The sequence below is a fragment of the Haemorhous mexicanus genome, chromosome 9, assembly GCF_027477595.1.
Source record: "Haemorhous mexicanus isolate bHaeMex1 chromosome 9, bHaeMex1.pri, whole genome shotgun sequence".
Taxonomy (NCBI): domain Eukaryota; kingdom Metazoa; phylum Chordata; class Aves; order Passeriformes; family Fringillidae; genus Haemorhous; species Haemorhous mexicanus.
Window position 1 is genome coordinate 18,763,730 of NC_082349.1, and position 72,089 is coordinate 18,835,818.

General features: G+C 39.5%; 1 protein-coding gene across 1 annotated transcript; it reads right to left on the reverse strand.

Annotated features, from left to right (window-relative positions):
• Positions 1-6,182: 6,182 nt before the first annotated feature.
• On the reverse strand, positions 6,183-51,255 carry PLPPR5 (phospholipid phosphatase related 5). The gene is made up of 6 exons (XM_059854312.1): positions 50,934-51,255; positions 29,695-29,827; positions 27,221-27,471; positions 18,236-18,412; positions 16,630-16,749; positions 6,183-8,388 (listed from the first exon to the last, which is right to left on the reverse strand). The coding sequence occupies exons 1-6, from the start codon at positions 51,162-51,164 to the stop codon at positions 8,356-8,358; spliced, it is 945 nt and encodes a 314-aa protein (XP_059710295.1). The 5' UTR covers positions 51,165-51,255; the 3' UTR covers positions 6,183-8,355.
• Between the last annotated feature and the right edge of the window lie 20,834 nt (positions 51,256-72,089).

Sequence of the window (72,089 nt, forward strand, 5' to 3'; positions counted from 1 at the left end):
AAGGGAATCAGAAAAAGGTAAAAACTGTGGCCTGAGATAAGAAATTAATAATTAAAATTTATTTCAATTAATTGAAAGCCCAAAAACACCCCCCACCCCAAAACCCCAAACATACGTAGCAACAGCAACAAAAAAAAAAATGGACATGAAAAAAGAGAGGACTTAACCAAAAGAAACACAAGTGATGCCCAGCCCAAGCAGCAACCAGCAGCTCTTGGCCAGCTCCCTCCAGTTTATTTACTGAGCATGACATTCTGCAGTGTGAATGTCCCCCTGGCCAGCTGGGGTCAGCTGTACCAGCTGTGCTCCTAACACAACTAACTAAACATCAGTGTGTCAGCAGCAGTATTCTCATACTAAATCCAAAACACAGTTACTGTGAAGAAAATTAACACTCTCCCAGCTGGAACCAGGAAACAACTTTTCCTCTTCAGAATGTCAATATCTAAATATCTCTTTAAATATTTAGATAAATTTCTTCCTCCTTTTAAATGTAATTAATTAATTAATTTCATTTTCATGCCTTCCCCCTTTCACAGAAATCTCAATTTCAAGCCTTCTGCAGAATAAAAGACATGCATATATCGTGGCTGCTCCTTCAAGTTCACACACCTGCTGGAGCATCCCTGTGCTACAGCCAGTGTTCAAGGTTTGCAAATACTGTGCTCAGCAATGAGACCCAAGAGCCATCAGGACACTGCTGCCCAGGCCAGAAGGTCTCTCCCTGCTGCTGCGAAGTGTCACATTTGTCCTTGCCTGTACCTCTGCACTGAAACCAGCACTTACAACCAACAATACAGCACCTATAGAATTTCAGTTCCACCACTGCCACAGAGAGCTGCGAGCCCAGGCATTGAAAAGTGCAAAAAGAAGACATGTATTTGATATATTCTAAGAAACGATAAACTGCAAACCAACATCAAACAATGACAAAGATGAAATGCTTAAACACTGGTGAAGTGTAAAGCTCGGCAGAGAGAAATGGCATTGAAAGGAAATGGAAATTTTTTAATGTCAGGTTAATGTATGCTGCCATCTGGAAATAACAGCAATAAAAAAACAACATGGAAGAGTGAATAAGTTCAAAAACTAATCAAGAACAAGAAACTGGCATATGAAAAACAAGATGTCATCTGTTACAGAGAATGAACAGAAATCACATCTATCTCATACCCCCGGAGTAAGGAAAACTGAAAGCCTATTCTGATAACATACTGTCCTGGAAAGGGCTATGCCAGGACATCTGGAAGTTTCTGGGAGCCACAGCTGATAAATTCTCATCCTAATTCTAGTCTCCCTCTGGCAAGTGAAAGAGTCTTCCCATATTCCAGGGCTAACCACTGACTATGTGAGCTTGCAGCCTCTTGCAACAACCAAGAGTGTAAGGAAGAACAATACCAGTGTAACAATACAAATGTGCAAAGACTCAGCAGCAGCTGACACCCCAGCATGGCTTCCCACAGCACGCTGTCCTGCTGAGGACATTTTACCCCAGCAGGAGGAAGCATCGCTGTACATCTCAACTCTGGCAACAGATCAGCAGTGAGAAGGGAAGGTGCAGCTCTCCCAGGTCCTCCTCAAAGCTAATGCAAAAGCTGATGGTCTGATGCAAAGCTAATGCTGCTGATGGTAAAGCATAGAGACTCCTAGGTGAGTACACTCCTGTGATATCTTCCACCACACTGCTTAAAATTCGTAGTTCTTCCATTGAGCCCATAAAGGTGACTCTTCCTCTCAACTATAAAAAGCTTTTACTGTCATGTCTCTAGCAATATACAGGCAGAAGTGAGTTTACAATCCCAAATTTCAAAACAAATTACATCCATGAGAGAGATTTTCTTAAGCTCTATATACAGGTAACCAGGTTCGTGAAGAAAATGCCCATTTAATTCATTTTATTAAAATGCAGTATACAGCCTTTTATCTTCAATTTGGAGGGAAGCCAAGTTACCAGGCAGAAAATAAAGGCAGCAGCATAGCATCCAATGCCATGGGAATATCAACTTCTCTTAATCTGACAAAGAACTAAGGTTCAAACATCTCACAATTACCTGTTCCTCTAAGCAAAATGTTAACTGAATGAAACATATACACTATAAGCAGACAGCATTCCCACAGGAGACCCAGGATGACAGAATTCTGTCACATAACCAGCTGATATCAAGTCTCCCTACTCATTTGGTTTCTTTCCTGAAAAGACACAGCGTGGGAAATCTCTCACCCTTCAACTGACAAGAAATAGTCTGTTTAGTCTTTCTATTCCTCCTCTGCTGGGCTGGTGTTCACTGGCTTTGAGAGGGACCCTACAAAATACAAAGAATACAAAACCAATGGCATTCTATGTTTTTCTTTGTCAGATTATATGATCCAAGCCAACACCCTTACAATGTTTTCTCTAAATTCTCAGGGGATCAAAAAAAAAAAAAAAAAGACAAAAAGAGTATTGATCTCAAAGAAGATCTACCACCTTGTCTAGGTAACATTGTAAACTCTTGCCAAAAAAAAAGGGTCTTTATCTTCTTCCTCATGTCTTTTACTAAGATAAGCTTCCAGTCCCCTGTCTTCAAAGGGAATGAATGGGCATTTTCTTTTGTTTTGCTAAATAAGCACTTTACTCTCATCACATCAGACTTATTTTTAGAATATTTGAATAGAGTATCTTTGTCAGTTGCTACTTTATAAATAGAGGTTGCTAAGGAAGGAACAGTAGCTGCATTTCCTTAAGCAACAGTAGCAAAAGGATATGAAACAGCAGATGATTTCTTAGCAGAAACAGCAGCCTAAAAGTAGCATTTTTCTTCTACTGTGAAGAAAACGTATTTAAAAAATCATAAATACCATCCCTCTAGTTTTTCTTTTACATTTGCAGACATGTTCATCCCCTTTTCTAGGATTATTTGCCTACTTCAGAGCAATCCTAGGAATTCACAGCTTAAGGTTAGTCACAGCTTGGTAGCATTAAAGATTGCCACCAAGACTACAAGTTCCCTGTATCTGCAGAATGTATGTATTTAGGTTTAATTTTAGTATGTAGGAAGAAATTTGTCAGAAAAAGGATTTGGTTTCTTATTTTTGGTTTTTTTTTTTTTTTTTTTTTTTCTGTGGACATTGTCAGATGAGAACACTGGTGCCAAGAATTTGGTTTTGGGGACTCAAGCTCTTTACTGGGGTTTCTACAGCCCCACTTTAGAGGATGGCTTCAGTAATTCTTTAGGAAGCTGACTGCTGCACACTGTTCTGGGTGTAGTCACTAGGGGAAGATATTAAAATGGCAGACCTACTCTGGGGGGCAAAAAAAAGAGAAAGTCTTGGGACTTGTCCACACAAGAGACAATTCAGGACAGTTTATGTGAATTAGCTAGAGATTTGCTGTGAATTAGTTAGAATCAAATAAAACCTCTGGGTATAAACTTTTGTTCAGAATTAAACTGTCCTACTTAAATTAGATTAACTTTCCAAACGTTTTACACAGCCAGTGACAACAGACCAGAGTAGAAGGCACAAAAGGGTATCTAAAATACTCCCCTGATAAACACAGCCGTGCTCCCCTTCTGCCTCGTGAATATCACATCTCACAGCAGAACGCAGTATCAAGAGCTGACAACTGGAAGAGAAGAAACTGAGTTCAAGGACACGACAGACAGAGAACTGGCTGTCAGTTCTCAGAGAACATGCAGCTGGAGCCTGGGCACAGGCCAGTCACAGTGCTGCCAGCTCCAGCAATCACCAACCGCCTGCATCACGGGATGGCTTCATGTCACAGCACACACCACAGCCTATGTCTCAGCTGAGACAGCCACAACACACAGAGTAACATCAAACAATTGCAGAAAGCTTCACCCCATTACAGAGTAACACCATAGCTCATCAGAAGGCTTCAGGCATCTGCCCATACAGAGTAACATCCAATCACTTCAGGACACTACAAGCTCTACCCTTCTTTTTCTTTGTCCCAACCTTTTATACCCCTCCTGTTGATGCACTGCACCTGTGTGCCCTCTGCTCCCTTTGATGGTTGGTCAGTGCCCCTGGGCACCCCATGGCTCGTTGCTGTCAGTGCTGCTCACCTGTTCCTCACAGCTGTAGCCCATTGGGGATGAGGCTCGGCCAGTCCCACTTCCAATTACCATAAACTGTGTGCCTACAGTTACAGCCAAGTGGAAGCTAAGCCCCTTGGAAGGCTTAATGATATCCCACTTACCTCTAGCTTGACTAGGAGCATCAGCAGACACAGAGGACAAGTTTCATGCAGGATATGCTGTAGTTCCTAGGATTCTCTACAGAGAAAGAACAAGTTCCAGTGCTGACCATGGAACCAAGTACCTAATCCTCTGTGTTGGAAGGGGATTGAGGCGTCATGATAAGGCAAATACAGGCAGCTTACTAGGAGCAACAAACCTGTTTGAGTCATACCTTGGTCTGGCAACTCGGCAAAAACCAGGCTTATCACAGTCACACGAGGGCTTCAATTCCCACCCTGGCAGGGGTCTTTCTGGGGTGTTCACAGTGTCTTCTTCCCCAAACATCAGGTCAAACCTAGAAACTCTAAGAAGCTTTATCAGCCATTTTCACACAGGAGAGGATGACAAAAAGGCAACACTTATACTAGAAAGTCCCTAGTGGCCAATAGCAAGTGTAAAGCTTTCACAACCCTAAGCATGCAGCAGAAGTTCAAGTGGCAGAGAGACTGTAAATACTTGCTTTGCTTTCCTTTGTGGAAATCCCTGGAAACCAAAAGCCCTAGAGAAAGTGGAGGAGAAGGCCAAAAGCTGAAGCCAAACTAGGTGCTCCTTTAGCTTTCCACTTGTCCCAGTGAGAACCAGGCAGCTGCTGGCTCCAGCTGCAGTCATGCTCGTAGTGCACTTCATGATCTGTCCAGTCTCTCAGAGGTGCTTGAGGGGAGAAAAAAAACTGTTCATGCTGGTGTACAGCAGGAAAATCCAGTATGCTGGGGTTGAGGCAGCTGTCAGAGGCAGAGCTGGGTAAAAATGCTCTTGATGTGCCTGGAGGGAGGTGCTGCAGGGCTGAGAGGTCTGGAGGTCTGCTTGCCCTTCTGCCTGCAAATGCTCCTGAGTGTTCCCAAGGCTGAGGGTATGCAGATGGACAGGGATGTATTTGATCAAAACAAAATCAGTTTATCTGGTCCTAAAAGGTAATGCTTTGATGGCAAGCCTCAGAAATACCAAAATTAGACTTCAGAAGAATATAAAAAGCTCCCCGCTAACATAATGTCCAAATGGACTATTGCACTTACTGTGATCTTGGGCAGCAACAAAATTAGAAGGCAACAGCAAACAGCAAAGAAAACTACAGCTAAAAAATACCAACATTATCATTTTTTAATACATATTGTTAAAATGAACATTTTTAAAAGCTGAAGAAATGTGAGCCCGGATGCTATCACCGTATGTCTTACGCAGTTCCTGATTATACACGAACAGCAGAATCCATATAAGAGAATCTAAAATGGTATGGATAGGAGCCCAGCTGGTGTCCCCATATGCCTTAGAAATTCCATTTTTAGGAACACAGCAGCATATAACATTAGGGATGCTTCTCAAACATCTCATTTATAAATGGAGCAGAGCTGTTTCACTGAAGTACACACAGAAAAGGTCCACAAGAACAATAAAATCAGTTGCATTCAAAACCACTGAAATGGTTCGACCACACTGTTTCCAGTAGGAACCACTCTGTACCAGAATATTCCCTGAATAAGGAATGATGCTTGCTCATCACTGGGATTTTTTTTAAAGCAATCACCAAAAAGCCATTTTAGTACAAAAGTGCCCACTTAACAATTTTGGCAAACTGTTCCAACTCAAAGCTTTTTTGGGTCCAGAATGGAAGAGCTAACACCCAAACTTCAGGGCAGTGGAGAGCTACAGATGTGGGAGGGCAACTTCTGAAAATCAGTCAAAGCAGTGTCTGGAGCTTGGCTGGTCCACATTCTGGGGACAGTCCTTTCCCAACATGCTGAGGACTCTGCAACACAGCTAGTCCTCTCATGCTTCTCAAGTTCACTAGAACCACTTCTAAGGGTAGGCCCTTAACTGTGGGGATTCCTGGTTAATTGTGAGAATATGTTACAAATGCAATTCACATAAAATCACAATTTCATTACATACACATCATCAACCAAAATATATGTAAGGCAGACACTTAAAAAAATACACTACATATGAATGAAAAATTATTTTATTTAAAAATACATTATACAGCAGAGTGTCTCTCTTTTTGTTTTCTCACTGCTGGTTCACAGAGATAGTATGATATTTTTAACCCAAATATTTGACTGGGAAAGATCCTGAGAAAGAGACCAGTTACAAGCTGATGATATACAGTACACTGAAAAAGAGTCATCTCTTTTAACATAAAAGAATCTCTTGGTAATCTTATAAATCAGATATAAAAAATGCAGATTTGCTACCATGCAAAAATGAGTGAACATTTCATTTAAATCTGCACACAGAGAAATCATTAGTACCTTGGAACCTAACTAGCTAGACTAAGAGCAGGGTAAGTGAGTTTAACACGGTGATACAAACTTTGGATCTACTACAATTTTGTAAACACAGTTGATAGTCTAATAAAGGTGGATTTTCAATCACCTAAATAACCTAGCTGTAGCTAAGGACTCTATTCTATGTCTTTTCTCCCCATAGATAGATTTCTTCAATCTCTTCATTCTCAGCTTAGCACAATGACTTCGTGGCATATGCTCTATTGCACTCAGAGACGACTTGGCCTTGCCCTGTTTGCCAAGCACTCTTTAGGTAGTTGTATTTTAGTGAAAGCAGAGGTTAAAACATAAAGTAAAAGCAGGCATTACCTGATGACTATGTGAGAATGCATTAAAATTCATCATAGAAAAAATATACCTGATTCTACATCCTTGTGTTTCAAAACATACTCTAACAATGATTAATGCACAGGAAATACACTGAACTCTGGAAAATTTAAGGCCTAAAATGCTCAAGAGCCTGCACTGACCAACAGCAATCTCAATAGTTCTCTGGTGCTAGCATTTTATCAGCTCTTGCCAGGGGGAGACTGTCTGGCACATGTTAAGAATGTCTTCAGTATTCACAATATTCAGATCCATTTGGTGCTCAATTTTTATAGGACAACTTCACTATGACTAGTCAGCAAGGCTGTTCCAAAGGGGGGGGCTTATTCTGAATATTCACAGCAATAACAGAGATACGGTAACATCGGCTGATGTTGAAGAAAAATCAGTTTGTCAACATCATGCAGGCTGGCAGAGGATTTTTTTTTTCTTTTTTTTTTTAAGAATATGAGCCTCAAAAACAGACATAAAAAGCTTTGTAGAGAGAAAGTCTGCCTGTCCTGGTCACTTAGGCTGAAAAAAAAATTAATTGAGCCATTTTGGTTTTTCCATGAGTTTTCCATGAAAATGGAGAGTGGAAACTCAGATGAACTTTTTTCACCAAGCTGGTGACCCTCTTCTTATCTTAGCACCCATTCTCCCAGCATAGTATCAGGGAGTACAAAAACCATGAGAAGATGCAGGCTGCCTTGAGTAATTTGTTTAAATGATTTATGAATAGCACGGCTGCCCATCAGATATGCTAAGCTAAGAACAGAGCCCTTAACCTTTCATGGGATATCATTAGTAATAAAGAATATATCAAAGATCAAACTCTCTAAATTATTCTCACTTCTTTTAACCTAGATACATATATGTCATCCAAGACATTCAAGAACTACAAAACAACAATTCAACTACAATTATGTCAGGAAAATATCCAAATAAATAAACTTTTAATTATGATACAATACTTATTACAGTAAAAATTGGCATTTTTTTCTCTTCAAAAGCAGAAGCACCAGTCTTACATATAACATACTGTTTGAATGATATCTTACATGGAATACAGCGTAATACAATGTGCAAACAGCATTTTCATACAGAACATAATATTTGTCTAGTTTTTATACACTGAAATTGCCTCAAATGGAAACAAGTTCATGCTGAATTAAAAATGTAGATTTTAAAAATCAAAGTTAAATCAAAATACAAAGTACTGTTGGAATAGGTACATGAACCATTGAAAACAATGAGAAGCCAAAATAGAGGGTAATGTCAGATAATTAGTGCTCAGTTTGTCCCATTCCATCATAAAAGTAAACAGTTAATATTTTCGCTAGAAAGTAAAGTGACGTTCTAATATTTAAGAATTCTTCAAAATGTTGGTATCATTTTAGTGATGTAAAAATCAAGTCAGAAATAGGACTTCTAAAAATTTCTTATTTTTGATACACTGCAAATATCATGAGTGGGCTGTGAAAAGAGATGAAGTCCAGTGGAGTGAATATACATCAGCGTCAACATCATGTGACTTCTGCAAAGGCCGTGATGTGGTTCTACGAGTTAAAGGAAAAACAAAGAGATAAAAACCACAAAACCACACAGACAGACAGCAGTCACTACTGTGAAAACTTTTGCCTCCTGCCCTTGGGCAGCCTTGTACTTGGAGACTATAGAAGGATGGTGTAAATAAAACTGATTTTCACTGCAGTGCTCTCACTCACTCCCATAACAATTCTTAACTGCTGAAAGACTGCATAGGGGAGTATGCTGAACAAAGCAATTATGTGTGATGGTTCGATTACACTTTAATTTCAGATGGCTTTTGTTTGTCTTAAATTAAGTTTAATTTTAAATTACATGTAAATAATTGAGTTAGCTTTAGTTATATTGCTATGTTATTCATAATTAAAAACAAAATTCCTAGAAATTAAAATGACAGTTTCTGACAGATTACAATACTCTATTTCAGTGTAAATACAATTTTAATATTCATTTTTTAAAGATTTTCTTCTCCCCATGAGCTCAATGGCACTGAATCAAGTCACAAAATGCTTGAAATCAAGTGGCATTAGGCAGTTAAGAACTCATATTCAATATTTTTTTTCAGAATCACCAGTGTCCAGTTGCAATCTAAGAACATTTTCCACTTTCCCTCAGTGAGACAATTCTTAGGAACACTGAGATGTTTATTGGAACACAAATATTCCATGTGCAACTCTAAACCCTGCAGCATCCCGAAGAGCTTGGCTACTTTTTCATACTCGAACCTAAGCAAGTGACTCTGCAAACACCTGAAGGGGAAAGCAACCACAGGGTGTTCAGCAGGATCCAGGGGAAGTGTGTTTCCCTTTGGGCACACTGTACCCTTGACTGCCACCATTTCTTACAAAACATGCACTGGTGAAATTAGTAAAGGGAACCTTGATGTTTAGCCATGTGTTTGTTCCCAAGCTCAAAAATGTACAGAGGGTAAAACACAAAGCAAAGAACTGCAATTTTTTTTTTCATCACTTTGCCTCCTTGGGCAGATAAACTCAGAAGAGAGGAGATGTGAGCTGAAGAGGAGGGAAATGTGGATAACCTGGGGAGAGTGGGACCTCCCACTTTTTGCTTAAGGGAAGTCTTTCAGAAAATCTCTTATCACACAGCATAAAAAATGCTGGAGAGAAACAATGTCCACCAAGTAAAGTTTCTATTTCTCAGTTATTCTTTAAACTGCCTGAATATCTGTCTATCAGTCTGAGCAGGGGGAGATAGGCAGGTGTCTTTGCTTTTTCACATTAGAGAGAGGAAATTAGAAATGCTTTTGATTGGAGAGCTGCCCCCTTTGCCCCCATCTCGAAGCCAGGCTGGCAGCTTTGCTCTCTCTCACTGTGCCATAACTGTACTGTGTGCAGGGGGAGAAGCTCTCTTCCACCTCCTCTACAATATGCTTTTAGCACTAGCAATGTTCTTGCTGTATTTTATGACAGCTTTCATAAAAGAATACTACTTAACAGCAAGCATCTATGTATATTCTTCCCCAAAACAGAATTTATGTATTTTAAATAAACAACAATTATTAAACCATGGCCAGATTTTTTTAAAAAGCATTAGAAAAAGAAGAGTGCAACTTTCTATGAAAACGTTTTTCAGTAAAAACTAGTAAAAAATGTTACTGCTCGCAGTTTTTTATTCTGCAGAAGAAATGCAAAATCAAACTTCCTAAATTAGAAAAAAAATCATCTCCATTTTATTTGGCTGGCCAAATTCTGTTTTGAGTACAATACAGTGGGCAACTCAATGACTCTGGAGGTGCTGTGAGGCTATGATGACATTTTCTTCATATTATTTACTTTATTTTCTTTATTTAGACCTCAAAAGTCATCCTGTCAACTTAAACTATCCTCAGTCTAAAATTATTCACTTTTTTTTGTAAGATGGTTTAAAAATGAGGAATTGGAGGGAAAAAAATAATTTCTCTTTATTTCAATCAATTCTTTCAAGTCCTGCTATGTGCCATCTCTAAGTGACACACATTTGTCTGTGATGCAGAGAACCAAATGCTCTTTCATGTGGCATTAATTCAAGAGTGGATAATGATTATTTAGGGAAAGGAAAATGTGGTTCACACTCCTGCCAGCTATACTTCCAAAATGAGCAGGTCACCACCCTGGGAAGACAAGCAGAGAATGGGATATAATAACAACACAGAAGAAAATCCTCCTTCCTCAATAAGCCCTCAAAGAGAACTGCTAAGCTGCTGATCATGAACCTATTGATTTGGACCCTTACTGAAGGCCTGTCAATTCATTTCCAATGGACTCGGCAGGGTGATGCATAACTAGGTCAAAACTAATCACTTGCTGACGGCAAGAATCACTGATACAGATTCATGCAGCTGTCTGGTTACTCGTGCTTTTTCATGCTTCTCTCTCAGGCAAAACTACAAATAAGCCTTGCTGACACTCTGCAGAAAAAAACCCAAACAAACGGCATCCCTCTGAAATAACTACACTTCAACTCTTTGAATTCTGCTTAGATTTGCTGTGACAAGGGTCAGGGTGAGATACTAACTACTGTCAGCAAACAGATTCACACAGATGCAGGAAGACAAGCAAAACACCATGCATGAGACCTCAGCTTCTCCAATTCCATGGGAATTTTTTTTCCCTAAGTTTCCCAAAAGAATCAGAAATGCTGAGGGTCTGCTCACTGGCAGCAGTCTCACAGACAGGCAGATCAGTGTTTGAATCATCCCTTCTAAGAGGACAGTACCAGGCTGGGGAGCAAAGCATGCATCATTACTGTGCTCTCACACCACTAGCAAAAAAGGTAAAGCCAAGGGCTAAGCCTTGAGTGCAGGTTTCTGGGGGAAATGATCCATAACTGTAGAACTTTTGTTAGGTTTAATTAATTTCTATTGATAAGCAATGCTATAATGTCCAAGCATTGCAAAAATTTATTAACTGTGATTTGCAGTTTTCACTATATATATAATAAATATTTTTATCTTTTTTAAATTTTTTTTCTTATCAATACAATTAGAAACATTCAAAAATAGTCATCATCCTAAAAAAATTATTCCCTTTTTGAAAACAGGACTTTGTAAAATTGTTTGTAATTTTTCCCACAGTAGAGTTTGTTAAATAGAAAAATACTACTGTAGTACCTTAGGCAAATAATAATTGATCAAACAATAACAACGTTATCATGCAGCTCTCTGCTTTTACTGGAGCAATGAGTTCCGGAGCAGCAGGACGCCCCGAGGCGGCAGTGCCCCGCAGCCTGCACGGAAGGCGGGCGGGGCAGCGCCCCTGCCCTGGCGCGGTCGCGGTGCGGGGCTGCGCACACACGTTACTGCCTTGGAGCAGGGGGCTCCGGCCCCGACAGCCACGAGAACAGCCTAAGGATGCGCGCTTGGAGGGAGCGTCCTTGCAAAGCATCTTCTTGACTGCGACTAATGCCTCGATTCTGCAACACCTACAACATGCACGTTTGAGGAGGTCACACTGAATATATTGTTCCACTTCCCATGTTTAAGTATTTGTTTATCTGAGCATTAGATGTAGTGATCACCGTTTGCATTCAATCAGAAATAATTCTTGTACAATCCCCCAGAAGCAGATTTCATGAGAAGAGTAGGACATGAATACAAATTCAAACATCTGACATTGAAACAAAACTGCTAAAAAACAATTTTTTACCAGCTGACTGTCCTGGGTATGTTTGTGGTAAGTGTGTGAAGCAATGTTGTACTGTATCTCCTTTAACAGACTGTATTATCAAGAGAGAATGATTACGCCAAAAATTGCCTATAAGCTGATGTAAGCACATGGGCTCTCATGAAACCATCCTGGAGAAAGAAGTATGGACACCTACGGAGGCTTCTGGACATCAAGCACTACAGTATTTGGAGAACTCCCAACTAAAACATTTTGAAGCAACAGAAATGGACACAACCTTCTCCCCCATCTGCCCGTAGTATGATGAACTAAAGCATCTTTGTGTTTTGCTTTTAGCTGTGAGCTCAGTGAGCAGTGATCTCCCTGGAGAGCTGCAGAGAGCAGGCCAGGCTCCCTAGGCCATGGTGCTGTGTGCACACCAGGGCACATAGCAATTGAATACTTGGTACCAACATGCTTAAGACCAAGAAAAAAACAGTAACACAGAGATTTAAAATTTTCTGACATTGTGTGTTCTGTGTCTCAAGAGGAATCAAGATGGAGTAAATAGAAAAAACAATACTCCTTAAATTCTGAAGAGGAAGTCTTAAAAACACTAGCATAATTCATTGCAATATCTACACTTACTATTGCTAAAATGTTTTATCAGCATCATTGCCTTTGGCACATACACAATAGAACAATAATTACTGTGTCAAAGTCAAGAAGATTTCTGAGACAGCTAACCCTGATAGTCACTAAAAACCGATATGATGGGCAACAAGAATGTCACATATTGCAGAGGAATTCCAAATCCTCATGACTATTAAAAGTTGGAATTGGCAGGAGAGAGCACATAATCTCTCTCTTCTAAGTTCAGTCATGCTGGATAGTTAGTCCTACAGGGCAGTGTAAGAAACTTCACTGAACAAGGAACAGTGACAGTGTTTGGGAAGGTTTGGGCACTGCTGACAGAAGTAGCAGTATGAAGGAATGCCAAGCAGAACCCTGGGAATAAATGCAATTTAGCTGTCAAACAGGGCACTGCCAAGAACCCACTGTGCAAATAAGTAGTACTAAATAGCTACAGAAAGCACAGATAATCACACACAGTAATTATCTCACAGGAGATGAACCATGGTGCATCTCCTAACTCAACACTTCCTTCTGAAGCCTATCTCAGTATTCTATCTACTGCCTCCATTAGTCCTGAAATGCTTCATGTTGTATTTGTATTTGATTTTTTCAAAGCTAGAATACTTATAAAAAATAAATAAGACTAGCAGAATCATAAGCTACTACATGATGGGTAGGAGATCTCTGTAAGCCCTGGCCAATTTCAGGCGACTTTTGCATGAAAAAATGTCTGTCTCCCCTGAAACAGGAAACATAATTTGTGACTGCACTTGGATAAAGCTGAATCTCCAAACTCTTCCAGGTACTATCCAGAATATCCCCATTTCTCAGTAACTCCTGAAAAAGAACAGAACTCTCTAATCTTGACTGTGGTAGGATGAGAGCTTCCTCTCTGTAGTAGACTGCCAGCTAACTGAAACACCAACTGTCTTGTAAGAGATGAAGAAGGTCAGAGACAGAACAGAAAAAAAAACAGATGGGTGAGTGATGAGGTTTCTTGGCTTTCATTCCTTTCATTAATTCTGAGGATGATTATAGTTAAGGTAAAAGCACTAAGTCTGCACTGCTGAGCCTGCTCTCACAAGGATTGCTCAAGGAGACACTGTAACTACACCTTATTTGACTGCACGGTCACCTGTGCAGAACAGCTAAATCATCTGCATGCACCACAATGCAACAGAAGTGCCATGCAAAGAGTGATCTAACCTTGTCACTAAGCAGCAGCAGCTCAATTCAGAGTATCACAAGAACTTATGCCTGTTTAAGTGCACTTCAAACATAGCCAGACCTCCACCGGAACTCAGAGTGGCAGCACGGTGAGCATGCCAGGAGCATTTGTTCTCCATGGAGAAAGCACTGGAATAGCAAGCAGCAGACCTGGAAACAGCAAAGTAATGTTCTTCCAGGTCTGTATGATGCATCATGTGCTTACTCATTTACAGGTGAATTTATTACAAAATGTCCTATCTGGCAGACATTTCTAATGAAGTCATTCTTTAAGGCAGGAGTTTTTAATTGCTTGATCCCAGATACCTACATAGTTACTGGTTTTAAGTACCAGTCACATAGCTGCACTGCTTCCAGCTTGCACTGCCTAAGCCTTTGATAACTTCAGACAGTTAGGATTTCTGCTACTCCCTGAAGCTAATTTCTGACAGTATCCTGTCTTTACAGGAACTTGTAGAGACTGAAAACAAAAGAAAAGAGTTTAAAAATAAGCAAAATGTAAATCTGTGTGCATTCTGAAATGTAGCAAAAAGTAACTAATGTCTAAAGGAGGAAGAGGCAAATAGCACACAAATTATTTAGCATCACTCTCTCTCCTGGGGAAAGCAAATAATGTAAAATAAGAAGGGAGTTAAAAAGGAAAGACTAGTTCAAGAATTCTTGTAGCAGTGGTAGTTAATTGAGAATACACAACTTAATTTAGAACCTTAGTTCCCTGAAGTACTGTTCTTAATTCCTTTTATTTAACAAGGTCTGTCTTCTATCTAAAACTATAGATTAAACAAAAAAAAAACATTTAAAAAAAGGTAAAAATATCCATAGAAACTCAAAACCTAAAGCACTCACATGTAAGTAACTTCTAAATCAATTATTTGCTAATTCAATTTTAGACTTTTTGGAAGTGGAAACAGAAGAAAGCATTCCCAAGCAATTAGCAAAGTCTTCACCTTATTGTCCTTGCATCCCATCCTCTCTGTCTGAAAAGGAGAAAAGCTTTGCAACACAGAAAAAGATGGGACCTCAACAAGTGGTATCACTTTGTGGTCAGTCCCCAGTTTAAATAAAACTAATCTCTAGAGGGAAGCTGCATGACAGCAAACAGCTACTGCCATAACAATATGGGTTCAGAAGAAAAGAAGCTCATTGATGTAACAGAGTCCAGGGCAGATCACAAATGGCAGTGGTTATCATCCAGTAGAGCTAACATTCCTCTTGCCACCATCCTCCCACACTCTCCCATAGCTTTCCTCACAGCATCTCAAACTAGGCCAAGTCTCAGGAAAAGAACATCGTTGATCATGAGTGTGAGGTTCTCAAACCAGGCAGAAACATGAAGTTAACATGAAGTCTTTATCCTCAGGAAAATTAAAAATTTCAATATCCAGAGAACGTATATGTATTACCTACGATGGCTTTTGAGCCACAGGAATGACTTCTATTGCATGAGAGCCTAGCACGTAAATAAAACATGTTCTATTTAATGTGGTATGTTCCAGGCCAGCTGACAGCTTGTTTTGTTTTGACATTTTACAGAAAGTTTACTGAATGGATTATTTTGAAGATTCATCATCTAAATGCTTGTTCAAGCAAATGAGACTCTGACCTCCTTACAACATGTATCAGCAGAAGTAGCTTAGACATATTTGGTTCAAAAAAGGCAAGTTAGACCATTCTGAAAAGAAATCTTCTTTTCCTTCAAGGCAAGGAATAAAATTTCCAGGACTAGCAGAAATTCTTCCTAAAAAAAACTTCCACCACATTCAAGTAAGACAGATTGGGAAACCTTTCTTATGTTGAACATGGAAAAAAATTATCACAATTAATCTGGAATTAAAATAATACCACAGAAAAATACTTTTGGTGCCCTACTCAGTGTAGAATTGTTTGTCATCTTCAAATATGGGAATAACCCAATAGATTTTAATCAATTATGACAGATACAGTCATTAGAAAAAGTAAACCTTCCTTTAAGCTTTGTATTACTAGTTCAAAGTTTCCCCTTGGTAAAAATGTCTAAAATATTTTCTGCATTTGGTTATGCTATCTATTTCAGTAGTTTTTTGCTCATAAAGTTAGACAATCTTACCTAACACATAGTACAATACCATCTTCCAAAAATATAAATGGTTATCGCAGTAAACTAAAATACATTTTATTGTGATACTCAAGCAAAACATCTTGGCATACCCAGGAGACTCTCACTAGCATGTTCTAGTCTAAAATCCCACGTGCTCTGACAAGTGATCATGGGGTTAGTGCAGTTATTGTATGGCCCATTGCTCCTCTCTCTTCCAAGTGTGTACCCTGTCCTGGGGCTAGCATGTGTCTGATGACAGAAGCCCCTCAGCTGACCCAGAATGGACTGCACCCCATGCTCTACACCAGGTTGAGGACATACTACAAATAAATAGGATAAATGCCACTTGTACCTGAATTGCAAAGCTCCTTGGGCCAGGGGTTAGACTTTCTTTCTAAGCATTCTAAGAACTTTCTATGTTCTGTGGACTATCAGGCAGAGTATTAATCACATTTACTTGAGGAACACAAAGGGAGAGGGTCTCAGATCTACTCAGCCTGACTCCATGGGCTTAGCAGCAGCTACAGCAGTGAAATGACAACCTGAAGAGTCTCCCAAGGTGTGTCACTGAATTTAATTCTTTCCTTTTCACTAACATGTTTCTTTATTTTAAATCCGATTACCTTGGTACTCTTGTCAGGATAGTTTGTGATCATCCTTCCAGGAAAGCTACTTTTTATTTAACTGATTTTTAAAAAGTCAGACATTACCTTTTCTAAAGGGCTTTCTACTCTGGGTATGCTGATCATGGGCATCTGGGTCAGGTTATCCAGATGAGAATGTTCATGTTCTGGCTGACGTCCTCTGAAGTTATTTACCACACAAACAACCTAGAAGGGATTTGAAGATAAACGGAATACCTAAGGAACAACTCCTTTTTTCAAGCTTTGATCCTGACAATTATCATTAGGCAGAAATGACAGCAGCTTTAGTCACAGCTTTACAGTAGAAACACTGAAATGCAAAGTTCATGTTTTACAGAAAATCCTTAATTAATATTTCAAGACAAACGACTTTCAAGTGATTTTTTTGGTGCATGCATCATTTGAGAACCAAAGAAACCTCTTATCCCTAAGAAAATCCATTACTGAAGCTGCACAATAGAACATCAATTATTATCAATCTCATGAAGAGATGTCTTGCAGCATCACATGGCATTAACCTTTAACTCCTGGGAAGGCCAGTGCCATTTCAGTTTTGATCAGCAAAGACTTCCTCAAATGAAGAGTAAGAAAGGGAATAAGAAGGCAAGGACCATGTCCAAGTCTGAACATAACTTCAAACCTGCTCAAGGCAGCAGATTCTCACACAGGGACTTCGTCATGTGATGTGTAACAGTTTGTGCTTCTACTAATTGCAGCACTCAGCAGAGCAGTAATTTTTGCCAACTGCATTTTCTTCAAAACACAACTAAACTTGATGTCATGCTACTGGACACCTTGTGTAGAAAGGAACATTTGGAATTGCAAGCAGATGTATTTTAAAGGAGACTTGCAGCTACCCTTTCACTCTGGAGGAGTGAAAACACCCAGCCCAGCCATCCCTGGAAGGGTTCTCAGCCAAGCCATGCTTTCAGATCCTAGATCTTGAGACCAAGACCCTGTGATCCAAGAGTCAAGCTCAAAAGTGTTTTCATGGGGGAAGACTTCAAAGGTGTTATTTAGTACTATTACAAGCTGCCAGGCAGACAAACCTACAGGCATTAAACAGCAGTGACTGTTCTATTCTATAGTCTTGCACTGCAGATATTAGTGAAGGTGATTAATAGATCAGAAACAGTTTTCTGACACAGACAGTAGTCATTGGCAACTGCAATTAACTATCTGGTTTTGGAACACAGCTCCAGAAAAGGAAAAGGCTTAACAGAGATTTTTTGATACAGAATAATATGAAATTTCAACATAAACTTGAACCACTATGAAAAAAATTCATTAGAGTTATTGGAAAGCCAGAAAAACAAATGCTACCTATTCTCTGATCAGTGTAGGTACCACTACATCGAATTTAATACTTAATCCATGAAATCATAACTATGTGTTATTCTGAGGAATATACACTTCCTGCAAGTGGGCCTTGCTGCATAAATTACTGTTTGAAATGCTACAATCTGGTTTATATGGAAGTCAAAAGAGATAAGTGGATCAGTCCTTTTTTGACTTCCCATTTCTGAGTGTATGTAAATACTACTAAGGAAACTGATGACTAATTAAAAAAAACTAAGAAACATGTCTTTTGTTATTTAGTTTTTTGAAGGCTTTTTTAGAGACTTATACATTGATATTTTTTCAAACAGAAATGACACAGACACACACTTACCAAAAATACTGCTATAGATATTCCAATTACAAATCCTGCTATTACATCCGACCAGTGATTTCGATACTCTGCTACTCTGTTGATTCCAGTAAGGAAGGCCAAGCACATTAAACCCAAACACAGAACAGGTTTTGCAAGCCTTGTTCCTCTGGCTTTCACTGTGTTGGTGATATACATCTGAAAATTAGAAAGGAAGAAAGTGTAAGACTGATGGATGTCTCCCCCTAATTGGTGAATAAAAGCTTTATATTTTACTTGAATAGACTATGTGTATTTGGTGCTTTTTTTTCCTGGAGTGGGGGAGGGTGTAAAGAAACTAGGAGGCAGAGCCGTAGATAAAGTCATCACACCCATTTCCTAGGGATAAAGAAAAAGAATCAGACCATCCAGAAAAACTGCATTTTACATGAACCTGAAAAGCCTACAGAAAGTCAGACAAATTGGGCAATCCTATCTGATTACTCTCAGTCTGTGTATTTATTTGTTAATGCGTAGAAGTAAAGAGACTGATTTTTCACTGGGGAGTGTTGACAGTAACAGAAAAAATATTTACCCTGAAGTACCATTAGCACTATTACAAACTGCCAAGCAGAGTAAGAAAGGAAATACATAAAGACCTTGTTTTTATTTGCAAAAGCCTTTCTTCCTTATACATCACTTCTTAACATGACTAATTAGTGATTTGTCAATAATCAGTGAAAAGGTAAAAAAAGTGTCAAAGAGCAGTGAAAATTGAACTGAATGCCAACATCTACTTTCATAAATATAGTTTCAAGCAGTGAATATAATAATAGTTTCAACCAGTGCTGAACTATTACAACCCCGTGCTTCACACAAACCAATCTAAATGCTGCAGGTTTTATGCATCAAACTGAGAAATCCATTTGTCCTGCTGCAGTCTAATTTTCCTTGTGCAATACTACTGAATTAAAAGCAGTGCCTGATAACAGAGCAGCTCTTTTGCCCTAAGAGTGCATTAGTGACTACCAGGTTTAACCCAGCACTTTCCAAGCTCTGATGAGCCAACAGAAGAAATTAATACCAAATATTTGATTTTCCATTTTCTAGAATCTTGGCATTAAGACTGCTTGCAACACCCCTCCTCCCCACCCTCAAAAAAAATTATACTTCAGCTAATAAGATTTTTGACAAAAAAAGTTTCTACTCTCTGCAGAAGATATTTCTGTAATTAAACAACTGAAACCCAAAATCTTCAAATTTTTAACAGGACTTAAGTTTTTGAGCAGAAGAATGTGAGTATTTCCTCCAGGGTTTCACTGGCAATTCCAATTTCATAATGCCATCACTTTGGACTGCAAAGGAAAACAGATGAGTCTGCATTGAAGAACCAGTACTACTTCTCTGGCCAACATAAGGGCAGTCCTTTAAGTTTGTCTGGGGATTTTTTGTACTGTCTGAAACTTTGGTGGAATTTACTAGGGAATCAGTTTACAAAGTGCTGCAATAATCCAGCCACGAAGGAGTTTAGAAAGTGTGGTTATAGTTACAATAAGTTATGTGAAGAAGTAGTGGTCAGTGCTTGTCTAAAACAAGTAACATCTAACAGCAATTTCGTTCAAAACACTAGAGAAAGATCCATGGCTTAGAGGATGAAACAAAGCTTGACCTTGAAATAACATCAGAGAGGTGCAACTCACAAACCTTCAGTGTACTTTATTTGATGAACAGGAAACTAGTAGAAAGATTTCCACTAATTCAGACAAAGCAAAGGTTTGGAAAAAAGAGTTTTGGGGTTTATCTTCAATCTACATTCTCCTCTCTTCTTCCTAGACCATTTCAGAAACCGTTGATTTTTTTTGCTGATTATTCTTTTATCTTAGCTCCTTGCACTTTTGCAGACTATCATCAGTGAGCTACTCTTACCATGAGGGAAGGTGATGAGAGAACTACAACTTGAATATCCAGCTTTTTAGCCCCACTGGTTTTCTCTGAGCTATAGACAGAGTACTGCATACTGAATTAATTCAGCAACCATCTATTTTAGTGAGTCTCATTGTTCTACTGGATACTACCACCATAATCAACATTCACACTATGTGTGAGGACAGCTGGTGCTAGGAAAAACACTGGATTATTTTTAATACACAGTAAGAAAATCAAATTTCAAATACAGCTTGGGTGAAGTTGACACAGGGGAATTAGAAGAAGCTAGCCTGCATTTAATTCTGTATTGTGTTATATTAAATTGAAATGACTACTGAGAAGGAAAAACTTGCTTAAGGCAGGTCATGGTGACACATTTCACTTATCTCTAACAACTGGTCATTGCCCAAGAAGCTTATCTCAATTTTTAATAAGAAAAAACACATTATAGTACGAACACTTGATTCTGCAGTACTTCAATCAAGTTTCTACATATTTAATACAAAGCTGAACCCAAAAAATGCTCTGCATAAAATTCTCTGAATGTTTTTACAACCAAGCATGTCCTTCAAATCCCTCAAAGCACTGAGGAAAAGCAAACACAGATTCATGCTGTGCCTCACATGAGCAGAGACCTCCATTTGCCAAGTCCCCTCCTTCTATGAATAGTCATGGTTGTCATGCCCAGCTCCTTATTCAAAATAACCTGAGGGTTCTGCCAGCATAGGTACCATATCTATGTTTTCTTTAAAGAACAGGTACTAATCATGTAAGGAACAGCATTATATTACAATACAAGAGAATCAATAAAAACATGCCAAACTTTCCTGAAACACTGAGACAAAAAGTCTGTATTTGCAAAACTTTATATAGCAAATATAGCCTCCTCCAAGGCAGTATTCATAGATATCCATTTTTAAACTTGGCCTCTTGCAGCTCTAATATAATATATTAATTATATTAATCAAGTAACCTGATTTACACTAAGAATAAAATACAGTTATGCAGCTGTTTTATTCTTGATTCTAGTGGAAAAACTATAAACCACCACACTCAGTAATTGACAAAGAATAAACAACCTGAAAAGATGACAGGATGACACTCACTTTTAATAAATATTAAATGCAGTATCAACAAAGGAAAATAGCTCAATGATTTAAAACATTAGTAGGAGTGAATGACAGTATAACTTTCTACAGGGATAAAGATGTTTACTGAACAACTTCATCTCCATTCCCTTTAAGAACAAAAACTGGGGGAGGAGTTTTCTAATGAAAGAAAACTTTTACATTAGTCAACAGCAAGACAAGCAGCAGAGATTTTGTATGTAAGGTCAAGGATTGATCAGTAGTTAGAATTAATATAGGCTGCACATTCTCCTGCAACATCAGAACTGTAGTGAATCTTCTCTCAAAGAATTTCTGCTATTGCTGATCCTTCTTCCTGAAATCAGATTTTAGTATTAAAAGATATAGAGCTGTCACCAGTAAGCAGACACAGGCAGAGTCATGTAAGGAAGTGGAATGTTACCTGATTGCACAATATAACAATATTTACTATATTTTCAGGAAAACACAAACATTTGACCTTCAGTCTTCAAGATACTGGAAGTGAAGCTTACAAATTGAAAGAAAACCTTTAACTGAAGCAGGTTTGAAAATATGAATTTGAAAGAAATTATCACCATCACCACCAAAGACAAAGCAAGCTACCTGTGAAGTTTTGATGTGACTGGCTCAGGCCACAGTGTAAGGAACAATCACAGCCTTGGCATTTAGCTTGTACTGAGAAAGTACTTCAAAAGTGTCAGGCTGCAAGTCTCACGTGAAGTTCATCCTAAATCTAGCACAAATAAAATAATTCCAAAACATGTTAAGAAAAGAACAGGAGCTGTATGTAAAGTGCAGGACAAAGTGGATTCCTGGGCTATGCTGCAAGCTCTTTCTAGGCATCTTTCAGCTATCTTTAGGCCCACCCACACCAACATCTATGCACACAAACACAGGTGTAACAGGTCTCAGAATCCCATTTTAGCTACACTGGAGCTACACATCAGGCTGGGTATTCCAGCCAGGAGGGAAGATAATTTTTCTTGCTGATTTCATCAGCCTGGGGCCCAGGGATGCAGGTAAGATGATCCCTTCTGCATCCACCATTTAATTTCTCCCTGATTTAGATGGCTTGGGAGACTGACAAAGATCAGTCTACCAGTGGGCAGTGAATAATGACTCATAAGGCAACAAGAAGAGTGAGGAAGAAATCATTACAAAGGCACCCAATCCAGGCAGCACTTGAAACATAAATTATCTCGTGTTTTCTTTTGCTTTTTCAATGGACTAGAATTAAAGAAATTATCTTGAACTATTTAAGTAATATAAGTAATGTTATAAATGTTTTACTCAAGGAATTTTCAATATTCATCAGACCTACAAGAAAAGAGACACTCATACCAAAAAAGCTGAAAAAATAGTGGGCTTTTGTAGTCTAGAAACAGGTTCAGTATTTAGTTAGAATTCAGTTTAACAATGCAAAAATCTTTTCAGCCTCCTTTGGTAATAATTAATAGGTCAAACTACTTCTAGAGCAAACCAAAGTCATTCTCAAATCGTCTGGGTCATTCTGCAACTGTCCACTGAAGGTTTCTTTTAGTGTTTCTGAAGCCTCCTCCAGCTTTCTCTCTATGTTTTGATCTAATTATTTATGACATTAGACCAAAATTAGCTTTCAAAGTTAGGGGCTGAAAAGGAAAAGAACACTCTGGAATTCCGGAATTTACTATAAGTTTTCCCACTATAAGCTCCCCACAGCTGTAACTGTAAAAGAACTGGAGAAGGTAAGAGGCATCTTTCTCTGTACCAAGACCATAAGACACCTATTACAAAGGCTGTTTGCCTGAGGATCTGAATTGTAATGAAGAGCTGACATGAAATTTATAGAGGTCTTTAGATAAATTCCTGGATCAAATGGTAATATTTTATTATTTAGTCTGAAAGAAACCAATGCACTCAATTTGTGAAGCTCATGACATATGTTTTATTATCTGTATTAAGGGATACTTGCTGCACCAGATACTGAAAAGAAATTCCACATTCCTAGCACTGTTCCTGAAAGGCAGACAGAAGAATCTTTTAAATTTCTAACAAAAAATGGACAACAAAGTAAATTTAGTGAGGTGGCTCTGCTAGTCCTTTTCCTCCTGAACACTCCCTTAAGTCTGTCTGAGAAGCCTATTATGCCTTCACCAGCTGCCCACTTAGCTGGAATCTAACTGGCACTTTAAGACAAAGGACAGGCGAGACTACACCTACACCTATTACTGGATAAAGGAGTGACACTGAAGAGAATGTCACCATGCTGCCAGCACTGTTACCCAGACTGTCTTCTTGTCTTTTCCCAGTGACTTATAAACACACTGAACAGCAAAATCAATGCAGCAAAATGCCAGGAGGAAGAGCATTGCAGAAAACATGATCATGGGCCAAAAAAAAGCTCTGCAGAGAGGAAAAAATTATTTGTAGGCTTTACAATCTGCTAGTCCTGTCTGAAGCCATAGTTGAGGCCAAGGGTTCAGGGTACAAAGCAGGAAAAGCTGGCTACAGACTTAAGGGCTGTGTCAACTACCGAGACATGAAGCCTGCTCCTCTATTATTACAAACCCAAAGTAAGCCTGAAATGTGTGCAGTAACACAAAGTGCAAACACCACCCTACCCAACTGCTTTTGTGCAATGCATTAAGAACAACAAAAAAGGGCAAAACTTCAGAGAATTAAAATTTCCCTTTAACTACAGCTAGCCATGACCAATCCCCTAGGTCTGCAATACCAAAGGATAACTGTTAGCCACAAATCTTAAATTTAAATCTATGGGATTAGGATGACTAAATCTTCATATATCACTTTGAAATCCTAACACAAAAAAGACTCATGACTTCCCCTTCCTGTGTCTGAATTGTGGAAAATACCCCAACTATGTGCTTACTTGGCTGCTTCAAAACTTACCTCTAATTGTCTAGGCTATGTCAGCTTATGTATATCAAAATGTGTCTTATACAATTATATACTGTTTAATAAAGCTGCAGTGTTTGCCTACGTAGCAAATATTGTTCCATCTGAGAAAGGGTGAATTGCAATGCTGGTAAGAAATGAAAGTAGATGCAGTCAACTTATTAACCCAACTCAACCAAAAACAAACAAACAAACAAACAAAAGATCTCCAATGAGATCAGTGCAAACACTTAAGGAAAAAACCAGGCAGGAGCCAGATTAGTTGGAGATTTCAGAACAGATTTACAGTAGTTCATTTTGAAAACACTGGTACACTGGAAAGAATAAACCTGAAAGTCTGCAGAAGAAAGGCAATGCATCTGTGTTTGGAGCAGGGTAGAGAAAACACCTAACCAGAGCACTGCCATTCAGTATTTCCATTGCTAAATCTCTCTTGATAGATACTGGAAGTAATGGAGGCAAACATTACAAAGCTCTAAATACTAGCAAAACAACTGTTTGGAAACGACTGTACTTTCAAGGGAATTCTGAGTTACCATAGCAGCCACCCACTCAAAAGGGGGAAAAGGGGGAAAATGGAAGACTCAAGAAGTTAGAAAAAAGAAGCTATTGTTAACAAGACAATATGCACAGATGCTAGGTGATAAGGACATGGCTGCACTTAAATGGAACAAGATAGGCAAATTATTAGATAAAGCATAGGCTTTGTTTCTAAATTGGATGATTGGTGAAATCACACAAGTCTAAAAGCATTTACTCCACTACCTCAGAGAGCAAGGACCCTTGGGTCAGCTCTTTGTGTGGTTTTTTTTTTTTTTTCCTTTAGGCTGGTTTTGTTTTGTGCCCAGCTGGCTGAAATAACCAGGGACAATTCCATAACAATCTCTCCCTCACTCCAAAATTTCTGTTAAACAAAAAGAAAGCACATATTGTACCAAAGATTATATGCTAAGGGAAAAGTGAGTAATATATGGAGGTCTTTATATCCGTGCTCTCAATAACTGTTGTGGTATGGCTCATAGAAAGACTAGGCTACTGTTTTAAATCTTCTACTCCAGTGAACAGTGATGAGAAAATTGTTATTTAGGGCCAACTATCCTGATAAACATCATGGCAGTGTAAGGACATGACCCCAAATATTGGAATATTGAAATTTTTTTTCCCTTGGAGTGTATGTAATAAACAGTATTTTTAGCTTCAGTCATGCTTAGGATTTATAAAAAAAAACCAAACAAACAAAAACCAACAAACCCAACAATATTGTAACAAGGATCTACTACAGGAACTCCCAAGTCCTGAGAGTAGTTATTAGTGCTTTAGTTAAATATAGCAGTGTCAAGCACTATGCAGGAGTACAGTAATGACAGAGGATATATTCATTTCTATAGTTACTGAAAGAGCAAATAGTAATGAAATGGATCTCAGCAGCTTTAATGTTTTATATTGCTAACTGTATATTGACCACAGACAAGGTTTGCATAAAGTATTCTTGCTCCACTTATATTAGGTATTAAACCTTACTGATGTCTGCTAGTTTTTAAAATGTATTAATACTATTTTACTTTCTGCTTTGCAGTAGCTGAATAGCTGGTTTCCTAGTTACTCTGACTCTTGGCAACAGTAGAAATTCAACTTTACAGATGGATGAGAAATGTAGGAGCAATTAAAACGAAAAATTCTGAGTATTTTCTAAAATAGCTTGCATCAAATTTAGAGTGTTTCATCCTTAGATATCTCCCCAAATAAAGACAATACTAGTGGAAGACTTATACTTGCCTCAAGTTAGAGTAAAATGTTATTGTTCATCTCTTATTTGCAAACACTTGCCTGTGCTAACTGATGATCGATATCTCTTAGACATTGCTCACAAGGAACCTGTTAAACGTTACCATTAGTGCTGCAGATTTTAAGCAGCTGGTTCTAAAACCCCGTGTAGAAACATTGAGTTGACCCACTGAGGCTGAGATCTTTGCCATGTTGTCAAGTATCAGCTTCCAGATCAGTCAGGAATTAAAAGTTGGCTCAATTGCTATGTGCTCAAAAGCAATACACGCTCACACTCATGTATATCTACATGTGCATACATACACATACACACTCCTGTGGGCAGGCCACTGCTCAAATGCTGAGGGACCACAAGGGCTGACTCCTGCAATAACCACAAAGCTCCACACCCCTGCCTCGTTTCCCACTGACACTGTGAAGGCAGCCCTGGGCTCATCCAAAGGGCTGCAGAGGGCCGTGATTACCAGCACAGGTCAGGTAAGACACTCCCACATGCACCTGCTGGGGAGAACTTGTCCCCAGCAAAGGAACAAGATGTGCTTGCTCCTGCTTAAGACTAGAATGATACGCACTCCAAACTAAACCAAAGTGACTTGAGTGAGACTAAACAGTGACTCTTCCTCTCCCCAGCCTATACAACAGCTCTGATCCAGGCAGTCTGGATCCAGGTTTTACCCCAGTGCTGTTCATCACTCGCTGTAAAAGAGAGGAGAGAGGGGATAAAAGGGTGGATTGTCTTGTAGCCCACTTTATTGCATAATAACAGCCAAACTGACTTTGCATGAGGTCCCTATAAACACCAATTCTGATACCAAAAGACACACAGGGATATTTAGAAACATGCAGAGATCAGACATACATATAGCTTACCCTTCTGTTTCACCTTACCAAAGAACATGGCCATGTGTGATTCTACTGATCTGAACTGGGTTAAAACACAGAGAGTTACCACTACCAGTCAGAGGAAATCCCTACCCTTACTCCTTGGCACCCAGCAAGGGACTGTCCCACACACCCCAGAAGTGGGGGAAAAGCAAGCCAAGGAACTGAGTACCCTAAATCCATACATTATAACCTTTAGGGACAACTTGTCCTCTCTTAGCATTGTCCTGGCTTTCAAGGTTCAGAAATCACTACACCTGTCAGAATTAAGCCAAATGAATCATTCTCACAGTAACTCACAGAAGGTTTGCACGCAGAAAATCATCCAATTTTGGGCCTAATCTTCTGCCCATCTCTCCCTCCTCCCCCTCACAGTGCCAGCCATTTGCTCTCAAAAATACAGTGATATTAAATAACATAATATACTTACAGCCAGATACATAGCTGCATATATGCTTAGTGCTGCTTCTTTGGATGGGAAAGTCTTTCTGGCTTTCATGATAAGGTCTGGATTTCCAGTGCAGGCATGTACGCTACTGATGAATTGGGTATACTGTTTACATCCAAGTGCTGTATAGTTGGGTTTACAAAGTGCAAGAAAATGGGGTGCAAGATTCCCTGTTACTACTTGTCCAGCATTTACAAAGATGTCCGTAGCAAACAGTCCAAATGCATAAATTCCTAAAGAGGGAAACAAAGAGTTAAATTTCCTGACAATTTATAGTATTTATCACAGCAATAGACCAGCTTCTTCCATTCAAGAACATGAAAAATCCTCCCATGTACTGTACCCTGAAGACCATGGCTCATGCTGGAGATGGTATTTTCCTACAAAACTGCAGCAGCAACACTGCAACATACCCACACACCTGATGGCTCTCCCATCTTTCATAGGAACACTCATCCCTTGTGCAAGTAGCCTCCTTTCCTAGGCCCCACAGCCATGCATACCCCCCTGTTTGGGATAGCTGGCTTTACTGGCACCTAACTTTTGCCCATGTTCACTCAACAGAAGTGACAGAGGGAAATTCTTCACCCGGTAAATCTGCTTGAAAACCAAGGTCAGACCCTGATGGAGAGGTAATTTGTGAAGTCATAACACACACTGGAGAAACTTTTTTTTCTTCCCCCTTGCAGCTGTAAAGAATCTAAAGTACTAAATAATTCAGTATTGCCATGCACCAGTTGTCTTCATCTGCCTGCTACTGGGTAAATCTCTATGCATGGCATATTAATCACAGCATCAGCACAGTGAGCTAAAGATTTATATATTTGAGAAACTACTTATGCTAAAGAGTTTTTTCAATCAGACATATCAGCAAAGCATTAAGCACATGCACTCATCCATTAGAATGTAAATGCATGTATCTGATTACTTAAAAGAAAACAGATTTCTGCCATTCTGAGGTCCCTCTCCATCCTTTTGTAAATAGAAAATGAGCTTAGGAAGATCATGCAAACACAGCAGCCTGACCAGTAGGCAAAGCCAGTGGATGCTTGTTCCAATTCCACCTGAGCTATAGATTTCCCTCTGTATTTCTACAGGCCAATCACCTTACCTTTCCCATACTCCAATTCATTGGGAATACAGGGTGAGATCTGGAAAATCCCAGTTTCATGGGGCACTATGAAGACTTTAATGGATCAACATCCCAGCAGACATAATTCCACAGAAAAATACACTTATAAAGGTCAGGATTTTTCTTAGCAAAGCTAGAGGACCAAGGGTGATTTCTGGGATCCTGGCTGGTCAGCAATGTCACACTAATGTTAAAATTCCTCCCAAGATGCTAGACTCTGGTGAGCAGCACTTTGTGGCTGGCCATGTCACTTCACAGAAGGGCCTTTCAGCCAGTCCCAAGGGTGTGCACTGCACAGCACAGCTCGACACATCACTCTGGGGGAGCATAATGGGCAGCAATGCCTCATCTGCTGCAACAGCAGAGAGTCTTTGTCCACTCCTGACACCCCTACCAAATATTTTTTGCTTCCGTGAGGAAAGAAGGGACCACTTATTGGGAAAAAAACTCAGTCACTGATTACAGAGAGGAACTGGAGTGGAAGAAGCTCCTCATCATCACTCTGCAGCTCCTCCAGACCTATACAAGAGAGTCTCCTTACAGGGAGCAATCACACTATGGGAAGGCAGGCACAGTTTTTACACAAACACTGCAAACACGGACACAGCTGCACATGCCCTCCCTCCCCCTGAGACTGGAGCACACAGCAGGATTAGCTGCCTCAAAGCTTCATTCCTCCAGCTGTTTCCATGAGAGAGAAGCAAACAGCAGAATTCAGCCCTGCTATGGCATCCCTACATGTAATAAGAAGCAGCATCTGGAAATGTCCAATACACATTTTGAGTGGTGGGACTTCTCCCTCCAAACACATTTAGAACAAACTAAATAGAAAAGGTGACATCTCATAGCTACTAAAGTCAGTGGGGGAGTTTCAGCTGAAACCAATGTGGCATGGATTTTGCACAGTTTTCTGCAAGAGACTATAATACAATATCCAGGCTAAGAAAGCAGCTAAACTGGCTTGGCTTCAAAGGCACATTTATATCCCCAATGTCCTCAACTTTGGTGTGTGTGTGTGTGTTTTCTATCAGCTATAGATATGGCATAAGGATACCACCTTTCTCTACTTCACCCCACTTCAGGCCTGCTGGTTGTTTTTCCCTCCTAGTGGTCCCAATTCTTTCTACTTTTACTGCTGTTTCTGCAACTGTTTTTAATCCAAACTTCCAAAAAGCTTCATTTGCTACCTAAAAGGAAAACTGCACCTGAGTTAAGACTACATGAAATGTTATATGGTTATCTGAATATTTTCCCCAGGTCAAAATTAAGACATAAGTGATCACTCCCAGCATTCAGAAAACGAAAGCAGTAATTTTGCTCATACCAAGGAATCGGATGGTCCTGCGCACCAGTGGGTTTATATAACAACAGTCTCCAGTTAATATTGTCTTCTCTTGGTTTTCAAAATCCTTTGTAGCTAACTGTAGACAAAAGACTGCAGTTTCTCCAACGATAATCTTAGGGGAAGAGAAAAAAGGGGAGAGAAATGATGCATCAGATTACAGCAAGTAAAATACACTAATATTACAGAGACACACATCTCATCTGAAAGAAACAAGACCAAACCAGCACAAAAGACAGCGTAAGTGAATCAAATTCTGTACATTAATCTTCTTATGAGGGAAATATGCCTTATGGCTTGCTTTACTTTATTTGCCTTAAAAGAGAATAAATTATTACAACCAGCATTTGTAGTCAACATAACATAACCTAGTTTTCAGGATGAGGGAAAAGAGAAAGATCTATTAGTTCAAGAACAACAGACCACATAATGCACAAGATCTGGACCACAGTAAAGGCCTAATCCTGCAAGATGCTGAACCTTTCATTTCCCACATGGCATTGACTGACAGCCAGCACTTCGCAGGGCTGAGCTTTAAATTTTGGACTATGATAGAGAGAAAGGGGGAAAAAAAATCATAACAGAGCTCCTGTTCACATCAGAGGTTTGATTTGCCAGGAGGTACTTAACAGAGTTTGATTCACATTTTACTAGCTAAAGTCTGGCTTTAGCTCTGTTCCTCATTCTTGAACGAAGTGTCACCACTGATATTTTAACATTAAGAATGGCCTGTTTCATATTCACTCCACCAAAATAAATTTCTCATGTCTACCATTCACATTATAGTTGGCAAAAACCCATTAAAATCACCAAATGAGAAAAAATGTATTTTGAACGTAAAATATTTCCTCTAGGTTACATATTTACCTGTACAACAAAGCATGACCTTTGATTTATTCACTACAATTATGGACTGAGACTTGACAGCCAAAGCCAAGACTTTAAGCAGACATGTGATAAAAAGCCTTATTGCAGAGATAATTTAAAAGCAGAGCAGAAGGGTCAAATACGGGGTTCTAACCCTGATTCACTGTGGGGTGAATCAGGGTTAGAACCCAGAACACAGGCAAGGCCCTTCCACTTCTCTACATGAAAAACTTAAAGCTCATTGGCAGGTACATCACTCTTTGATCAACCAGAATGAAGACTACCAAAGTGAAATCTTAATACTCCACAAATATAACCAATAATGCCATCAATCTGATTAATTGCTAAGGTTCTTCTAAACCTTTGCCCTAACAGGAAAATATAAATATTTTCATATATCACAATACATCTGAACAGTTCTACAAAATAAATAAAATCATCTGTGGACACTGGCTCACGTGCACATTTTGTTGTCAACAGGAAGGATGCAATTAATGACATTCCTTAGCTGTTTGTAGATTATGCAGATACCCTTGAGCTAAATTGTGGAGGAGAGTGCTATTTATAAATAATGTGGAACAAGTAACAAAAATAAGTCTGAAGGCAAGTATGTAAAAAGCAAAATTTAATTTGTCACCAAAACAGTCATTATTTATTACTTCAGACTGGCTTCAGATCCTAGTGGAATTTTTAGATAAAACAGAAATTTCAATACCTGAACTAACAAATATCCTCTCTCTGTTGTGAGGCAAGCAAATTTCCAGTCCAGTGAAGTAGAATATATTCAACTATAATCAGTGAATTATCAGTATACATGAAAAATAATAAAACCTAGAATTCAAGACCATCCAAATTTTGATGAGAATTCAACCCAGTGATCCCTATAGCTCTCATGAAAAAAACATACCAAAAAAAATCTCTTTTAATGTGATTCATAAAGGTGAGAACAGAAACATTATTACTTTTACTGTGAGTCACAGTAATGCTTTTCTTTCCTCTCAAGGACCAGGCAACCTGAATAGAGTCAGATGTTGCCTTTAATTCTTTCTGCCAAACTCAATAGATTGCAGTAAAATTTTCACAGATTTTGAAAATCCAGCAAAGAGCAGAATTCAGTACAAAGGAAGCATCTGTGAGATACAGCGCTCAACCTTTTGCAAGAACATCCAGAGTGCCAGCAAGCTCAACTCCCCAGCTCTGAGCAGAGACTGAATCTGCTGATCTAAGAATAAAGGTTGTCTTCTTGCCTGGTAGGGAAGCTGGCGTTTACTAAAGAGAGAACTGCTTGTTCAGTTATAGGAAAGGAGATTCTCACTTCCAGCAATGTCTTCATCGACTGCATCTAGATCTTTGCTGCTGCCAAGAGATTGTCCCTGTCTTTGATGGTGACCCGTACGAAGAAAACCCTCTGTTCCAAGAATAGCAGCATTCAAGTTCTTAGCTGAACAAGACTACTCTAAAGGTGGGCACGTAGGTGCAAGGGTCAGAAGGATGTGGAATCTGGCCAAAGACAAAGCTTCTGCTACAGAAGGCCCAGTGCTCCACTGTCAGTAGTATTAAGAGTCATTGAGCACACAAGGCATTCATCTCTATGCTTCCGTGGATTCGCTTCGAGAGAATCCTTCTAGAATTTGGCAATAAATACAGCTTCTTTATTTTTCTGTACTGGCAACTCAGCTAAAGCTGTTCTCCTTCCTCCATCCTTCAGAACAAGCACTGCTCATCTCAATAATCAGCCTATTGATGTTTCAGAAATGGAAGAAAAATCCTTTTCAATCTCAATAAATCCCAGAAAAAATTCTTCCCAGTGCAATTCCTTCCCCTTCTTCTCTCCAGCATCACTGGCAATAATCAGCTCTATAGGGCAGAGAAAAAGGAGAGCAATATCCCCCCTGCACTTTACAGCAATTTGCATGCCTGGTATATTCCTGGAAAGAGCAATTTCTATATTCCTGCTGGCACAGGAACCACCATCACCCCTTCTACTGCATATGCCAGTTGTAACCAGCCAACAAATGACATGAAATTTAACAGAATTATTTGTGTACTTCTTTTCTAAGTCTCGGGGCAAAAAGTTTTTGGAATATTCCAAAACTGGCAGTGAAAGATTGCAATAGAGAATATGAATGTTCTGACAACATAAATGCCCAGACAAAACTACACAAGTTCAGGTACAGAAATACAATTGCAATGAAAAAGAGAGGATATTAGAAGCTCCTTTTACCTTATTCAACCAGGGTCATACTACTGCAAATCAATGTACAAATTTCCCAAAGGTATGTATTAAAATTCTTAGCTCAGAGATATTTTAACAGTTTTTAAAAGCAGGGGAGGCCATCCTTCCCCCTAAGGCCATCCTTCCATTTTGATATACAGCTACAGCATCTAAATTATAAGGAAAAGAACAATTTTCACCTGAAGTCTAGCAGTATAAAGTGCAGGCTCTCCAGTATTCTGAAGGATGTATGTATAAACAACTTGCAGAGCCCTTAGACAAAAACAGTCTACATAAGTGTTGCAACAAGGAGCAAGACAAGGATGATCATTTACTCTTATGGAAGCATATAAAAATATTAACCCAGCAAAAACTGAATTAGAGAAGTTCTTGAAACCATCTCCATGGCAATTATATCCTGTCTGTGATGTGACAATCCATTTGAAAGCCAGGAACAGAATTTGAGAGGGATGTGATCTAAAATTAATATTTCTTCTTGTCTCACCTCTTAACTCCATATTAATATATTAGATGATTGATTTTCATGGTGTGTTTATACTAGTAATACATTTTTTGCATTTATTGCCAACCACACTTGGTGGCAATACTCGTCCCTTTCCTTGTTTTCTCTCAGGATTCTTATAGCATTTTGCACACATTCCCTACACTGATTCCCTCCTCCCAAGTCCAGGTTTTTTCTGTATTAGTCATTTTTCTGAATTCAGGCAAGCTGTGCCTAGTTTTAGCACTGCATGTCAATTTAAAAATCTAATTTGTCCTTCCATCCAGTATATTCTTAACTTGGTTCTAAATTCTGCGTTCTTTTCAACTCGAAATGTCAAGCCTGACTCATTCCAAATATTAGAGCTAGAGCAACTCTGACATTGTTGATTTTCCAGTAAACTGACTCCATAAACAAATGTCCCCTAGTGTCTCCTATGCTTTACAACAGCCAGCACCTATATAAATAAGTGACCATAAATCTGCACTTAAAATAATAATGAGGTTTACTTTATGATCAACATTTTCATATATTTCACATAACTCCCTATAAAGTCCCAGGACTTAAGTGAGACTTAAATATTTACTTGCATGACAAGATATCTGAAGGTACATGAATATGTTTAAACAAGATAAATCCTGAAATGTAAGATTGATAATCTCTATTTGGGATTAAATTTCTCTGTATACAATCATAGACCTTTCCAGCTAAAACATACTTTAGGCTACAGAAATGTTCAAGAAATATTTTACACAGGCCAGGGAATGTCACAGAATACACGATTCCCCCTCTGCCAAGTCTCAGGGTTATGCTGTAACTACAGCAACCACTTAGATAGATGAGTAACACTGAGAGAAGTGGTTATTGCATTAAAAAGACCACTAAATATTCATCCATGTGCTCAGCTTGTCAGGTTAAGAAGAAAATTTTACAATACTGTGCATTGTAGTTTCTCTTCTGACTTCATTTCATTCATTGTGTTTCTCCCATTTAGGCATGACTTGAGCAGTAACCAAGGCTTCTATGAGACCATCCTCAAGAAACAACCTTGGGGGAATGAGCATCTCAGGCAGCCCACAGCTCTGCTTTTCTCTCTAGAATGAATTTCCTTGTTCTTCCTTATCAGGCAAGAAGGGAAGATAGGAAATGGAGCTAAAAGTCTTGGGGATAATTTACATATCTCAAGGAAAATTGTCATCAATTAAATTGCCTGACCTCCCTATTCATTTAGCTTATGAGTTCCCACTTAGTGTGGTGCAGATCTCTTTTAAAAATATGGCTTCTATATTGTTATTCCTGCTCTTCACCTTGTCTTTTTAACTTCTGAGACCATGGGCTATTCCTGGCCTATTTTCTCTTTAAAAATGCCATCCATGTACCAATGAGCACAGCGGCCTCAGTTTGGGAAATCCAGCAGCATAAACCTTGGCCTTTAGTGATGCTCAAAGTAAAGCTCCACTCTCCACTCGAAGCTAAAATTGTTGAGTGAGGTGACAGCCCTGGCAGGAAAAGCAGCAACAGTATTTCCAGCAGTAGCAATTTCAAGCTCATTATGCAGAGCTTTCCCTTGAGGCCATTTTCTTTGTGTTTTTCTTGTTCTCATTGCTTCTTGCTTGCTTAAACTGACAGCAAATGCCCCGGTCAATTTTCTGAGAAGTACATTTTCTATAGTAACAAATGACCAGTAGCTCTGCAGAAAATGAAAAAATAAATCCTAGAAAAATCTGTGTGGTATTGATTAAATATAAAATATCCTCTCTTGCATTCAACATGAGGATATAGGACCCTACTGCATAACAGCTTCTAAAGGTCTACAGAAAAGATGTAAAAAAGAAAATTGCTTCTCTAAAGAAAGATTTTGAAAAAAATACTCAGCCTTTTTGAGCCAGTAAATTTTCTTTTAAAAATATGTACTGCCTATATTTTTTTGAGAAAAATACTAAAACTTAATATATTTTGTCATGTCATTTACAAAAGCAGTAAAAAATTACATATCAAATACTGAAATATTATCTGCTTTACTTAGTTCTCTGTAGTGCGGAGTAAGGCTTCATGGTACTAAACAGGAATGTTGCTTTTGACAGGAACAAATATTCCTTATTTCTTTTTTTAATACATTGTAGACGTACTCAGTATGTAACAATGGTAAAGGCTGCTCTCCCCACAAATTTGAAAGCAAGAGTATTTGAAAGCAAGAGGCACACGGTAGCCAAGCACCTATAAACAGGAAGCCAGAAATGAACCACACGAGCATATAATCACAGAGACATGGACAACTTCATCATTCACAGAATTATCTTCATTCATTACCACATGAGAGGAAAAAAATGAAATATTTTAAAGTACAGTGTCTCTTAAGAGCCTTCTTTTTTCCTTAACTGAGCAATTGTTCATGTGTGCCATGGCATCTCCTCTGGAGCCCATCTGTGGTGTCCGACGGGCAAAGCCTCTGCAGAGCAGCACCAGGGCTGAAATCCCACAGTGCCAGAGCAAAGGGTGATCACGTAAAAGGTCATTTAGAGAACCAGTTACCAGGCCCTGCTGTTCCCAGAGGAACTAAGGGAAGGCCCCATGCCATCACCAGAGGGCCACAGCTGGTGGCACATGAGAGCAGGGCCTTGCATGGCACTTGATCCTCCAGGACTGAGCACTGAGCACACAGCCCAGGCGGTGTGCCTGCCCTGCTGGGCTGCCCCCCGCACCGAGCTCTGCATTCAGCCCTCTCCACCACTGTGTTTGCCATTGCAGCTCCTGCCTGCCCTGCTGGGCTGCCCCCCACACCGAGCTCTGCATTCAGCCCTCTTCACCGCTGTGTTTGCCATTGCAGCTCCTGCCTGCCCTGCTGGGCTGCCCCCCACACCGAGCTCTGCATTCAGCCCTCTTCACCACTGTGTTTGCCATTGCAGCTCCTGCCTGCCCTGCTGGGCTGCCCCCCACACCGAGCTCTGCATTCAGCCCTCTTCACCACTGTGTTTGCCATTGCAGCTCCTGCCTGCCCTGCTGGGCTGCCCCCCACACCGAGCTCTGCATTCAGCCCTCTCCACCGCCGTGTTTGCCACTGCAGCTCCCGCTCACGGCTGCTGAACCTTTCTAACCACTGTGAGATGAAGAACATGCAGCTGCTCTGCACTGCAGCTCTCCAGGCGATTAGAAATTGCCAGGATGTGAGGAATATGCTCAGGAACGCCAATGTGGCAGTCTGGGGGCCAAGTAAGTGTCTGGCACCTGGCTCTAAAACTATCCAAACGCTGGCAGCTTTACAATACTGACATGAGTATTCTTGCTGAACACATTGCAATAGGTAGTAGACAAGAGACATTCATGAGAATTCTTGCCCATGCATCAAGCTTTTCTAATTTTAAAAAATAACATCAAAAAACTGGAGAAAAAAATGTTATTCTAGAGAAAATCCCTACATCTAAAAAAACCCTAGTAAATGGTGAGGGGAAGAGAGAAAAATTAATTCAAAACTGCCTTCTAAAGGCATAAATTCACATTTCAAACTGGGAAGTACTTAGGCACAAATACTCCACATACGGTTATCATAGGAAATTCTTACCGTTTTTAAATTTTTCTCATTTTCTTTTTAAAAAAACCAAGGACGCCATTACGTAAAGTTAATGAACTCCACACGTCACAAACACACCTCCTTAAGAAAATGAGTTGTAATATGACCAGATACCATTCAGATATCAACTGATTTAATCTCCTGATCTATGATGGATACATGAAAAAGGTTGTTGTTAAACATAATTATTTCATTAAGGAGTCTGAAAAAGAATTCTACATCAAAATTTTTCATTTTTCTCAAGCACTTAACTTCAACCTTTAAAATACTGTAGTATTTGTGAATGAAAAATAAAATGTTCAAAGCTCCATGATTTATCTTCTCTACTAGAAGATGAAGTTCATATATGTTCATCTCTGCATTCAGCTGTATCAAGGAAGTCTTCCATTGGACTTTGAGTGACACATGTGGAGAACACTGTGGTTCTTTACGACCTGGCCTTGGTGAACCCCTTTGTTTCTCCACTGGCCAAGAAAACTGTACATGTTCTGTCTGCTGAGGCACACTAGTGTCCTAACCCTTCTGTGCATATTGAAAATATGATTCCTTGATAAACACCATACCAATGCATCTGACACCCATACCAGTGATCATTCCCAACAGCAATGCTATTCTGTATTTTAAGCCTTATGTGATCTATGCAACTGCACTTTTCTACCCAGGATGAACATTCAATTGCAAAATTCAGCATAAACGGCCTTTCATCCCTGTTTGAATAAAATCTGATTACATAAAAGGCATCTCTTAAAGATTCCAGTCACAAAGTAGTGGTTTTACAGTCAGTATATGACTGTAGCCAACTGTTCTCAGAGCCTCAGAATAAGGAGAATATCTGCATTTCTTGCTTTTCCCACTGTCTTACTTCTAGCTCATTTCTACTCAAGGCCAGTGATGTTTTGCAGATATATTAATCCAGAGATCAGTTCAAGAAAAGCGACTTTCAATGAGCTGCCATTGCCATCAGACAATGGAAAATGGAGGACCAAACACTGGAACAGTGTAAGTACCCTGTGTTTCAACAGAGTTATGAGAAAAACATGCTGTACATAAGATTAATACCCATAAGATTCCACAAATTTTTTTTCTGGATTTTTGTGGCAAAATATGAATGTCTACAAAAGAGACACACAACTGGTTTATTACTTATGTTTATTATTATAAACTAGTATTTGATTCATAGTGATAAATTTAAGTAGACAGCTCAATAAAATAATTCTAAGCTTTTTAATAAAAATTACCTTCAAAATGAAATATCTCTCTTTGTAATCACATAAGTAGCTCCACTCCTACTAATAATGGCCTCTGTATAAGAACCTCTTCCTTTACTTTTACCTTAAGCTACAGTGTAATTGCCAACAAATGAAATACATTAAGGTGTTTAACCATTTTTAGTTGAAATCCAATGTAGTAAGCTCACTAACTTCAACAGGAGCTGGATTAGTTGTGAAAACTATAGCACTCTAGGTCAAGAGCAATACCTCATCCAATGTCTGCAAATAGGTCTTAGATACGAATACTGTTCCAAGAAAAAAATAAAACAAAACTAGGAAGACAATCCAATTTTACAGAGAAGCAGTAGCAAATATTTGAGAAAGAAGTTTAACAGGTCAGATAAATCAGAAAGATAAGTCAAAAAGTACAATGCCCACTCCTCAACATTTTAACTTATAAGTCATTCTTCTAATATACTTTACATCTTTACATTGTAAGCATTACTGCAAAGAATCCAGGTGTCATTAAAAATGAATTTTAAACACTTTAAAAGCCCTTGCATAGAAGGATTTGGTCTAAAACTAAAACTTATTCTGAGCTGTCTCACATTAGGGTTACTTGTGCGTAATATGTGCATTCAGCATAAAACCAGCAGTAAAATTACTCAGTAACAAACCCTGACAGTATTAATCCACGCTTCTAGTGCCTCTGAGAGCCAGGAAACAAGTGACCAAATAGAAGCTTTCAAGTAGAGACAGCACCTTGTACTGACACTTGAGTAACACAGTCAAAGAGAATACAGAAGTTAACTTTTCAAGTTTCACTGACCGGGCAAACTCATGATGTTATTCCCAGAACAGTCACTAGAGATGCTGGTCAGGCAGAAAGGGTCCAAAAGAAAAGAGGTCAGAAGTGCCTCTTCTAGTCTCACCTCAAACAACTAGCATGCCCAGATATAAAACAATGGGTGACCATTCCCCCTGCATCTCCTCCCTCAGAACTGAAAGCTGTATTTCACAGTGTGCAATTATTTCTCCTTAAGAATGCTATTACAATAAATTAAGATACCGAAGTGATGTTTATTAAAAACAGAATCTTAATGATGTCATACAAGTGGGGGTAGAGGCCTGTTTATGAACACCAGAAGCTTTAATAATTACTTAACCCTGCTCAACAATGCAATGGGAATGAATTAGACAGCAAGTTTTTTCACAAAAATTGCACAGCAGTAGCATATCCCATTTATCCTTATCTGATAAATACACAAGTAGAAGAACCTTTTCAATAATGATGCTGTATATTCTGTGGATCAACTATGGTGGATTTTCTTTATGGTGGATTTCTCTATGGTAGGTTTTCTGCAAATATGACTTGCACCACTTTTGTCACTCTTTCAACTCTGCTACACAATGTCTATTTTACTGCTCCTACCACAAATCCAGATGGCTGCAGATGTGCAGCTGGCAACATTATGTTGTCTGACCCTGTTTAGAAGTTTACACAATGCAGTGCTTGAATTAAGAGGAAGTCCCAAGTGCCCTCATTGGCACAGCAGCCAATGAGCTGAAACAGGAGTAGCAAGAGTGGGAAATTTCAGCAAAAATTTCTTAGTACAGGAAATGCCTACAAGACAGAGGGGAGATTGTATACTTTGCTGTGAAGACAGCAGAGCATAAAAACAGCTCTTTAAGGCATGCAGTGCTATTCTCAAAACTAATTGCAAAGTCTATTGGCTGAAGTAAACCCAGCTACTCTTCTTCAATATGCGACTGTATCTCTTTCCACTCATGAAATAGTGCATAATGGTTTACCCTAACAAGGATCATCTCCTTTGCACAGATCTGTAAAATAATACTAAATATGCTGCTGGCTTTATCAAATATCTTGAAAAAAGCTCAAGTGGTGAGAGAAGTGTTTTAAGGATGAGTAAGTCTATTTCAAATTTTTAGATCTTGTGAAGCTCTGTCACTGACTGTCTTCAAGACAGACTTTATAATAGCTGGTTTTTGGTCTTGTCTATGAAGAGAATAAAGGATATTATATAAAATACATACTGTTATGTAAATGTACAAACACAGGCTTTTTTTAGCCAGTCTTGGATGCAATCATTATTGGAGCAATTTAAATTACTACAAAGAGAAGTTCAAACCATGCTGAAAGGTGCTTGCACACGTTCAGTGATAACAACATAAGTACTCTGGTGTAAATGAATAAATTCTTTGAGGCATGACATTTTTGCCATTGGTATTCAAGGTTAAAAGTACACGTGAACTAAACCATGGACACAAGTCAACCATGTAAACATGACTTTTTCTGGCAACATATTGTGCATACACACTTGCATATGTAAACATAGTAAGTTTTATCTACTCCTAATCACACAATAATCATAATTCAGAAACAAAAGAAATACTGAGTAAAGCTGCAGTACTGACTATTAAAATGATAAAAAGAGAAAAAGATTCCAGAAAAAAGATTCTATCAGCACCAAATTCATTCACACACAGCACTTCACCTCAGGAAAGCCTTGTGATTTCAAATAACACTGAAGCATGTGATTAAACTCCCTCAATACCAACATAATTCATTAACAACACCAAGATAACAAATTAACAATCTAGCTCTTGTATAACTGTTCATGCACAAATCTCCCAGTGTTTCACAGAGAAGCCTAATTTCACAACTACCATTTGACAGCAAGGCATTAAGGCTATGTGTCCATCCTGCTTGAGTGGTCAGATCCCTTTACCAAGGCAAAGCCTGACAGAGCTCACAGCCCAGCTCTGTACATCCATTCTGCCAGCTGCAGATGTCCCCAAACCACTCACATGGCCCAAGGTCAATCTGCCTACAAATTTCATCTGCCTTTGCTAAATGCTCCGATTGTGACTGTGACCGACTGAAGCTGACTTCAGTCAAGCGTGAGCACTTGGCAAAGGGGCCCATCCTAACAGCTGGAATGTCCCCAGTCCATTCACATGGAGCATGCTTGTGGCCTACAGTCCTCCCCTGAGCCCTCGGATGCTCCCACTCATGTCTGTGCACTTTGAATGCATGATGGCAGTGGCCTCAGGCCCCATGGCAGAGCCTTGATACACCCAGCAGGGCCAAGGACACTCCTCACAGGAACAGGAAAAGCAGAACCTGAGCAGTGGAGAGGCTCAGGACATCCGGCTCACTCTATGTAAGTATGATCAAAGTATTATCACTATGTGCCCAAGCCTGAGCACGTCCCCACATGGTTCTGCACAGAGCTGAACTCCTGCACACACCTGCACTTGGCAGGTCAGGCTCAGCCATGAGCATTGCACCCTGTGAGGCTCCCCCTACTCAGCACAGCCCTGTCATGGACAGCCTGTGCATGCACTCTGTAAAACCCAAAAAATGAACACATCCTGGGCTAAGTCATCACTAAAGCAGGTCAAGCTCAAATACTTCACCTCATGGTCCCCACAGGCTGCAAGTTCATGTCATTGGTTACTGCAGCTCAGCTGGCCCGTGATTAAGAAATCTTTAAGCAGAATTAATTCAGTCATGTCTGAGACCTAAATTGCTACAGACAGGTCACAGAAATCCCTATTACTACCCAAAATAACTATACTGGGAAGCTGAGTTCCACTTACTGGTTCTAATATTCAACACTTGATTTATAAAGAGCCCAACTATACATTGATCAAAGAAATACCCAAAATATTACTCAAAATTTGAACAATAAAAAATAAAATGTATGACTGATCCTTTTTAGAGACAGCATGAAACCTACTAACCTAAAACAACAGGTGTTTCAACATGCTGTATAGAGAAAGAAAAAAATAAAATCTGGATAGCAGAATACTGTTAGGCTGACTTCTGTTCTTGGCAGCTGCTTTTTTCTTAATTATTTTTTAGAAAACTAAAAACTCCAAATGCCTTCATACATGCTCTTTAACCTGACAAGGATGAGAGGCAAGAAGAAAAAACAGCAGAGATAGAAAATAATATTTTTAAAACATAGCTATTCTATAATTGGCTGTACATTAACAAGTGCATATGGTTAATGAAATTTTTATATAAATCTAAAATGCACAGTAATCAGGCAATGGATATTTATGATACATTTACACAATTCCCACAGAACTATAGACAATAAGTTGCCCGCACTGGCAACCACAAGTGGAATTCACAACCCAAGTTTTCATACTGTATAACCAGGAAGGTTTTTTATGGTGCCTCACACTCCACGAAGTGGCATCCAGAACTAAGAGTCAGTTTTGAATCAGTACTGAAAAATTTTTTACACTAATAGATTCTAAAAAGCCTTTATACATACAGTCATTTTCCTACTGCAGGTTTGTCGTCACTTTACATTGAAAATAAATATATTCTGATCCACAGGTAAATAGAAGTGCTCTTAGTAAAGGCAGTTTGCCCACCAGAGATAGCAAGTGCTCAAACTGCTTTCCTAGTCACTGTCCAACACCATGGTCACTGTACTATGTGCAAATACAAAGGAGTTTGTTTTCAATAGATATTCCTCCTTAAAGCAGAATGTCTCATGTACAACTTTTTGAGTGCCAGAGATATGGTATATCCACTTCAGCTGGACTTTTTACTTGCAATCTGTGAGGTTACCACATCTCTGCTAAATAAAAAACCATTCATGATGAAAGCTAGGCCACGAGCACTTCAGTGTATCTGAGAGATGCTGCAAGAGCATATAAAGCTTTTTAAACATCACTCTGCTTTTAAGGCTGAAAAACACAGCTAAAGCTACTTACAATTCCACTTTGGCTGTCATTTATTATGTATCATATGGACACCCATCTCCTCAATCCTGCATGATGTACAACGAGCAAGAATTGTTTAGCTAAAAAACTGATTATTACTTCAAGCCTACTATTTTAGATTATAAAAAATGATACAAACTCCTTAATGGCTCAGGATTAGTTGGATTAACAATTTCTCACTTAAACATAAGTGCAACGTTTGTAGGACAAGCAGGCATTCAGCTGTTGCAAACAGAAGCCTGCCTGCCTTGTTCACATCTGCTTGCCACTTTACTTCCAGAGAACCCATCAAAGGATGAAGCATATGGCCTCGATATTGTTAGTGTTTGTAAATCACATGCATACTAATCAAGCAGAAATACATTCCAGTGCAAGTACAAACATAACTTGTGCAGACACCATTCATGTAAACCATCACAGCACAACAGGAAGACAGACAGTTAAAAAAGAATTCCCAAGAAAACACACAGTGGTTCTGAATTTTTAATTGTTTCTCCAGGTTATAGCTCTGTTGGATTAGTGGTTTAATGCTGAGATAAAACCAGCATCAGACTATCAAATCATGTATTTGTCTTGCTATGTGTCCCAACAGGCCAATACTGACATCTGGTACACAAAGTTACTGCAGACCTAACAGCATGATTTATTTTTTTATTCTTAAGTAGAGTTGCAAAGCAATTATCCATTCACAAAGAAAGACCATGAAATAAACTGTCCCTTAGCTTTAAACTTCTCCTGCATTCCAGACAAGGGCATTCCTCCTCCCAAATGTGCCTTCCTGAAGTCCCCAGCACTTACATATTTAAAAAAAACAAAAAAACAAACAAAAAAAAAAAAAGGCAGCAGGTTTTATATCTTTCCTACAAAAACGTGGGAATGGAAGAAGAAACCTATTGAGGAAAGAAGCTGCAGCTGCACACACAGGTTGAAACAGGGCTATGATGACAGCAACCAAATGAGCCCTGCAAGAACAATGTGATCACAGAGTAAACAAAGTTTACTGGCAATTCCTTATTCATGTAAAGTTTCAACAGCTGAAAAATGTGCTAGCAAGAGAAAGGCACACAAAGCTAAAAATCTTTAGCTTTTGATATATAACCTATTTCAATAATCCTGGAATTATTTTCTTTGATTAGCTAATTAGTTTCTCAAAACCATTTCCATTTGATTTCAGAGGCTGCTTAGTCTACCCAATTCATATGAATCAGGATGTAAAACTTTAATCTTCTGTTGCTCTATCACTGTCTTATCAAAACAGCATCATAAGATATTCAAATATCATAATAAAAGTTCACTGTTCCCAGAAAAAGAGCACTAGGATAGACTGCATGCATACCTTGCTGGGCAATTCCTTAACTTTTTCAGTAAGTTGTACATAAAACTGAAAACTTGAATACCTTGCTACATACAGGGCAAAAAAAATCCCAAGGGTAACACAGCTGCTGGCAACTGTTCATCCTTGCATTATTTATCAAGCTTCCTTGATTCTTTTCTGGAAGAAATGACAAACACTTTAATCTCCTTCAGGATGCACAGAGGTCACTTCTTCTTCAAGTAGCAAACCAGGAGAAAAGTCTGTTCAATTCTGAGCATCACAGGATGGCCTCAGTTGGAAGGAACCCTTAAAGATCATCTGGTTCCTAATCCTTCAACCAGGTTGCTCAAAGCCCCATCCAACCTAGCCTTGAACAATTTTAGGGATATGGAATCCACAGTTTTCCTGTTCCAATGTCACACCACCCTCAAAGTGAAGAATTTCTTCCTAACATCTATTCTAAATCCATACCCTTTCACTTAAAACCTTGTTGTATCACTATGAGCCCTTGTAAAAAGTCCCTCTGCAACTTTCCTGTAGGCCCCCTTTAGGCAGGGGAAGGTGCTCCATCGTCTTTCCAAAGCCTTCTCTTCTCCAAGCTGAACCTCAGCTCTCACCCTGTGAGAGCTGTGGTCTCCTCTGTGATCCTTCTCTGGACTCCCTCCAGCAGTCCATGTCATTCTTGTGTTGGGGCCCCAGAGCTGGATGCAGTACTCCAGAGGGGTCTCACAAAAGTGGAATGGCCCTGTGCTTTAGTTTTTTTCCAATACTTATCAAGGTGTCCATAGAAGCCAAAGTGACTTGGTACCAGCCACCAAGTAGAAAAATAACCAGCCTAAAGAATATTGAAGGAACACTTGTGAAAGTAGGGGCTTTTTCTAACTAAGGTGAGGAAGGAAGAAACAGCTCAGGCATGAGGCACAGCAAATTCACAGAAAATATTTTCAGGACTTTAATTTTAGATTTTGCTTTTCCTCACATTATAACAAACAACTGAGAATTCTGATGTCCCAGCTATCACAATCTAGAACCCTTTTTCATGAACAGCACTAAGTTACACACTAGTAGAATAGTTTCAGTGAACTGCAGGTTCACTGAAAGCTTCTCTGCCAGAAGCATTTTGAGAACTCATCATGATAAAATTTGATCAGTCCCTGATGCCACAGCACATAGAACCACAGATGTCAGAAGGAAAACAGGTTACTAGCAGGTTCAGAAAGGAAGACTGAGATGGGAGGTGTCCAGTCACATCACCTAGATCTATGTGCTGGAATCAAGTGGTGCATCTCCTTCAGGTCTCTGCATATTCTTCAACTGCTCTTGAGCTACTCAGACCTGGAGCAATTAAGATAGCAAGACAGTGAAGAAGAAAGCAGACGTAGGAAAACTGCACATACTCCAAAAGGCAGCTTCTCTTTTTCAATTTCCACAGAATGATCTTGTTTTTCTCGCAAGTATTGGGGTACAGTAAATTGATACAAGAACAATTATATTGCATCTTTCACTTCACAGTCTTTCTTTTGCCAGGATTCAAAATTTCCTCCTCAAAGGAAAAAGTTACTGACTAAAGCTAAGCTCAAGGCAGAATGTCTCATTTTGGCATCCATCCCTTGTTTGGGATTTGCCAAATCTAAAGATTCCTCTGGTCCACCAAAAAAAAAAAAAAAAAAAAAAAAACCAAACAAACAAAAAAAAGAGAATGCTATACTTCAGTTCTAAATGACATTAAAAGTATTATTCTAATTGGTCTTTAATTGGTTTGCAGAGAAAATACAAATCTGCTAGGAAGTCACCTAAGCAAACAGAAGTGTATACTTTATGGATAAGTACTGTAATAATATATTTGTTACTTGGAAATAAAAACAAACACCATTTGCATAAGTGAACTGTTTACATACGTTAATGAAAATGTGTCAGTATCTCCTCCTGGCTTTTATATGGCAGTCAGCATACATCTTAGGTCTAATACATCACATTTTATACCATTTATTGTTTAAACAGTTTTGACATTTTAAATAATCCATATTAGCATGTGGAATAAAAGAATCCTTGAGTGCACTTCACAGTATTCTAAAGAGGTACAAATTATTAACATCTACCAGAAAGAAACAATGCAGAACTGATCACTCTATAGATTCTGAAAACATGAGACACATGAGACACTAGCCTCACCGTTCTAGAAAACATCTCTACTGGAAGCTAAAGGATTAGACTGACGTGTATTTCCCAAGCTACATCTGTCATAACAAGTTTAAAAAAGCAACCAGCCCACTGAGCAAGAACTGGCACATTGGGAAATGGCTTAAATAGCACTGAGCCCCCAACTAGCAGTTCTATGCTTATTACATATTTGAATAGACTCAAATCAAGAACCTATTTCCTGTCACCTTCACATTTGACTTTAAGATTAAAAAAAGAAAAAAAATTAAAAATAAACCATGTATTGAGAATTCCTCAGCATAGAAGAGATTTCAGGGTATTAGTACTATGGACAGTAAAAAGATAGGAGCACAGAGCCAGTAATACTCTTCCAAATCTGATTTGCAAAGGGGAAAAAGGGACCCCACAGGGGCACTACCTCTGCCCAAGTCTCAGTCCTCCCTCACAGAATACCATACTTAGGGCTTTTCCATTCTTCTGATGGCAATTTCTACCTCCTCCACATTTTTTAAAGATTTTACTGCTTGTGTGCCTAATGCTCCTTATGCAAACACATCTACTCATTCAAGTCATTACCAGTGCCTAAAAGTATGACCTAGGAGACCTTCAACAAATAAAATTCTAACACTGGAAGGGACCATATATTTTATTATATGTTAAGCTGCAGTTGTTTTCAGCACTTTTTTAAAAACAGACTAAAGAAAAGCAACTGTTTGAACCCTCAAAATTCTCCAATGGAAGAACTCAAAATTGATTTGGGAAATAAGAAACAGTGCCTACACCCTCTAGAGATAACCCAGAGAAAATCAACATTATAATGTATCTTCATTTCATGGAACCTATGTAAAAGCTAGGAAACCAGCTGGGGGAAAAAAAAAAAGCAGCTCTTCTCATCCTACAGCAAGGTTGCTGGATCTCTACAAGTTTCCTACAGCTGCTGCAATACCTGTGAATCCCATGAATGGCTTGGGTCAGAGGGGATCTTAAAGCTCATCTATTCCAGCCCACCCACCATGGGCAGGGACACCTTCCATAGGCCAGGCTGCTCAAAGGCCACCCAGCCTGGCCTTGAACACACCAGCTGCCACAGCTTCTCCAGGCAACCCTGAAGCTGCAGGGGCTTTAAGCAGAGACATCTTAGCAGACAATAAATTTGTTACAGCCAAAGTGAATAGCACAATTTGACTCCTTACTAGATCCTACACAACTTATGAGATGTTTAGAATAGAATAGTTCAGATGGGAGAGACCTACAATAATGATCTAGTCCAGCTGCCCACCAAGTCACAGCTGACTAAATATTTGGTAAATACATGGTAATTACTTGACCAAAGACTGTAGATACACAAACACAGTAAGCCCCCAATACAGAGCACAAAACTTCTTTCCTTCAGCAGTTTCCCTTTCCCAAGAGCACTTGACTCAAAAATTTAAAAAAAAAGCCACCACAAAACAAAAAAATCTTCAACAACAAAAAACTAAAATCAAAGCAAACAAACAAAACCCAACAAAACAAAGCAAGTAAACAAAAAATCCGCATACACAAAAAAACCCAAACAAAGCCAAAATCCCTTCAAAAAGTCAAGCATTCCAGTAGAGCTAGCAGCCTCTGCTTCTGCCCTGGAACTGCACTTCTCAGATCACACTCCTGAGCACCTGTGCCTCGCCAGCCAGCTGCATCTGTCCCTGGATGGCATGGAGGCAGATGGGCTGATGAAGCAGACTGACTCAGGAATGAAAGCCTGGCAGCAGTTCTGCACCAAGGCTGTAGGAACATACGAGCAGGAAGCAGCGTTTTAAAGACTAACCAGAAAATTTCCAGGATGAACACAGCGCTCACAGTACATCCCTGTCAGATGACACAGGTTGTTACTTAGGTCTCGGCACATGCCTGTGGCTGCCCTGTGAGCAGACACTCAGCTCGACCCCATGGCCTGACACTCAGGGCTGCTGCAGCATCATCACAGGGGTTTTGGATGAGCAGCCACATGACAGCCTCACAGCAGCCAGAGACCCACTGCTGATGAGATGCTCATCAAGACAGGTCCTGCTACCGGTATTTACTTTTTTAGTTTTCTACTAGCAGGCATGTAGAAAGGAAAATCATTAGAAAAACTCTTTTTTTTTTAATGATTTTTGAGCAACTTCATTCAAGCTCAGTGCAATGGAGCCATTAATTGAGTCACATTAAGATAACTTGGCTTAACTTGAAGCACTCTCTGGCTCCAATTAAACATGTTCAATCACTCAAGAAAACTTCAGCTGTTGTGAACACCAAGGTAAAGATTCTGTTGCCCTACCTCAAAACTCCAGAAAGAGCATTAACCCCATACACCAATTAAGCAGGAAAAAAAAAAGGATTTTAAAAAAAAATCATAAATTAGAGTATTTAATATCCTATGTTCAAGGACAGTACTCATTGTGGGGGAAAAAAATGTGAAATTGCATTTGAAGAAATCTATTTCCTTCACTAGCCACATTTCATGTAGACTTTACAGACCAAAATTAGACCATGTTACATGATACATTTTTATATTTCAACTACAGAAACAAAGTTACACAGAACATGTATGTCCAAAATGTCATAGACAAGAAACAAATGAAATAGAAGGGAACCTAATCTCTGAAACCTACTACAACTGAAAACATCCAAGTTGTTTTGGTGAAGAATTTTTACTTTCACCACACTCCTTTCAATGAAAAGAACAAGCAAAGGCAATGTACATGTTCTGCACAACTGAGTAAGTGCCATCCTGGGTAAAGACTAAGTCCAAGAGGATTGCTCAAGGCAAATCAGAACAAAACGCTATGCAAAATATGAAAAATCCATCTATTTAATAAAGTTAATTATTAAACTTAATGCTGTTGAATTCATGAGACTCCCAGGAGCTGAATTTTTTGTTCAATAAAATGAAATAAAAATACTTTTTTTAAAAGTGAAACACAGGCATCTACCATGTGGTTTTCCACACCCTGAAATCCCAAAGCATGTCATCTTCCCACAAGACTGGTGACTGGGAGATGAAACACAGTTAAGTATCATTAAATTCTATTACTAGCTTTTTAGCAAGGCTAATTACAAGACTGCCAACCCAAAATGTCACGGAGATTTCTCTGACGTAATCATCCAGCACCCAGGAAATGAATGCAAACTACCAATCCATCTTGCTGACACATAACAGGAAAAAGAGATGCTCCACATGAATATCGGACATAATCTTTATAACTTCCTGAGGCAAACAAAAGAAATAGAATTAAAAGCAAAACAAACATCACACCAACATCAGAGAAACATCACCAGAAAAAAAACCAGCAAAATTCCCTTTTTAGATCTCAACAGTATTAGGGGTTCAAAAGAACAAGCAGGTAAATAAAGTGGTCAAATAACCGATGTTCAAATCTAAAGAACCCAACAAAGCCAAAATGCTAAACAACAGGTTTTGCCAAATGAAAAGATTGAATCCCATGGGAGAAAAAAATAAATTAAAAAGAGAACCAAGTCTCAATACTAAGGCTGATCCTGACAGTAAGGTTTTATATTTGATACCATCTGAGATTTCATGATGCTACAAAAGCAGAAATTGTGTCTGGGATTACCATAGCCTTATCCCGATGAGAATTTTTCTACTCCTATTTTGATACATTTTCCTGAAAAAAGAATTATTGTGATAAAAAAAAACCCACCTGCTATCTTAAAAGGCCTCTTCTTATTGCATTATTTTATTATTCTAATGCTTACAGTTGATTAAAATTAACTCTTTAAAAGGGCTTTCTGTATGTGTAACTGTGCATGCACCTGGTAAGTCTATATATAATCCATCCCCAATGGTCAAATGTTCCCCTCCAGGTCTTTGATCCTCAGTATGGTGAGGGATCACTGAATGATGCTAATGCCCTCGTTATCTGACAACACAGAGTACCTTCGACAGCTTGAAAGGAATCTCGCTGCTTTTCCAAAAAGCTTTCTCTTAGCTGTTTCCCGAAAAAAGATCCCCAGAGAAAATCGATTAAATAAATCACTTTTTAGCCACACCTGTTTAAAACTGATTGACGGAAGATCATGTTCAATTAGAGACACAGGTTTCGTTTGCACACACATCAGTAACTGTGACATATGGAGACAACTAAATCAAGTAAAACTGCTCCCTGCTCGTTGCACGTACCAGTTGACTTTCAGAAAACAAAACTGACAGAGGGATTTTCTAATTAGTACCGGATGACACATCAGTAAGTGGTTGCTGTAAACCGGGTTTTCCTCAGGTTGCCCATCTATCTGCAAGCGACGCGCGTTTCGAAAAAGAAAAGATAATTTTTTACCAAAAGGAGTCGCACGGGGCTGGAAATACTGGCACTGGCAGTTACATAAACCGGTGCTAAAAATAAACTTGAGAGGCGCGGTGGGCACGGTGGGGCAGGGGCTGGGGGCGGCAGCGCTGCCCGCCGGGGCCCCGGGGCCGGGCCGCAGTCCCGGGAGCGCGGAGGGTCCCCGCCCGCCGGGCCCGGCCCGCAGCCGCCCGCCGGCGGCACTGCTCCGGCCGGGACCCGCGGCAAGCCCCGGCCCGGTCCGGTCCAGCCCAACAAGTCACCGGAGTGCGGGCACGGGCGGCTCCTGCTTACCACCAGCACGGGCACGCCTGCGGTCAGCGAGTAGAGGAGCACCGGCGGCACGGCGCTGCGGTCCTCCGGGCCCGGGTAGGGCTTGCGGTACGCGCCCTCGTAGCAGAAGAAACCTTGCACGTTGACGGTGAAGGTGTCCGTGTACTCGAAGTAATAAGCCAGCATCACGGTCCCTGCCATGATCACCATCTGGAAGTAAAGCATGCTGGTGAGCGGAGAGGGCACTCGCATGTACGTGGGCTCCGGCGGCCGCGGCAGCCCCTCTCCCCGGCGGCGCGCTCCGCCCGCTCCCCGGCGGCATCCACCGCGGGCGGGGGCGGCTCAGCGGCGCCCGGGAGCGCGGTCAGCCCGGCGGGGAGCGCGGCCCGTGCAGAGGAGGGCAGCGGGGGCCCGGCCCGCCGCTCCGGCAGCGGCTCCAGCGCGGGCACCGGCTCGTGCGGCGGGCGGGCGGAGCGTGGCGGTGGCAGGGGAGGTCCGGTCCGGTCCGGCCCCGCCCCGCCCCGCCCCGGGAGCAGCGGCCGCGCCGGACCGGGCGGTGAGGGGAATTGCTCGACCTCGGGACGGCTCTCGCGGCACAGCCCTGCGGCCGTGATTAGTAAAGGAACCTCCGCTCTTTCTCCTCCGCCTCCTCGGGGCGGGGGCCACCGCGAGTCCTTCTCTGCGCCGACATACACACCTGTACGACGGGCGTGCACAGGGCCGGGGAGCTCCCGCAGGTGCACGCTCTCCCGTCCTGTCCCGTCCTCTCCTGTCCTGTCCCGTCCCGTCCCGTCCCCTCACGGAGCCGGCGGGAAGCGACTCCGACACTGCCAACAGCCACAGCTCGGACGGGCCCGGGCAGGCACACTGATCGCCACCACTGGCCGTGGTAGGAAAGATCTCAACATGGAATCACAGAAGCACAGCTTCAGTTAGGTTGGAAAGGACCTCTGAGATCATTGAACCCAACCTATGGTCAAACACCACCACGTCAACTAGACCATGGCACTAACTCCCACATCCGGTCTTTTCTTAAACACCTCCATGTATTCTTGTGTGATTCTGTGATTTTACAAGAAAATCATTCTTCATTTTTGCTCTATGACTTGCCAGGCACTTTTATGGCAGCAGCTTTGGAGATACACTGTAGTTACACGCTAACAAAAGAGTCCACCATAAAATAGATTCCTAAAAATATCCCCAACCCAATAAGTTTGGTGTATTTAATTATATTAAAAGATTTGTCAATACATAACATTTATCGTGAGCATATCTGCGTGTTTGAGTGATCAGATATGCAAAATACATTTGACTTAAACAATCAACTTGTGCTCTGGCTCATTTCTGGCCACAGTAGAAGTTCCTTCCAGTCCCACAACTACCCACCCTGACCCCCCAGTCCTTCCAAAACTGGGAATTGAATTACAGTCTTTTGTATGTGGATAGCTATGAAAACAACTAACACTTAGAGCTTTTATTTAACAGCTATAAAGAAAACTGGTAGCTGGCCTTGAATCTATCCTCACTCAAGTAATATCCTAGAGTAGGAGGAGAGTCTGCACCAGTGCTGCAAGAAGTCATATGCATAGGAACACAAAAGAGTTCTATTTAAAAATACATATACAGCCATACACATAAGAAAAGACAGCTGTGTCCAAGGCTTGTAGAGAATCACGCATGTGTAGGCTCTAGTCTGGATCCCCAGAGCCAACAGATAAAACAGTTACTTAAAGGTACACACCCCACCCCAAATGTTACAAGGGTGGAAAACACTCTTAATGGACACTTCAGCTATAGAGTCCACTTATCTTACATAGTAAAGGCAGTAAGAAATAACAAATGAGATTAGATCACCCTGTTTTATAATGAGTAATCATTCTTCTAGTGCTGTACTTTGGCTTTAATTGTTCATTTTCCTCCCTTTCTTGGGAATTTTTTCAATATTCAGTGATGTGAGTCTCCATGCATTTATTTTTAATCACTTGAAGAACACACTCGTCATGTCTGGATTCCACATCCAGTCTATTTTTATGTGCTTTTAACACACTCTCCAGAAGAATCTAAATCATGTAATTCGCACTGCACTCACCAGACTTAGCTGGATAGCTCCCTACCTTAGTGAAAAATCTGTAGTGAGACATGAGACATCTTGTGGTGAATTCTGCCTAGCACAAATTCTATTTTCCCCATTTCTTTAGCACAGTCTAATACAAATTACCATACACATAAAAATCGTAATCCCAGAAATTGCGTACAGACACTCTCATTGTTAGGATGTATGGCCTGATCCAAAGACAAAAGTCAACAGCTGGACTGCAATGAGCACAAGACTCAGCTGTCAGTGCTGTTTGAGTGCATGCCCCATAGAAATGCTGGTGGCATATATCTTTCAAATATCTACATGGAGGAAAATCAGTCTTTTTCCAGAAACCAGCTGATAAAATAGTCCTGCATTTTGCTATCACAAACCAACTTCTGTTTATAGATGTACAAATATACCCCAGCTAGCTGATTCAGTAAAAGTAGACATAGCCTTTTATTACAATGAACATGATGTTTATTGCCTGCACAGTTGAACATGCAAACATATATTAAATCAAGCATATAGAAGCATAAGAACACAATCCCCAGTGACTAATGCAACCAGCGAAATATATCCTGCAACCACAGTGATATGCATGACAGAAGAATGGCAGAGAAAAGCCCAGAACCCACAATTTTTGTTTCAGAAGGCTATTCATACATTAAATTGTCAGCTGAAACTCAGGTAACTGACAGATTTGTTTTGAAATTAACTTCCTTGGGAATAGTGCCACTGATCTCAGAGCAAGAGTTCCCCTGATGTTCCTCATAGGTTTATCTTGTTCTTTTCATTTCCTATCTAATTTTAAGTGAATTTTCAGCTCAGGAGGCACAATGTAGAGGAGGGCAGACAAAGAGAAATCTTAGACACACTAGGTTGCAATATTTTGAAATCAAGACCTTTATTACAAAGAGGTATTTCCAATTCCAAACCAAATTCACTAACCTTTCATGTGCTTACATCACCAGTGCTAATTGTATTTTCTGGTTATAAAACACTGCTCTGGCAAATGGCAGTAAAGAAACAGAGCCAACCCAACAAAGCCTTCTCAATAGGAAGGAAAATAAGAACTGATATCAAATCATCCCACTATTTTTATCTTTCCTGTTTACCTCTTTCATGCTTTATCAGAGTGGCAGCCACTTGAAGCCCCATGACTTTCACTGTTAGATCTCCACACTGCTACACTGAAATACTAACCCAGCCCTTTTTGAGAGGAATATTGCATCTGTGTTGATGGCACAGCAGTAGGAAAAAGACAGAATGAACTATAATCTCTACACATATTTTTAAGATACAACTAAAAGGACATTTTAATTGATAAAGTAAATTGTTTAATGATCTAAATCCTAAAACCCAGTGATCTAAATCCTAAAACCCAGGACATTTACTGCTATTTATGCTTGTAGGACCATGATAATGCAAGATAAAAATAACTTCCTAGCAGCTGGAGCAGCATCATCCCAGAATCAGAAATGGGGGCTCGCCCAGAACACTTGCAGTATGATTCAAACCAGTTAGGCACCAAATTTAAGTTTTTCCTATGGTCTTAGCATGCAGTTTACATAGACAGCTCCATTAGGTGACTAAGCTCTACTACATTAGGGCAGTATGAATCATCTTCTGAAAATGTCATTCATTACATCCTAAGAAATAACAGCCTCTTATGATACCACTTGTAAGAGTAATGACACAAGCTTTGATGACTAGCTTAGACTAGCACCCTTTTAAAGAGCTGTAGAGAGATGTCATTAATTCTACTCTTAACTTTCACTGACACATCGACAAACTAGCTCCAAAATAGAAATTATACTTTCCAAGACTCAAACAGGGAGAAAAATGGTCAAATTAGTAGCAGCATAAGCATTACTATTGTATTTATATTGCAGTATTATGTAGAGCTGGACCATATTTTTCATAGAAGACAACATTTTGCCCGAGTAAGCTTGGGTACCTCATATGATGCAGGACAAGTAATATGAGAGAATGAGCAGATGGAGATGAAACAAATGAGGAGGAGGACAAGGCAGCAATGAAATGATTGAGTTTGATATAATGAGCAGCAGTCACGGCACATTAGTTGCCTAGTCAGTATTTACATCAGTAATATAATTAATCTTTTAAAAACTGCTTTCTGTATTCAAATTAAAAAGCATAGTTCTTCATAGGTTATAACAGAAACTTGGGATACCAGTGAGACACCATGTACCTAAGGCCTGTACATTCTCAGAATTAAAGCCTGTGTTAGCATATCTACCACTATTTATAATAAAAAAAACACAGACACAATTTTGTCTGTACTGGTACTTGAAAGCTGAAATAATAATTGTTTAATCTTTTCTAAGATAAATTTAGGAAAAAGCCTACCACTCAGAAAATTACTACCACCACTACAAATTTATTTTCATTGATAGATACATTTTTGGTAACTGCAATGCTATACAAACTCTACACTTGGCAATCTTTGGCATGATTGGCTCAATAAAAATCATATGACTAGCCTCAGAATATGTACATAAGCTACCTCACCCCATTCACCCAGAATTCTTATAATTTCTTATAATGAAAGAAAGCCACGTCCCAAGGTAATTAATGATCCCTTGAAAGATTGACATAGCAGATTACTGCACAGTATTTGACATAGCACTGGCCTATTCGTGGTGCAGTGTTCAAGTGGGGGAAAAAGAAAAATCACACAGACTTACCCTGTGTAGGACACTGTATGTATTTGTACAGCTGGTTTTGTACATAAACTAAAATTAGTTCAGACATTTGAACAATGCCTGAAGGTTCTTCAGACCAGTTCAAAAACTCTCTTCACATATTACTGAATTAATTTCACTCATTTGAATACGACAGTGTTCTGCACTTTAGTTTGCCTTCTCCTTGGTACATTTTCATTATAAATAGTCAGACTAATTAAGATAATTTATTGACTAAGGATTCTGTACTGCTATTAAGGGGATACACTGAAAGTAAATGTTTGCCTGCTCCTCAAGGTTCTATGTTGTCAGTATAAAGCTCTTATCAAGCTGAAAATCCAGAAGTGTGAATGAAGGAAGTGGTGAGCTCATCAAGACCTTTTTGGGGTACATTATGCTCTCATCCCCAGTTTAGCTGCCTATAGAAAATGGACCCTAGAAATCCCCGGTGTTTTTACAGATACTATAGAGACATTGCTCAAGGATCTATGAACAACAGCTAAAGTTACCAGAGAGATGGAGATGAACTTCTGTTGTTCAGTTGTTCATTTTCAGGAAAACTTGTGCAATGAATCAGTGTTTGTCTACTCACAGGCTGGCTGTTTTAGTGGCCAGAGTTGCTGGTTTCTACCTGGATGAATCCACCCTCTCATTTTTAAGTTCCACACTTTAACAGAATTATGACTAATTTTTAGCTCTGCATTCTTGCTATCATTATCTTTTGCTAATGTCAGGACTGGAGAATAAAATATTTTGCAATACTAAGAAGGGAAACCGTAAAACCACCCAAAGTGCGTACAGAAATTAGACTGTCACTTTGGCACGGGACTCTGAATGGAACTGTGAGGTCTTCCTTTCATGTCTGATGATTCCCCAGTGGCAGTTACAGAGTAAAACTTGCAGAGTTCCCTCTTTCCTTATCCCAGCCTGGCCCCTAGCAGTTGTATCCTGGACAGGGAAGGTACACAAGACTTCGCTTTCAAGTCTGTGACAAATCTGGACATATGATTAAGTTAACCCATTTATTGGCTCTCTTTCAGAAGGGAAGGACAAATGGACTAATATAATAGATTATGCACCAAAGTCACGGAATGCTTCCAGCTCTGGTTGTAGTTTAATGTATGCGGCTCATGCTGGCAGGAGTCCCACACTTCCTCTGTAACTGTTTCTGCTGGGTAAGCTCACACACAGTTGTGCCATAGAACAACTTATGTTCTTACAAATTATACCAGACATTTCTCATTAGCATTACACCTGAAAGCCCATTCCCAAGTTGGACATTTTCCGTTACTTCATAAAATTACAATGAAAAGCATAGAAAGAGCAAGTTCAGGATATATAGGCAGCAGTTTAATGAAGAAAAGAAAAAAAAAACTCAAGCCCACAGAATTTACCAAACAGAATTACAAACAGTATCCATTGCTACCAGGTAATTGTTGAGGAAAACTAGATATAGTGCTGATTATTTTCTTAGATTACTTTGAAAATTTTAAATATTAAAAATACTTAAGTCCAGTTCATAATACTCATCCAACCTATTCTTTGGTACCTTATGTATCCCTCCGAATTCATGATCCTTGGAGATACAAGAAATGTTTGTCATACATTTCATTTGGCACCAAGCCATTCACAAGACATTCATGTTGCATTCATGTTTTCACACATGTGCCTCTGACAAATGCCCTTTCTTTTGTAGCTTGTTCATGAGGATGCAGCAAAGCATCCCCAAGAAAGCAGAAAACTCAAACTCAAGAAAGCAGAAAACTCAAGTGACAAAAGTCAGCTGCAAAGACACAAAGCAGTTGTAAGCCCTGGGATTCTGCCATGAATGACACCATCACCAGACCAGGCCACTGAGGATACACCTCACAGGAATTTCCTGCACCGGTTTGTTTCCTAAAGGCACACTTTTCATGACCCCTGCAGGACAGACACATCTGCACTTTAAGAAACTCCCACCTTCAGATATCTCCTCTACACTATCCTTTTGGCTACAAGGCTAAGCTCAGCAGAGGACTAAAAAGACAAACATTTTTAAAGCATTGGCATGCTCATACTGAAAGTTGTGTGTTTCTCCAAATGACTGGATTCCTACAAAACAATTCTGCAGGAAGCATTCGTTTCCATCAATCATTATTCAAATACTTTCCTCCTATCAAGGTATTTTTGTCCTTGGAGATATATTCAAAACTTCATTTACAAGGCTCTGAGGAACCTTGCAGAAAAGTGAGGTGAGTCCTGCTCTGAACCTAAAATTTTCTCTGGTTCTGTTAATTACATTTGATTTACTCCAACCCAGCAATTTGCTGTCTTTAATCTTAATGGTTACAATCTGTTCTAATGGTGGTTCACAGAAATTATTGTAATTCACTTGATTGTTGTAATTCATATCTAAGAATAAAATCATATTTCCTCTAAATTGCTTAATTGATTCAAATTGAAGCTGCCCATCCACTTACCTAAAGTGGTAGCAAGAAAGATATCTCTTAATTTTCCACTTTCTAAAGACACTGTACTCTATGTGTATATATCTATATCTAGATATCTAGATATCTATATTTATAGGTATGTATGTGCTCCATAAAACCTGTTACAGGATTGGTTCTTAAAAAATAATCTAAGAGATTATGCTTTTGATTTGTTCATAATTTCGCATCATAATTACCTTCCAGGCAAAAACTGTACTGTCAAGCATCAGCAAAAGACTCATGAAGGCAGCAAGGAAGTAACTAAAGCAAACAAAGTGACAAAAAGTCACTTCTGAGAGAAGGCAACAGCCTTTGCAGCTTTCAGAAGTGAAGCCTGAACTGAAAGTAAAAGTTGGAAAACTAAAGAGACGTAATAATAATAAAATAATAAGTTAAACTAACTTTTGAAGATTCTTTGTGGTAACTTGGCACTGGGAATTATTAATAACGAAAGCTTTCAAGCCCTGCTAAATTAACTTACATAAGATCACTCTCCTCATTTAAAAATATTCTGATTAACAAACTGTTAGGCTAAAGGATAAGAAAATTGTTAGATTAGAATATGTCTACCACTGATATAACAGGGAACACTGTCAAATTATTATGTAATAAAATATATGCTTGCTTGGTTGAACACAACTCGTTACTTTTATCACTGCTGCTGAAAATCCTTCCTCATTCAGTGTCTTATTCATCCATCTGGCCAGCTTAACTACAGACAACTGACTGTACTAAAAGCAAGAAGTGGCAAGTGATCATGTGGGGAAAATTATTAGAAAAAGAAAGGTGGAGAGCAAGGGAATTGTGCAAGGATACATTTGCAAAATTGGCAAGAATATCAGAAGCTGAAATTATAGGTTTCTTGTGGGAAAATGCAATAAGTGGGAGATTCTGGAGGCTCCTGCCAGAGCAAAAGGATTAAAAGGTAGCAGCTCAACAACTCATGCAGGCAGCTGACGATCAATGTGACAGCAGGACAGTGTGAGGAGAGTTTGAGTCTGCACAGGCTGCCTGGCTCTGCACAGGGTGTTCAGGACAGGGCATGAGTCTGTGGCTGAGCTGAAAATGGAATGCAAATGCCTCACTCTCACTCAGCCTGAGATGTTTATCTGAAGAGGTTCCACTTTGATCTGCAGTCCACAGAATGCAACGGTACCAGTGTGCACACGCAGGTCAGGAAAGACTGTGCTGCAAATACAGCTTAATCATTTCCCTCAGGCTCCCTCATACCTAGTCAGCTGGCAACCTGAGAAGAGCCATCCGTATTTTTCTTTATAATTAGCGTGCACTAAAAGATAAGAAAAATGTTGCTGGAATTTTTTGTGTGATCCAAATATTTTGGACATAGAAATGGCTTAAAATAAACAAGAACAAATCCTCTGCCAATATAAATAAGCACAACTGTTCTAAACTGAGTTACCCTGTAAAACCTGGCTATGGAGAGTTACATTCTCCTTCACAGCAGTATTTTATTGTACTCTGCAAGATATGCAACTCTCAAATGTAAAGTGGTTTAAGAAAAAAAAATAATTGCAGACTTAGAGAGTATTATTAAGATTTAATCACCAAAATTATGGGTCCAGGTCAGAGGTACTTCACTTCCCTGTATTCTGGCTCTTCAGAACATCACAATCACTTAAAATTTAATTGCAGGCATAGGGACTCCATTCCCTCTCATGAAAGAATATTATAGGGACAGGAATTTTGTTCCCAGCTGCCACAAGTGATTGCAAGCAGAGAGCACCCCATAAACATAAACATATTGATAGTTGCTGAGAGTATTTTATTAAAAAATTCACCCAAGAACTTAGCAATGTATCTATTATATTTTCCTACCTCAACTAATATGGAGCATGGCAACATCACGTGGCTTCTCTGAGGCTGATGCCTGCTGCTCGAAATCATGTTCACCTGGGAAGGAAACACAGGATATTGTGTCCATCTGTCAGAAGCTGGCCTTGTTTATAATATTGTGCTGACAGCAAACTAGAAAAAAAGGCCTCTGTAAAATGCAGGTTTGTGGCAAAATAAGGAGTGGTGAGCATTACATCAGGGAAGAGGACTGTTCATGTGCACTTCTTTATTCCAGTTTGAAAGATCTTCAAGTCAGTTTAGATTTTACTAGTTTTTTACATAGATTACAGCCATTTTTGTTCCAAATAATAGTAACTATACTAAGATTTGTACTTAAAATTTTACTAATTATATGCCTGCATACATCAACAAAACAAATCCTTTATCTCTTTTAGGCAGAGCTTTTCTAATTCTATTGACTTCAAAGAAACTTAAGCATGTTCTTAAAGTATAAACAAGAGGATTTTGGTGAAGAAGCATTATTGAAGTTTAAAGGTTTTCAAAATTTAAATTTTAATCCATCAGGCTTCTACAGAAGCATAGGAACACAGAACTAAAAGGAAGTGCCAGGCTGTGAAGTTGTGTTGTGCAACCTCAGTACAGTGGATCTTTGGTTCTTAAGGATCCACAGAATCCTTATTTTCAACACTGCACCTACAAAAACTTTCCCATTCCCTTCCAAGAAAATTTGGATCTGTTGTTAAAACAAAAAAGCAATAACTGCCTGAAAGAAAAACCTTCACTACTAATCTCTGCTATAGGCAAAAAGTACTGTGGATGTAATGATACTAGGAAACAGCCCATGACTGATATAGTAAATTGACTAAAATCTCTGGAGAAGTTAGAATCTTCAAGAATTAGAAAACTTTTAAATGCTGGGGAGTCCCTCAAGATTGCTCTCTTCTTCCTTAAAACACCCTGTATAACCAATCCGTCTAACCACTATTTCTCTGATTATTTAATTTTTAAAACTCTACTTTAAAAGCTTCCCTCTAGGCTCTTCCCAAAAGATACTGAAATAGTCCATTAGCTCTCTTCTGTTTTTCCCAGCTGTTCTTCATTTATGTCTCACCATTCACTGATTTTTATGCTCCCTCCTGGTGTCCCTGTGTTCTCCCTCCAGTTAATCTTTAATCTTTCCACATACTCTCTTGCCCTCATTCAGTTTCTCACATGTAGCACATTTTTCAGCATTTTGCATCTCCTTCTCTCTCTCTTCCATGGCCTCCCAAATTCATCTTTGATTCCTTTTCTTCCTCTGATGCTTTAGTAAAGTGCAGCTGACTCCTTCTCATGCCCTGCCTGTGCATGTGCATATTTCACACAGGGCTTGGGGCTCCGCAGTCTAGGAGACAGCAGGCTAAATAGAAGAGAAAGCAGATGCTTCCCAGCAATATCATAAAACCCAAAATGCTCTGTGTGTACAGCCTGGATCCCAGCAATGCACTGACCAACTCTGAGGCCCTGCTCCCCTCATGAATGTGGCTGGAGGAGCCTGACTTTGTGCATCCCTCCTCTCATGAGGGTGTCAGTAGCAATGTGAAGCAGGGCAATTGCTCAATTCTGTGAGACTTAGGCATGTATCAGGCAGGTCTCACTGTTAGCTGGGAGAATTTTAGCTGTGACCCTGACACTCTGGGCATTTATAGCCCTGTCTTTGGTGCTATAAAATACAGCTGCAATTATCTGCATTCAGCCTGTGTTTATCCAAAGCAATGAAAAAAAAAGTGCTTCATAAGCAAGCAAATATGGCATACGTTCTTGAAATTTCTCTCAGATTGTTAGAGGCTGAACTTATTTATCAAGTAAATAGAAAATGCTGCTCTACTGTTGATCAATTCACTTTTATGAATCCAGGGCCAAACTCTGCTGTTCATATTCCTTTCAAATCCTCTCTCAGGCAAGAGTCCCAGAGACTCCTTGACACTCCATTATACAGTTACATAATAAAACCATTAATACTGCACATGGCGATGTGCATGCACAGCTACTGCACATTGGGACTATAGGCTCAGCTCATTAAAGAGACACCAACATAGCACTTATTTATTATTTATTGAGTGCTAACAATACATTGAAGAAAAGGGAACAAGCTCTGAGAATTAAGGACCAATATGTGTCAGCTCTTCAGCCATTAGCTCAAGAATAAAAAGGGTCTAAGATCCATCTTCTCCAGAACAGCACCAAAGGAGCAATGTGTTCTTGTTAAGGTTGTGCAAGTACTGCAGATGTGTGTTGGCCAGTGTCAAAAATTCTCAGTGCACTCAAATGGGGATGAACTCTAGAGCCTGAGATGTATCCCAGATTTTTTTTTCCCATAGCATTGAGGTAGGCAGGGGTCAGAGCCTGGAACACTCTTTACACAGGATAAACACACATAATACATTCAATTGTCTTTCCAGAGGTTGCTGCTATGAGTCTGGAGAGAGATGAGTGAGCCTGAATGAGACATCAAGAAGCCATCTGTGAGAGCATAGCTGAAATGTTACAAGCATCCCTATAAATATCTCTTGATAAGGAACTAGTTCTGTTTTAGTGCTATGAAGTCTTTTTCTGTAAGTAGTTACTAGGCAGCCTGTGAAACATTTTCTCTGGCAGTACCCCGCTGTATGCACGAGGCAGCCTGTCTCCCTCGAGCTGCTGTTCTGGGGGCATGCCTAACAACAACCTACAGGATCCCTCTCCAGACAAGCCTACCCCTGGCACACATCACCACCAATCTGCCTCACTGCCAGGCTAGAGCATCATATTCCCAGCTGTGCTGGTTTGGGAAGAGACAGCAAGCACACACCTCCAGGAGGAGCTCTGGACAAGAGCATTTGGCTGAGCAGCAGCAGCTCTTACCAACAGCAGCATGGGAGCCAAGGGTGAGCTTCACACTTGGCAGCTGTAGGCTGAACATCCTTACTAAGTACAGTTGATGCAAACCTGCTCTCAGTGTTTCTGATGCCATTTGGATCAAAACTCACTCCATTTATACCTCTCCTCAACATGAGACAATTGCACTAGTGTTTCTAGGGCAGGGTTTTCATAGAACTGTAAAATCATTAAGTTTGGAAGAAATTTTTAAGACATCAAGTCCAACCATCAACCTGGCACTATGACTGTAAGCCCTAAACAACCAACTCCTAGCTCCTGTGAGGGGGGTGAGAATTAGGCAGCAAGACCAGCATCACAACAGCAGAACATTTGTACAAAAAATAGTCACTGCTCTGGGTAGGGCCTAGGAATCAATTCTATGGGCAGTTTCTAGGCACATCTACTGACTCAGGTACTTCAGATGCACAAGGACACATCCTCTTAGAATGCTCTGGGAAACTTTTAACAACTTTGAATGCAAAAAGATGCTTAGGTTTTAATCATTTCCAATTTACTAGGAAACAGAGGAAGACGTACTTGTGCTCATAGTTTGAATATGACTTCAAGGGCTTTATTTAATAATGCATTTCACAGCCAGAAAAATTAACTCAAATATCCTTAGTTCTGAAATGGAGTTTCCTGCCCAAGTGATAATCAACATATTGAAATACCTACATTGTTCTGGGCATAGAGGGGGCTACCTGGGGAAGCCTTCAGGACTGTCCAAAGTTCCCTCCAAAATAGTTCCTGTACTAATTAGTCAACCACTTAGCTGTGAAGGTGGCTAAGAATTAATCCAACCACTTTATCCCATGTCAGCTCATTGTTTAAATTGTCCATGATTTTGTCTCTGCAGCTGGCCAGTTTGAGAGTTGCTGCAGCAGCCAGTGGTGGCAGATTGGTGAGCACAAAGGCACAGCCCTGACACCCAGCTACACAAGAATTAGAGTTGCTGTGCAAACCCGAGGAGTTTCAGACTTACTACTTACATTTCATGGCTCTAGCTCCTGCTGAATGTCATTGGGGTGAGAAAAAAATTTAAAGTCAATTTTTACAGTAATTGATACTCTACTTATGAAAACTGCTGTTAGTGAAGATCTTCCTTTTGATTTTCATCTGTGTGCCAGCTACTTCTCAGGTCCAAGTGTATGTCCAGGGACAGGTGCTTTTTCAAACACTACTCAGGCTTTCACAGAAAACAAGTGTTCATTTTTATATCAGAAAGAATTCTTACATGATCTAAAGCTGACAAAAATCAGCCTTAGCTGATTTTTTAGCTTTGCTAAAGCTGAAAAAAATGATCAGAGAAAAATACTGAAATAACCTGAACCATATTCCTGGTGGAAATACTGAAGTGTATATTCAGAACAATCTTTGGAGGAACAGAGTTCATCAAGTTATTCCACATATTCACACTTTGATTTCTCTTTCTCCAAGAGGATTTCTCTCATGGTGCTGCAGTAACTAAAAGTCTCTTTTTTCTGACATGCATATTAGTTTTGATCCCAGGGTGTAAGGACAGAGGACAGACAGAGCAGTGGGAAGCTAACTCTGTGAATAGCAAAGGCATTCTTTGAATAACTGACAGAACAGAGATGAGTCTGGTATATAATCTAACCTGACTATCAAACCAAACTACAGAATATCAAAGAGCTCATCTGCAGATAGGACTGATAAAACAAAGAATTTTGTACACTTATGTCTATACCTTTTCCTGTAAAATGATAGGGAGTTTGTTCTCAGCCAAATGTGTGACATTTGCAAATTGCTTTTCTCTTACAAAAAAATACTGTAAAATGAAAACTTAAGAATGATGATCCCTTCAGGCTTTAGATCTGCCAGAGAAACACATGAGAGGCATTTCTCTCCAATAGGAGAGAGAGCTTATCTCTATATACATAACAGGAAAAAGAAACAGAAGAAACACAGCACATACTGATGGTAAAGATGCTTGGGGAGAATTAGTATTTAAGATAACTTGGATGAAGATCATACAGATAGAGTCAGCATTTAATGTATTTTCGAAAGTAAAGTGTGAAACCAATGATATACAAAATGTGCAAGAATAGGTTGCTATCAGCTGAGAGACATATGAGAGAGAACAGTTGCAAATCACCCTGATTAGAGCTGGGAATGACACACTTGGCTGCTTTTGCTACCTGAAAATTCATGAGTGCCACTAACTGGTGAACCTTAGTAATGAACTCAGATGCTCTTTCCCTCTGAAGCCCAGGGCATTTACTCTCTTTGCCACTTCCTTGAAATAACCTTCCACCTCACAAGTGTATTAATCCACAGGCAACAAGATCCCTGTAACATCTGCCAGGCTGTCAGTGATTGCCAACACACAGCAACATCTATGTCAAGGGTAAATGAAATATGGGGGGAAATGTCACCAGCAGATTGGAAGCAGTGCAATACATACCCACAGAGTATTTTCCCCAGTGACTTTCACATATGTTGCACAAATGTTTCATTTCTTCATTCTTTGCTGACCTTCTGATGGGTATATCATTTGTGATGATACTGAGAGCTAAACTGTGCTCTCCTGTCTTGAAATTAAATAAAATTAGTTTTTAAAAAAACTGTAAAACAGTTGTTACAGCATTTCACCATTTCACGAAAGGTAAAAACTAGGAACTAGAGAAACTATATCCCTCTCTCTCTTAGATTACTCATTATCTGAAGATTAACATGAGAAGGACCTGGAAGCCTGTCAAACACCAAATCAAAAGCTCCCACAGGAGTTCAGACAGTAGAAAGTGTTATCAGCAAGAAGAGGATTCATGGGATTATGTTTGTAGCGACAGGATTAAGTTTTGCCCAACAAGCTGCAGTGTCAGAAATAACAAGGTCAGTTTTCTGTTAAGATGAGGGAAGAATGCACTTGTTTTCCAAGCTGAAAAATTATTGTGGGATTAACCAATAAAAGAATTCCACAAAATTACTCCAGTTGTGAAATCAAGGCAAATCTTAATCCTATAGCTTTGTACATAAAAAAAAGAGCCCACTGGAGTGAAAGAGCAAAATTCTGGTGCTGACATAAAATCCCATCCATCACGGATGTGACAGCAACCCTCTACCATAATAACAGGAAGCCCTTGCCACTCAGAAGGCATCTACACAGACACCTTCCCACACAGGCAGCTGATGGTGGGAATCTCTGCAGAAATTCACTAGAATAGCTAGTGCAGTGTAACTGTCTGGAATTATATAGATCTTGGAGTGGCTTTTTGTCTTCATTTTGCTCTCTGATTTAGAATCAAAATATTCAAATATATGGAATGTTATGTTTTAATCTGCAGCTTGCTCTCCAGTCAGGAGACGATTTACAAAGCAAGGCCAAATCAGCTGCAGTTCTCTGCACATTAGCAATGGCCAGGGAGGTATGAATGATACCAGCCATGCAACGGGATATTTCTGTTGGGTTTTAAACCCAATGAAACCAAGTCTTCAGTCCTAAAAGCTCTGAAAAAATAGTTCACAAATGAACCATGCAAATTTCAAGGGATTTGTTTTCATTACACACTGATGACACTAGAATTACTGCTGCCAAGAGTTCCTCACAGGCACGGCTGGAGTGCTGTAGAGGTGGTGGGTGAGTCAGGCTTGATGGATGTATCCATGGCTGTACCTACATCTGATAAGAATCTTCTGTCCCACAGTTCACTGCCTCACTCAGTGCTCAGCTGAGTGTTTAGAGCCACTGAAGTACCTGCTGGCCAGGCACACTTTCTCTGTTCTTTCCAGTTTGGGCGTTCTTTATCTCAACTCCAGGGTAATCAGTCACAGCCACTATCCAACAGTGGATGTTGCGCTGGCCCACTGTGAGTAACGGACATTGACCTGCCTGTCATCATCTGGAATCAGATGTCAGACAGCTGCTGATAAAACTTATCCATTTGATTAATGCACTTTTTCTGTGTCATCAAGAGTATTATTAGAAAAAAAAAATAGCAGTTTCCACCTCATATTAATTAAAAGTTAACTCATATGTCAGCCTGTGAAACTCACTATTTCCAAATTTTTTTTTCAGAAAAAGTCAATTCCACTAGTGTTCAGCAAAAGTACAAAGAAGAAGCATAGAGTCACCACAACCACATGCATATCAAAAGTAATTTGTACTTGAGAATAGCTGCATCTCCAGTTGTCTTGAACTGCTGATCTGCAGAATTTCTGATGGTGGCTTTTGGGGAGCTGGGATGAATACACTGTAATGGTTTTCTTCACCGTCTTTAGCTTCTGTTTTTCTTTCAACTGCATCCTAAAATACATTAAGTACTTTCCTCATGTGACTATCTAAGCAAATTCTGTATTGCCAACAAGATGTGATACTACTGCAGATGGGAGCAGCGATCATTCTTCTTTTTCAAGATCAAAGTGGTGCACAATGTCAGCAGTATGAGAGTCTCTATGACACTGCTGCATAATAATTTATCAATTATTTCCCATTTAGAAGAACTTGATGGAGGCTGGCATGTATAAATCTCTATATGCTATTTCTTCAGATTCCACTTTTTCATTCTATTTCCTTCAGGCCGAATAGACTCAGCTAATCTAAGACTAAAACCTGGCATTATTTCTGCTGTAATAAAATTCACTGACACTTCTCAACTTCTGCATAAAACCTAATCTGTGCATAATAATGTGTGCAAAAAGTTACTATTAAGCTTCAAAGAACTTAACCATGATAATCATCTTTATACTTCATTAAAACAGCAATAGTTTAATGTTTTACTGCATAATTGTATACTTCCCAGTTAGCTTATGTGTTTTTTTTTAATTTTTCCTACTCTCTGTTCACTAAAAATAAAAAAAAAACCAAACTAAAAATCACAGAAAATAAGTAACAGAAAAAAGAGAAAGAACATAATTTTGTTTTCACCAGGGAGGTTTAAGTATAGACCTGTAAGTGAAGGAATATGAGTTGGTGAACTGTATTCTGGGCCTGCCTTAACACCAAAACACTGCCTACACTGGGCATCATATATACTGAATCATTCAGACTCCTCAAACAAATTTACAAAATAAAAGTGAAAGATATCAAAATAAAAGTGAAATAGGGCCTCTATGTTGTCTTTACATTTTTTGATGATAAATTATGTTTTTTTTATTCAAGCAATTGGGGTACATCACTGAGAGTGGGTGTGAGCTGCTGGATTTTCTATCAGCCATCTAACAGCATGTTCACAGAGTATATAGCCACACTATAACTTTAGGCCAAGTAAACAGAAAATAGAACCTCAATATGTGTTTGCACTTTGTATCTAACCATGAAAGTTTCATTGTCTAAAGATGTCATTGCAGCCAGTGATTCACAAGTGGAACACTTCCATCTGGCAACAGATGGTCAAGATGGATCTTATTTACAGAAGAGTCTACTGCTAAAAGAACTAGTCTTCAAAATCTGTATAATCAGATAAGCAGGTTCTTCCTAGTACTATTGCCATGAGAAACCACACCAGAACATTATCTCACAATTTCAATCAATTCTGCATACACCTATGCCCCTGTTTAACTGAGCATCCTTCTATGTATCCCAGCCACCTCTGCATTTCACTGCTATTTTCCCATTGATAACATGCACATGATGCATGTAGCAGCTGTACAGCTCTAACACGTTAGTCGCTGCTCTCTATCGTTCAGTGTGCTGGGATGAGCTTATCATCAGCTGTCCTTATTGACTGAGGGATGCTTGCAGCTTCCTACCAGCATTTGCCAAGGATTTGCAAAGCCATCCCACCAGACTGAACCTATTGCATTGTTTCACGTGTGTTCAGTCATTCATTCACAAGAGACAGTGTCTGTGGGAGTGACAGATGGCTGCAAACCAAGTTGGTCTATCCTATTTCCTCCCTCACTATACCAGGTATGTATTGCCCATCACTGACTTTCTTCTCTAAAGGTTTGTGGAAGAATATTCCAAAGCTCAACACCCTAAACAACCATTCAATATTTACTCTTTGTAAAACTCCAATAGATTCTGTTTCATGGTAAGTAGAAAAAAAGAAAAAAAGGTTACTTTCACTGAATTACTTCTTCTTTGGGATTTGTTCACTCAGCTCTGAAGAAAAGGGCTTAAACATCAGTTCTACTGGAGAGTTATGAGTCATCAGATAAGAAAAATCAGCTCTCCCATTTTTATGTGATGTGGTAAACAAGAAAAGCACTGCAGAATTAATTCAGTTCTTGCTTTGGTCACAGAATCTGAAGTGGCTGTTGCCATGGGTACATAGAATCAAGTATTTAAAGGGGATTTAAGGACGTGAAGGAGGAGAAATGACAACACATCATGGAAGGTTCAAGAACTGTAGATGTCTGAAGAAAATGATGGTCTGAAACACAGAGACACGGAAAAGAAAAGTAGCCATTCATGCGATGAACGCAAGATAAGAGAAAAGACAGCTGACTGTGCTATCAAGGTGCGGAAATAAAAGCAGAAACTGGCAGGCACACCAAGAGTCAAAGAAGAGCAGCTAGCTCCATAAGAGGAAGGGGAAATGAAAATAAGCAGGGTCATAAGGATATTGAATTGCATTATGCAGAAAATCCTTAAAGAGACAAGAAAAGGACAAAAAGAAGGGAAAAAGAAATAACAGAGAGAGGCTAAGGGGAGAAGCAGATTTACAGCATGAAAACCAGGTCTGTGTGAATGATTGAGGATTTTCATTGAAGAGTCTATGAACAAGTCAGCAAAGCTGATCTGGAGGAAAGCAAGGATGGTGTGGCGGGAGCAAAGAATACTTGTCCTGAGCTACGAGAAGTTATGATGGGAGAAAAGAAGCAATCATTAATCCTACTTCATGCTGATAAATATCACTGCAAAGTTTCATCAAGACCAGGATCAAAGAGCTACCAGCTAGGAAAGATTGCCTTCTCTTGTCTTTAATAGAATTCTTCCAGACCCAGGAGAAGGAAAACACATGAAATACAGTATTAAATAAACTGCAAGGTGACTCAATGTCTAATCTCAGAAGGCAGGATTTAGGTTGCTTGGTCACTCAATAGAGGACTTTTTTCTGATGAGAGACATTTTAAGGAAGGGATTGTAAGCAGGCACAGAAGACAATATTAAGTAGTATCATCAAGTGAGTCAGTGACACAGCTGCTAAAATATGACTTTTAAGATAAGGTGGTTTAAAAAAACCCCAACAGTAGGCAACACCTGAAAAGTATTTGCATACAGGAAAAGAACATCTAAAGGGAAAGCTTGTTGTAATAGTGGTTGTGATGAGGATACCAGCATCAAAAATAACTTGGTTGCCAGAAAAGGGCCATAAATGTAAATAAGGTGAAATGACATTTCACAAATAAAGATGTGACAGATGCTAAAGAAATAAGGTGGGCTACTGTGGATGAAGCAGAATCTAAGGGGGACAAATCAGTGTGTAAAAGCAGTTCTAGTGAGTAGTGTCAAAATCATGTTATCACCACAACTGCCTGCTGGGCCTTTGTTGTGAGATCAGAAAATGTTCATGTAACTGTTCTTACCTCAAGTCACTCACTAGAAAATACAAGGCTTGTAGGCAGCTAACAAAGACTACTGGGACAATGGCAGTACTTGAAAATGTGCAATGACATCTATTCATTTGAATGAACCACTGAAAGATTTAGCATACTCTGGGAGAACAACTCTGTGGGCAAAGAGGGATGCAGCCTAAAATGACTTCTACACAATTAAGCATACAGCTCATAATTTCACACTGAGTTGAAAACTATGGATAGAGCCACGATCCATCTTCAGTTTAGCTACAGCTATGAGTTATATTTCTACTTGGCTTCAAGCTAACTTCCCTAAACAAAATGAATAAATGCTTAATGCCACATAGTAAAAAAGAGTGCAAATGAACCCCACTGCCACAGATAAGCACAATTTTTTTCTGGTTTTGTTTTAAATAGCATTAGTATAGTCTCTGTTCCTGAGATCCAGATGCTATTGCAACCAAAACAGTAGAAGAGATGGATGGAAAGACAAATTAACATCTTACTTCACATATTTTAAAAAAGTGTATTATGAATAGACTTTTATCAAGGTAGGCAGCAGTAGTAATAATAGAACAGGCAGTGACTACCTCACACTGAAATCTGGCACTGACATTTGAAGGACAACTTGAATTGTGATATTTGAAAGGTTCTGGAAGAGAAGTTAATGGTTCTTGATAAGGGCAGTTTTAAATTTCATTTTGTCATTCTTAGAAAGAAAGGACTAATGACCTTGCTTGTGCTGTTGAAATGAATTGGACTTTTGGCCTTAATGTGCAGAAAGACAGATCCCAAGATATTGCTATTTTCTGAACAAGTTTGTGGCTTTACTTTGGAGGTATCACTTTGCACACTTTTGTACATAATTTCAGGTACTTGGTGATAATATTTCTTAATATGAAATTGATGCATTTTAGAAATGGTCTTTAGAATTGTTTACATTGGTGTCCATCCAGACTTACTAGTCAGTGAAGTGCTAGCTTCAGCTGTCTTGAAAACCTGCTTGCTACTTGTAGTGAATTTTAAAACATGAGATTTTTAAGTGACAATGGATTGACCTTCTGGCATTAGGAAAACTTTTCAGTAGTATACAGCAGTTAGGAATGGGCATGATGGATTAAAAAAGATGGGGAATAAATACTGCTGACACCACAGGTCCACCAGGTGAGCCTGTGTCTGGGTGGCCTTACACTGGCTGCTTTCTCATTACTTCCTCACCAGTCAATCTCTACCAAGATGTGTCTCCATTTCAGCTGGAATAATTACTTTCTTCAAATTATCCAAAATACACAAACATGTAATTGCTGATTTCCAAGAATAATGAGTTTTCCCAAGTATTTCTAATGTACATAAAAGAAACCCCAGGGTAGATAGGTAATACAAAGCTAGTAGAAAGCTGAAGGTTATAATTCCTACAAGAAGACCCATTTGTGTTTGGATTTTATGAATGGTACATGACCAGTGACACGCATTAGAAAATATCTCTAGTAGAAAAAAATTGCATTGTCCTTACTAGATAATAAAATATGTTGCCATGGTTGTTTCCTTTCCAACATGTTAGACTGTGGTATTGCAGAAGTAGCCTGGAGGAGGTTCTGGGCAAGAGTAAGTTGAAAACAAATTCTGTAAAATTTTACAGCTGTACTTTCCCAATAGGCTTTACTACAAGGAATGACACTTGTTTTGGAACCCCATATTCCTGTATTTCACACATACTTAGCACCCCTTA

Excerpts from the sequence above, each read along its gene's own strand:
- PLPPR5 (XM_059854312.1), bottom strand. The coding sequence starts at position 51,164 with ATGCGAGTGCCCTCTCCGCTCACCAGCATGCTTTACTTCCAGATGGTG. Across the intron at positions 29,828-50,933 it reads CAGGCGTGCCCGTGCTGGTG|ATTATCGTTGGAGAAACTGC; the intron begins GTAAGCAGGAGC and ends TCTTCCCCTAAG. Across the intron at positions 27,472-29,694 it reads CAGGACCATCCGATTCCTTG|GAATTTATGCATTTGGACTG; the intron begins GTATGAGCAAAA and ends TTCCCTCTTTAG.